The 60,948-nt window shown below is 38.8% G+C and overlaps 1 protein-coding gene and 2 long non-coding RNA genes across 7 annotated transcripts; 1 reads left to right on the top strand and 2 right to left on the bottom strand.

The window, feature by feature from the left end:
- Nucleotides 1-9,055: 9,055 nt before the first annotated feature.
- On the bottom strand, nt 9,056-12,074 carry LOC103696907 (cytochrome P450 709B2-like). The gene is given in 5 exon segments (XM_039130882.1): nt 9,056-9,382; nt 9,385-9,727; nt 9,802-10,177; nt 10,273-10,520; nt 11,311-12,074. Coding segments are annotated over 5 exon segments (1,296 nt in total). The 5' UTR covers nt 11,554-12,074; the 3' UTR covers nt 9,056-9,296.
- Nucleotides 12,075-22,235: 10,161 nt separating this feature from the next.
- On the bottom strand, nt 22,236-36,648 carry LOC120112164. Of its 5 annotated transcripts, XR_005513668.1 has the most exons (8): nt 35,245-36,648; nt 34,582-34,629; nt 24,708-28,393; nt 23,522-23,988; nt 23,339-23,431; nt 23,007-23,111; nt 22,695-22,924; nt 22,236-22,550 (listed from the first exon to the last, which is right to left on the bottom strand). It is a non-coding gene; the product is annotated as an uncharacterized LOC120112164 (long non-coding RNA). The 5 variants fall into 5 exon arrangements; XR_005513662.1 differs by having other exon boundaries at nt 23,339-23,988; nt 35,245-36,646; XR_005513663.1 differs by lacking the exon at nt 34,582-34,629 and having other exon boundaries at nt 23,339-23,988; nt 35,245-36,646.
- Nucleotides 34,829-41,349, top strand: LOC103698578. Its single transcript, XR_005513675.1, has 2 exons — nt 34,829-35,108; nt 41,186-41,349. It is a non-coding gene; the product is annotated as an uncharacterized LOC103698578 (long non-coding RNA).
- The last annotated feature ends 19,599 nt before the right edge of the window (nt 41,350-60,948 follow it).

The raw sequence follows: 60,948 nt of genomic DNA, 5'->3' as shown, positions 1-60,948 counted from the left end.
TACATCCTATGTGAATATTAAACCCTTTGCATATGTGTTTACATCTTATGTAAATGACATATTAGTTTAGGTTTACATCTTATGTAAATGACCTAACCTATTTGGGTTTTTATTCACATCTCATGTAAAGATTGCCTAACATGCATACATCTCATGCATATATCTATTTCCCTTTTAAGCATAATCCTAAACAAAATTATCCTTTAATGAACATGATTCTATGATTTGATCATATCTTATGCATCTCATGCATATATCAATTTTTTTTAAGCATAGGCATAAATAGAAATTTATCTTTTATGATCATGAATCTTTATTTAATCTTAATCACATGCATCTTATGTAATTTCAGATCTGGAAATTTATTAAATATGCTATTAACTAAAATTCTGATCATGCAAGATATGATTTTAATTATTGCATTCTGATTGTAATTAAATTAATCATGCAAGATCTAGATTTTTAGTCAAAAAATCAGCATGCCTGAAATCTGAAATTTCAACACGCGGAAATTTCAGCAAAGCATATGAAATTTGCAGATCTTAATTAAATCCTAATCAAGCCTATCAATTTTAATCTAAATCCCATAAACGCAGCTCTGATACCACTGTCGGGTTACCCCTGTACGCGTTGCGACGATCGCAGCGGCAAGACATGCGCAGGGTTTGTTCATCTCATAAATGTTCTTAAGAACGGAGATTTTAAAAATTTTATAGAGTTCTCTAACTCAGATTTATGAAATCTAAAGGAAAGATTTAAATTTAAAAGACTAGATTAAATTTCAGATCTACTACAATTCCTAATTGTATAGAATTTGTAAAGATTTAAATTTTACCTTTGAATTGGTAGAAACTTCACCGCTATCTGATGATCACAGGATTTTTGGTTCGCTCAAAGCAACACAAGCGTCCGGCTCTACAGGTATCCACATGAGGTACAAATCGCTCCAAGATCTCACCGGGATGCTAGCTCCCTTGCAGAGATCATCTTTGATGGTTGAATTCCTCTTCCTTTAATCAAATCCTTGATTACTTTGAGAGGAAGGAGGAAAAAGATGAAGAAGACGCCTTTTCTTCTTTCTTTGCTCATGCCAGGAAGGAGAAAGGGGAATGGTGGCCGGCTGCAAGGGGACTTCAATGCTCCTATGCTTCACGCCAGGGCCCTTAAAAAGGCATCTCATGCCCATACAAACAAAGAATAATTTCAAGAATCAATCACTTTCTGATTTATCCCTCTAAAATCAGCTACACCCCTTACTTAATTCTATCACAATCCTTACTTAAAAGTGATTGGAAAGAATCCAATGGACGTGCTCATGCCATGTGGCAATCTGCGTGAACAAGGAGGAGGAGGGGCCTCTTGGCGTGTGGACCATGAAAGGAAAGGAGGGGCAGACACCCCTCCTTTCTTTGTGCGTGGGAGGAGGGGCGGATGCCCCTCCCTCTTTCCTTCTTTGCTCCACACGCACGGAGGAAGGGATCTTTCCCTTCCTTCTATGCATGGGTCTCCTAATCCAATTAGGAATTATATGGTCCCATTTGATCCAATTAAATTTTAATCCAATTAGAACCCAATGTGTCCTCCAAATTGATTTATGGAAATCCTAATCTAATTAGGATCCAAATTGGACTTCATGAATTAAGTTCCTTGTCTAATAAGGAGTTCTAATTAATTAGTCCTTCCCATCCTTATCCAATAAGGTTAAGCCTAATTTAATTAGGTCAATTAAATCAATTAAATTGCAATCCAATTGTAAATCTTTCTTCTTTAATTCACTAACTCTAATTGTCAATCAAATTGACATCAAGATCAATTGCGATTCTAAATCGTTATCCAACCATCGGAACGATCAAAATCTCTAATGTGTGTGATTCCGTAGGTTCTATTCTGACTGATAGTGAGATATATTATGATCTCTATCATAATATCATCGAAACTCCTTTCAATAGGTTGAAACGATTTCAACTCTACTCTTAGGGTTCACTGATCACCAAGTGAATGTCTTCAAGTCTCACAATCCACTAGTGACACCTAGTAGCATATATAGTAACAACCTCAACAGAACAGAATGGATGAAACCTTTAGGTGCAGTTAGCGTATGATACAAGTACCTCTATCATGGATCTCGACATGACGAAGGTTATGGATAACTCGTCAAACCCGATCGTCTGTCTTATGTTAAATTTATTTGACTCAAGTTCGAGATTGGAAAACTCATTTTTTCAGAACTGCTCTGGCCAAGGTCTTTCGAACTTAGTCTCATAAATCACATAGGATCACTCCTAATCTATCAAGATCGATAGATCCCATTTAGATGCAATCCTAATCCGACAGCGAACGTACTACAACCAATCTACACTATAAGGATCCTTAGGGTCCATGCTTATGTGCTCGTCAAACTACAACAACCTCACCGTGATTAGCTGAAGGCATCGCAGGTCTAAGTACTAGTCATACAACTGCAGCATCAAGTAAGTCACTGACGAGCGGATAGACATCCAAGTGACTTCTTGCTTTGGTCACGCTTAGTACCCTTGTTCTCTAACAAACACTTGCACAATCACACCGGTGTCCCCACACTATGGACTTAAGACTCGTCCATCAAGGAAAGAGATCTATGCACTAATCTCATCGGATCGATCACCGTCCTTTGTGATAATCCATCAATCAGAAGCAATTCAGAAATTAGCTATTAATTACACATGCCTTAAATTCTCAACTCTTGAGAGTATGTGTTATTATTTATTAATTCCTAGGACGATTCATGGACACATAATAACATGAATGAACAAAATGCCTTATTTTATTAATTAATAGAAGATCAAATACAAATTTCATGCCTCTAGAACAATTACAATGTGTCTACCAAATTGGCTTCTAGGGCATACTCCTAACAGTAACTTGGTTGTACCTCATGAAACATAAATCTAAAATAAGATCTCTCATGCAGTCCTTTATTTGTATGGTCCAAACCTAATTTAATGCCAAAGTAAAACAAGTCAGAACTGATAATGGTGTGGAATTTTAGATGTCTGAATTTTATAATTCCAATGGGATTATACACCAAAGACTTGGGTTTATACTCCACAACAAAATAAAATTGTTGAAAGAAAACATCAACACCTCCTCAATGTTGCTAGAGCTCTTCTTTTTCAAGCATCTCTTCCAATCAAGTTTTGGGGAGATGCTGTCCTAACAGCCACTTATTTGATCAATAGGACACCCACTCCAATTCTCAACAAGAAGTCACCTTATGAAGCTCTTTTTCTTCCACTCCTTCTTACACCCATTTAAGAGTTTTTGGGTGTTTATGCTTTGTTTCCACTCTCAAGCATAACCAAACCAAGTTTGATCCTCGAGCCAGAAAATACATTTTTCTTGGGCATCCAGCAGAGGTTAAAGGCTACCAAGTCTATGACTTAGAAAATCAGTAATATTTCATTTCCAAGGAATGTCATCTTCCATGAATCCACATTTTCTTTTCAGAATTCTAACACAAAAGTCCCTGAATTTTCTCCATCTTCATCAGATCTGGTTCTACCTCCAGCTTTACCAGATACTCATGTATCAGCCTATCCCACTCAGACAGAAACCACCAACCCTTTACCTCACTCTCCAGCACCTAGTTCTTCCCTTGCATGTGCAGATTCAGCTGTGCCACCTTCAGCATGTGTATACTTAGCCGTGTCACCTTTTGTGTGTCCAAACTCAGTCATGCCAACTGAATCACCCTTTCTTAATGAGTCCCATAACCCTAATGTTTCTATGATCCCTCTTAGGAGGTCTAACAGGGTCAGACATCCACCAAACTATTTAAAGAATTATCACTGCAAATTAGTCACTACTACACCAATTGAACAACCAAATTATCATTTCCACTATCCACCCTCTACATAAGCACTTATCCTATGACCATCTTTCTCCATCTCACAAAGCCTACACACACTCTCTCTTTAACCAAAGAACCTACAACCTATAATGAAGCTGGAGTCTTTCAACATTGGAGAGATGCAATGAGGGTTGAAATAGATGCTCTAGAGGCCAATAGAACATGGACCATCACTACTTTACCTCCAGGGAAAACAACAGCAGGTTGCAAATATGTCTACAAAATCAAGTTAATTTTAGATGGGACAATTGAGAGATATAAAGCAAGGTTGGTAACTAAAGGTTACACACAAAGGGAAGGCTTTGATTACCAAGAAACCTTCAGCCCTGTAGCCAAACTCACAACCATCAGGGTATTTCTTGCTTTAGCAGCAAGATACAAGTGACATTTATGTCAATTGGATGTCCACAATGCATTTCTTCCTGGTGATCTAGATGAAGAAATATATATGGAATTACCTTCGGGTTTTTAGATTAAGGGAGAGTCATCCAATAGGAAATCAGTACGCAGATTACATAAATCTATCTATGGCCTCAAGCAAGCCTCTCGGCAATGGTATTTAAAATTCTTCTCTTCTCTCACTGCCATTAGTTTTCAATAGTCCAAATTTGATTATTCCTTATTCACAAGAAGTGATGAGCATGGTTTTATAGTTCTTATAGTTTATGTAGATGATATCATTGTAGGCAGCAACAACTTGATAGCTATTGACTCTATCAAAGCATATTTACACTCTCAATTCAAGATCAAGGATTTAGGAGTTCTGAAATATTTTTTTGGAACTAGAGATTGCAAGATCAGTTGCTGGTATTCATTTATACCAAAGAAAATACACTCTTGAAATCCTTGAAGAGGCTGGGCTTCTCGGCAGCAAATCGATCACAACTCCAATAGAATCCAATCAGAAGTTATCACACTCATCCAAAGATTTACTGGTTGATGTTACAAACTATAGAAGATTGATTGGGAGACTCATCTATCTGACAATCACTAGACCAGACATAACATATGCTATTAATGTTCTGAGCCAATTCATGGACAAGTCAACACAAATTCATCTACTTGCAGCTCACATAATTCTGAAATATCTAAAGGGATCCATAGGTCAAGGTATTTTCTTCTCTTCTCAATCTCCTCTGCGCCTTAAGGCATATAGTGATTCAGACTGGGCAGCATGTCCAGAAACCAGAAGATCAGTCACTGGTTTCTGCATTTTTATTGGAGATTCTCTAGTTAGCTGGAAATCCAGGAAACATGCCACTATTTCTCGATCTTCTGCAGAAGCAGAGTACAGGGCATTAGCTCATATGAGTTGTGAGATTGTTTGGTTGATTACCTTGTTGAAAGATTTCAAAAGAAACCATCCACAACCTGCACTCCTATATTGTGATAATCAGGCAGCACTACATCTCACTGGAAATCTGGTTTTTCATGAGAGGACTAAGCACAGAGCTGGACTGTCACTTTGTCAGGGAAAAGGTGTTTGCTAGTGTTCTTAAACTAGTCCACATTGCTTCAAAATTTCAGTTAGCAGATATATTTACCAAAGCTTTATTTGCTACTACATTCCATTTTCTGTTATCCAAGATGGGCACATTAAACATACATGCCCATCTTGAGAGGGAGTCTCAAAACTACAACACCATCAGTCCGGATGTAACTCCAAGCTGCAACTCCTCTATAGCAGCACCATTGGCTTGACACTTCAAAGCTGAAACTCCAATCTCAAAGCTGAAACTTCATCAGCTTGATCCAACTCCTCCAGCTCCACAGCAGTATAACGGGAACACATAAAACTTCAATAGTTTTTTCACCACATTTCATAACCAGAATAACAGCCATAACGTTTCATAACAGTTGTCTAAAAAACTGTTATTGAAACTGTAATTTTTTCCGGCTATGCTCCGCAAGATTAGTTACATTCTGTTAGATTTTAATACTGCTTAATACCTAGATTAGTTAGCCACTAATCTACCATGGACATGTATAAATACCGCTGGGATCTGTATGAATTAAAGTGAGGAAAATAGAATCTCTTCCAACTTTATCTTCTCCGCTATTTTCCTGCTGTCTTCCTTTATTTTTCTAACAAAAGGCGTGCAAGCACGGGGTCTTGCTCACTTCCGCCGGGGCATCAAACTCCTCCAAGCATATCATGCACCCCTCCTCCCGAGCGTTGTCTCCTTGACCATACACAAAACGCTGCAGCCCCTCAATAAAAGACCGGTCGCCGGCACACCGCCAAATACTTGTAGACGTAATAATCGAACACATCGTCAGCTTTCTCCTCTTCCTCCGGAGGATTGTCCATCATCCATTGAAGCATGAGCTCGATGTCTTTGTCCGACCCACGTTGTCCGAGTAGCAGGCCAACGTGGACGAGCAGCTCGAGCACTGATCCGTCGTCCATCATATGCGCCATGGCCAGGTAGGAGAAGCGGAGTATCTAGTTGTTGTAGAGCCACTGGACTATCTTGTGGACACCATGGAGGCGGGCTACTATGGAGGAGACGATCGATGGGAGAGCTGTGGGTAACGGGATCTGGCCCAGATGGAATCAACTCTTCAATGAACTAAATTTTACTGCTCTCTATTTTTCCGCTATGGTCGTTCTAGGGTCGACTCGTCTCTTTCTGAAGTCAACTCTAGTTTGACTACAGTCGGCTTATGAATTCTATGGGTTGACTCGTCAATATGATGTTTTTTCAACTCTCCATCTTTTCTCGATGGTCATTTTGGGTCGGCTCATTTTTGTCTAGGATCGACTCATGCTAAGCTGGAGTCAGCTCGAGCACTTCATAGTTTTGCTCGTCAATGTAATGAATTTTTTGGCTTTCTGTCTATCCTCTAAGACTGTTCTGGGGTCGACTCGTAATCTGTTAGAGTCGGCTTATGAAAGTACATCAGTCAGTGATAGTGTGCCGAGATCGATTTGTTGCAGGCTTGGGGTTGACTCTTGGGATAGCTGAGGATAAAATCTTCTGTCTTTGTATTTGAGCTTCCAAAAAATATTATTATGGCCTTTTAGAGTTAGTTTCTTGATGCGGAGCTTCAGATGGATGGTCCTTATTTAGGAGTGGCTGAAGGCTTTCTTCTTGCTTTTTGAAATTAATCAGTTATACTCAAAGCAATAGATTAGTTATCTTTTAATTCAACTATTTTACATCATCAAAATCAACCCTTTAGGGTCAACATATAATAACATATTTTACTATATCTTAGCTTTGTATGTAAGGCCATCCTAAGCAACATAATAAAGAAAAAAGAAAACAAAAGATTCATCCCTTCAATTTATTGCCACGAAGGTTGACAATAGAAATTATTTTTCTCATTTGGAGGTTAATAGAGAAGTATAGAGAAAAGAGACAAACTCTTTATATTATTTTTATTGATTTAGAGAAAGCATATATTATAGTTCCTAAAGAAGACTTATGGTGGTTGTTAGAAAAGAATGGACTTTTCATTAGATATATTAGTGTGACAAAGGACATGTACGATACAACAATTACTAGTATGAAAACTCCTGGTAGTAATATTAGTAAGTTTCTAATCATAGTAGGTTTAGTTTTATATGGAGGATCTACTCTAAATCCTTGCCTTTTTTACTAGTTATGGATGCACTTACTAGGCATATTTAGAACAATATTCTTAAGCATTCTATTTGCAGATGATATAATCGTGGTGGATGAAACTAATATCGAGGTCGATCATAAGTTAGAATAATGGAAGAGTGCATTAGAATCCATGGATTTTAGGTTAAGTAGGACAAGATGGAATACATAGAATGATATTTTAATAAAATTTGAAATAAAAATGAAGGTGGTCTGAAACTAAGGATCATGAAGCCTCTAGGAGGGATCATTTTTGATATTTAGGATTTGATTTTTAATAAAGGGAAGAATAGGATGATATCCAATATGGTTAAAGCAAGTTGGATATAATGGAGGAGAGTAACTAGATATTATGCATTTATAGAATATTTGCCAAGTTGAAGAAAAAGTTTCATAGGACAATCATACGACCAGTTACATGGTACAAACTTAAGAAATTAGAAAATAACATGTGCACTAGATAGGTGTGGTCGAAATGGAAATGCTGAAATAGATGTATAATAATACAAAAAAATAATGAAGAAAAAATGAAGCTATTCATAAAAAGGTGGCTGTAGCACTAATTGAGGAGAAGGACAAATTTGATGGTATGGATATAGGTTGAGCGATGCACCGGTGTGGAGGAGTAGTTTGATATATGTAGAAGTAAAGAGGGATAGAGGTAAACCAAAAATCACATAAAATGAAATAGTAAGGAAGGACTTAACATTTCAACATTTCTCAAAGAATATGTATTTAAACCAACTGGAATGGTGTAAAAGGATTCATGAAGCCAACCCTAAATAGTTTGGAATTAAGACTTAGTTGAGTGGAGTTGAAAATGATTATATCATAAGATATGATACAACATAATTTCTAAGCACTTTGTGTAATACCTGTGCAAAATGTGCCTCATAGCCTCATTCCTAAGACTTGTGCTCTTTAAGAAGTCCCAATTAGAGATGCAATGTGATGAACATTTCAAATAAGCCAAGTTAAACAATGCAGCCTAATAGTTGGAGCCTCTGTAGTGTTGTATAGGACCATATATGTGTGTATAAATAGAAAGGTCACATATAAATATGTAATCAAGGTTGAAAGACAAAGAAGAAATGACTTGTTTAGGGGTTTAACCATTGTCAGAAATGTTGATAAGTAGCTCTTGATTTCTGCAAAGGCACTTACCTCTACTTCTCATTGTCATTTGTTGATTCTGGAAGAGGAGTTTCTTTTTCTTTTGTTAGAAAATTCTTATTTTTTATTTTTAATTGCTTCCATAGCAAGTTCCAGTAAATTGACCTAGTAATGATCACATGACTACAATTGTGGGTGCATCTACATCAATCATCTATTTTTTTTTCTTTTGATAGCATACATGTTACTTCTGTTAGTGATGTCATTCCTCTCTATCTCTAATAACTATTTCCTTTAATTCATTAGGAAGACTAAATATCTAAGTCAATTATATATAAAGGATTAGAAGCTAATTATCTACTATAAAAATGAGGCTTCAACCTTTAAAAGATTCTATTTTTCAAATTATATGAATTATATGGGTGAATGCAATTCAGATATGTAGATTTATCAAGACCAAGTTCTCATGGAAGATAGTAACTTTACATAGTACACTCATATACATATAGAGAAGTGAGCTAATGATAGCTGAGTGTCTCTTGCACACATCAGAGATCTTAAAACATTAACAAGCCAAAAAAAAATCAAGACCAAGCTTCGATGGAAGATAGCAATGAGACAGTAATATGACATGGCACAATCACATACACAGAGATAACTATGCTAATAATGGAATGGGTGTTTCAGACATTCAAGGGTCTTAGAAGTATAGGAAGCCCATACTGCGGCTGAAGGGTAAGCATGTCCGCTGGTGCATGTATATAGTTGGGGAGAGAGATAATGAGAACCTCTGGAGGATCATGGCGATCACGGATTTCGCTTCCAACATTGCAAAGTTTTGACCAATGCATGCTCTCGGTCCTATCGAGAATGCAAGTAGTACATTGGGGTGCTTGGCAGCTTTTGATATCCCATTCTTGTATCTAAGAGGATTGAACTCATCAGCATCAGCTCCCCAAACCTCTTTATTCCTATGAATAATTGCAATTGGTATTGCCAGTCTGGTGTCCTTCGGAATCACTAGGTTTCCTAAAGTCAAATCTTTAGCAGCCATTCTTTGCATCATGATTGCTGGACCATAGAGCCTCAAGGCTTCTAAGAGAACCATGGCAACCTGCAAAAAGAGATGATTATGTAAATAACTTAAATTATGTAGGAGGATGTCCGTTGTGTCTGATAAATATATACCAATTTTAACTTGCTGAGCATGTCTGCATTGGGAATTCCTATACCACATTCTCTGAGCACCTCCTCTCTGAGCCTCTCCTGCCATTCTTGGTTGGTACACAACAGGAGCACAGTCCAAGTAAGCAAATGGGAGGTGGTCTCCTGTCCAGCAAAGAAGAATGTCTTGCACTCATCTATGATCTCATTCATGCTCAATATTTGACCCATTCGCTCTTGATTAGGGTTTGATCTGCAAGACTCCATCATCAACCCAAGCAGATCATTTGCATAGCTGGAGTCCTTCGAATCTAATCGGCCCTGTATGATGTGCATCAGTGTGTTCCTCACTCTTCTTTCTAGCTTCCACCTGTGCAGATTCCTCCTAGAAGGAATATATCTGCTAACAAAGGATATGATTGTAGTTTGATTTGCTAAGCCATGTTTTATGAATCATAGTATAGTCATGAAAGGATAAAAGGAAAAATGAGTTACTTGTATCCAGGGATGTTCACATTGAGAAGACTTTCTGCTGCAGGTGTCTGAAGCTCCTTTTGTGCCTGAAAGACTTCCTTGCCTTCAACATAACTGCTTCCAAAAGCTATGTGGGAGATTACATCTGCTGTTAACTCTTGAAATTGGCTGCTGACCTCTATCTCTCTTTGTCCGTCAGCTTGAGTTGCCTGATCTTGCCATCATTCTAGCATGGATTGAGCACATGCTGCCATCTTCTTTGTCATCGTCTGTCAAATTAAAAGCAGTTAGGTTACACATTAAAATGTGTACTGGCACATAAATCATGCCAGCCACCCTTAGATTATGTGGTGTCTGAGTACTATTAAAGTTCAAATAAATTAATAGACATATAAGCTTGGACAGTGACTGAACTCATGATCATGGTTTACTTCAGTTCTTTCACAAATTGGAAAAACATGAAGCAATTTTCTGTGCTGGAGTCGCAGTGTTAGAAATACCAACATAGAAATCAAATACGAAGATCAATATTAGTTAATGAAATAGGGTCCAATATTTGGTCTCTTTTTACTTATATCATTTTTTAATACAAGGTATCAAAGCCAACTAAACCTCGGTCCCGAACTAGTTGGGGTTGGCTAAATAAATCTTTTTCCTACATTTCACTATATTTAGGGCAAGCAATCAGTCTCATAAAATTGCAGCATTAATATTGTAGTGGCAACACTGAAGAAGTCGAGAAAAGGATAATTGAGTTAACTCTATGCTGGTTTTCTCTTTTTGGGTATAGAAAACCATAAAAATTCTAACAAGCAATGCTACCGACATCACTATTGATTTCTTAAACCATATATATATATATCTGTATCTACGTATGTATATTGGTATGTACATATGGATGGATGGATGGATGTTTTCGTGTGTGCGTAGGGGGGCCTATATAAACTTGCATCCTTTTCTAAGTGTTATCATTGTAACATGTTCTATTAAAACAGATTATGGTGCCAAGTGTTGTAGTAGCATTGTTGTAAAAATATTAAGGGTTCATATGCAACTGACCTTGAGCTTATCCATTATAAAAACAGGACTGACAACATGCCGGTGCCTTGCCCATTCCGCCCCTTGAGTGAGAGGCAAACCCTTACCCAATAAAGCCAGTAGGCTAGGAATTGGTGTCTCCTTTGGGAAGAAACCAAATTTGTTCGATAGCACTTGTTTAGCCAACTCTGGATCAGTGATACGTATCGTTGGATGGGGTCCAAACCAATATAGAAATGTTTCTCCTGTGGCATGCAGCAACATAATTAAGAAATTTAACAATATTTTAACATTTGACTTTTTTTAGTTGAATTAGGTCATTTTTATTGTAATTAAAGACCAGCTTGACTTATTACAGTGCAGCTCATTTCCATGTTCTTGGACGCATGAACAATATTTACAGACTTTTTTTTGAGTGCTCAAATGTGTGAACATATGACATACCTTTCTACCATTTGTTACCCTATCATGGACATATGAAGTTCTCCGGTCTGTGTATTCTGGATTTATCCTTTGAGGACGTGGTAACAGTGTTCTCCAACTTATTGAGAAATTATCAAATCAGACTTGACCATCTATGCCCCATTAGAGAAATGATGCTTTCATTAATATCTATAGTTGTTGCCTCTGCCACGCTTCTTTCTACTACTATACTAATTATTTTATATAATTTTCTTTTACTTTGTAAATTTTATTAAATCTATTTCTGAATTTTGGCAAATTTAACTTTTTTAAGAGGCAAATTCTGAAATTTTGTACCTTGCCAAATTAGTTCGTGTGTGCTGATCTTGTTGCTATATTCCAGAAAAGATGAAGAAGATAAAATGAGGACTAAGGAGACATTGAGTGTGTGTGTAGATCTTGTGACAGTGAGTCGGTGTGTGCATGTGTGGGTGGTTGTGTGTGTGCTTGCGCCCGCATGCACGTCTGTGTACATATGTGCGTGTGTTCATGCGTGTGTGTACATATGTGCTGTGTAAATTTTATTACAGCTATTTCTGAATTTTGAAAAATTCCACTTTTTTAAGAGGCAAATTCTGAAATCTTGCAACTTGCAAAATTAATTCCTGTGTGCTGATCTTGTGACTGTGTTCCAAAAAAGATGAAGAAGATAAGTTGAGGAGACACTGAATGATTATATATATATATATATATATATATATATATATATATATATATATATATATATAGAAATTCAGCTTTTTTAACAGGAAAATTCTTAAATTTTTCACCTTGCCTAATTAAGTTCCGTGTGCTGATCTTGTGACTGTGTTCCAGACAAAATGAAAAAGATAAGATGAGGGGACATTGAATGATTTTATATATATATAACAAACCTTTAGAAGGAAAAAAATAATAAGAAGGCATTTATCAAAGCATCGAGTAGTATACCATCTTCCTCTAGAATATGAAGAAAGGTTAGTGAGTTTAAACAGACCATATTGTGACATCCACTTGAGATAGTGTGGCAGGACCTTAGGAGTGATATCATTTGAGTTGATGTCCAAGATCAGCTTTCTTCCAGCCTTCTTCATGCTTCGAATCTCCTCAAGTGATCCAGACCAGAACATGCCACCAGGCCCCCCTACCCCTTGCTTCCTGAACCTCTTTGTTATGGCATATGTTCTCCATGTAAGATACACCAATCCCCTCCAAAGGCTAGAGATCAGTACCACCACCAAGGCGCCTAACACCAATCCAATATTGCTCATCTCCCTACAAAAAGAAGCTCAAAGTTAGAACCTAGTACCTTCCAAATCTTCAAAACTTAGTTGCTTGCAGCCAAAGCATGCAAAGGAGCAGCAATTCGGGGCTTTGGAAAACAGTTTGAGCAAAGAAAACTGTAACAATCCAGGACCTCACCCAAAATGGCTAGCCAGAAGTTATTATTTAGGTTCTTTGATCCTGTATAAGTACTCAAGATCTACCCAGCGAATAACCGATGTGGGACTAAACACACGCTCGCACGGGTCCTCATATATTCCCCTCATTTAAGCCATGACGTCCTCGTCAGACTAAGAGTTCAAATCTATTCAAATCTAATCACAAATACCACGATCGGCCCATGGTCAGCCTCAATGGATCCGTGCTGCAGTGTCTCCTAGTCCACATAGGTTATGGGTCGGGTTCGCTCTGATACCATTTAAGTTGTCACACCTCCGGCCCGAGATCGCGAGCCGGGGGTCCGCACCAACCGCCGCACACCCGTAGGAAACTCTCCCCACGAGCATGCAAGGCATCTTAACCAAACCTCAAATATGTAACTAAATTAATTCAGCTAAAATAAATGCAATCTTATTCCATTGACTGACACAAATATAAAGTCTCACAGTTCTAAATATACAGCGGAACAATAAATTATTAGCATGTAAAACTTTGTTCTTTAAATAACAAAACCTCACAATGTCTAACAATAGTCTAAGATAAAACATCAATGCAAATAAATCCTAGTCTAAGATAACTTGTGCTTCAGTTCTTTTAGTCGCTCTCCCATTTTAAAATTCCGATAAGTTAGTTCTCGGAATATGTAAAACAACAAGAAATTGTATAATGAGCTAAACAACCTAGTAAGTAATAAATACCTTAATTAGTCAATTCATATAATAACTTAAAATATAAATACAAATTATGATGAATCAACATAATAACATAATCAATTCCTTTTCAAATACAAATTCATAGAAATCTGTATCTTTCAAATATCCATATACATAATCATAAATCTGATTCGAAACAAATCACAATCATCTCAACAACTTTTAACTACGACCACACTTATACCCTGCGGCTAGGCCAGAAACAGAACCACACTTATACCTTGCGGAGCGGGCCAGAATACCGCACTTATATCCTGTGGAGTGGGCCAGAATACCGTACTTATACCCTACGGAGTGGGCTAGAATACCACACTTATACCCTGTGGTGGGGCCAGAATTGCCAATGCATAACCCCCAATTGGCAGGGTCCAGAACATAGTCAGGCTGAGAGTTCCAAATCTGATGCACATCAAAATTCTTTTGTAACATAATAAATATATCTTAATCCGATCTAAATATGCATATACGATGCAAGAACGGTAAATATATCCAAAAAATATTATTCCAATTCATCTATCTATCTTTCATTCAAATCATCATCTCGTAAAATTCATAAATCACATATAAATTCATTAACAATTTATTCAATGCAAAAATAATATTATATAAATGAAGAGTTTAGAAAAAGCAGTTCATTACTTACTTCGAACACGATCCACAACAAATCCAATTAATCTCACAAATTTCTCGCAGGACCTAATATCCAAAAATCATATTTTTCTTTTAAAATTCATCATAATATATATATAAAACTTAAATCTTAACATCCTCCCAGGGCCGACCCTACAGAAGTGCCTAGCACCTGGGTTGGGGTTCGGATTCGGGTTCATACCCGTAAACCACCCTCCTCCCTTTATTTATTATTATTATTATTGTTGTTATTCTTTCTTTCTTTCTTTTTTCTTTCTTTTCTTTTCTTTTCTTTTCTTTTCTTTTCTCTCCTTCTCCAGAACCTTCTCCCGACTTCTTCTCTTTCCCCTCTTTTCTTTCTTCTTTCTTCTATTTCTTTCTCCGCCTCCTCTTCTCCCGACTTCTTCTCCTCCCCCCTTTCTTTCTTCTTCTTTCTTCTCCCGCGAAAGGAGGTCGGCAAGCTCGGGAGAAGCCAAGTCGAGGCCGACGGCGCCCACGACGGCCGGCCCTCTCCTTCTTCCCGCAGAGGAGGCATGCGGAAGGGAGAAGAAGAAGAGCCCGCGACGGTCGGCCTTCTCCTTCTTCCCTCTCTTCTTCTTTTTTTCTTTCTTTCTTTCTTTTTCAATTGGTATAACAAAGAGGTAAAGGTAGGAACCTTACCTCAGCCTCGGCGAAGGTTCCGGCAACTTTCTCTCCGGCGGCAATGGAGGAAGAGGAAGATCCGTGCTGAAGAAGACCCACCTTTCTAATGGCACTCTCTCTCTCTCTCCCTCTCTCTCGGCCGGCAGCACGAGGAATCGCCCAACTAGAGGAGACTCGGGGTTTGCGGCTCCTCTTCAAATGGCTTCAACGAGAGGAGAAAAAGCCCTAAAAAAAAACCAAGCGCTGGCTTCTTCGGATCTCCCCTGCTTCACGCCCCCTCACGTGCGACGTATGTGAGGCCAAAACCTTGGGGCTGGGCCGGTCAAGTGGACCGGGCCCAGTTCCAGGGTCTCACATCCTTCCCCCTTAAAAGAAATTTTGTCCACGAAATTTTTCGTACATACAGTTCAAGAGTAGGTCGCACGTGAGGCCAAAACCTTGGGGCTGGGCCTATCAAGTGGACCGAGCCCAGTTCTAGGGTCTCACATCCTTCCCCTCTTAAAAGAAATTTTGTCCACGAAATTTTTCGTACATACAGTTCAAGAGTAGAAAATACTTCTTCTAAATTAAGTCATAACATTCTTCAAATCGAAGTCGTCTTGTCTGACCAATGTCGAATAATTCCATTCACCACACTTTCTCTGCACACACTGATTTAAACCTCAACATACTCGTATCAAGTCTAGATTTTTTTCTAGAATTACTTACTTATTGGTACATTCATTATTGTCTTAATCCGCGTGAACACTTTCGAAATTTAAAAGTTCATATTCTTCTTTTGAAAATTAATCAAAAAAATGTTGTGTAACTATTTAAACTTTTCTAGCAGCATAATGAGTTGTCTAACAAAGAGCAGTGGGCATGGCTAAACAATAAATAGAAATAAATATTGGGACTAGATTAATACTTGTCGTCAACACTTCAGAAGCCTGTGCGTCATGTTGTATAAGTGCAAATACTCTTCCTTGAGTCTTTGGCCCCTAGCTTCCTTCTATTGCTTGAGTAGATCTATTCTCGTTTTTTTGTGGGCAGTCTGCAATTTTATGACCTATCTTACCGCATCTAAAACAGGCACCGGTGTTCCAATGGCAATCCTTGTCAGCATGAGCCTTACCCCATCTGGAACATTTATTGATATTCATCTGTTTAGGATTGTCACTCGCTGATTTCTTGTTTGAACTCTCGGCGTTTTCATTGCTCTGCCCTTGAAATTCATTTGACATGTTCCTCTTCTTTTGATTTCTTTTCCTTTCCAACCGTTCATCATTAACTTTCCTTTCAATTATTAAAGCCTTATTTACTACAGCTGCATAGGTAGTCAATTCATAAGGTACCACTTGTTTTCTAATTTCAGTCTTTAGTCTCATCTCAAATTTATGCGCTTGATCTAGCACATCCTCGACTAACTTTGGAACAAATTTGGCTAGCTCGGTAAATTTAGCTTCATATTTTGCAATAGTCATATTTCTTTACTTTAGATGAATAAACTCCTGCTCTTTCTGTATCCTTACACTCCGAGGAAAATACTTATCATAAAATGCTCTTCGAAATTTTTCCTAAGTGAGTGGCTCCCTATCCTGCTCATATTTATGTTCCAACATCCGCCACCAGTTGAAACAAAATTTTTTCATCATCCTGGCATCTCAAGACAGCAAATGCTTTTTCCATCTCTGTAAGCCAATTGTCTGCTTCCAACAGTTCTATAGTCCCCTTAAAAGCTGGAGGAGCCAGCCTCTTAAATTCAGCTATATTGCTACGCTGTTCACATTGTTCCCCTTGTCTTTGTTGTGGCTATGTCTGGGGCAACTGCGCTTGTTGTTGGAGCAACTACTGTTGCACCTGCTGTTGCATCTGCATAAGGCCCACTATGGTCTGCATAATCTGGCCTAGGCCTGGTTCTTGTTGTCTTGTCTGAGTATCATTAGTAGGATTGACGACCCTCTCCTGCTGAGGGGTGTTACCAACTTGTTGAGGTGTGTTGCTATTTTGCGGGTTTGGTGCCTTATCAGTAGCTCCGCGACTAGTCCTTCTCATCCGACGTGGAGGCATTCTGACCTATATCTATCAGATAGCAGCATGCCAATAATAAGCTTACCAATTAATTACAAGTATATAAGATGGTTGTTTTAATCATCATAAACTAACGTCCCAATGTCCCTAGTGTCTACCACCTACACTCATGTCATGTCAGATTTTCTTATCTTAGAATTTATCCATTTAGGCTTTAATACCATTTGTAACAACTCAGGACCTCGCCCAAAATAGCTAACCGGAAGTTATTATTTAGGTTCCTTGATCCTGTATAAGTACCCAAGATCTACCCAGCGAATAACCGACGTGGGACTAAACACACGCTCGCACGGATCCTCACATACTCCCCTCGTTTAAGCTCTGACATCCTCGTCAGGCTAAGAGTTCAAATCTATTCAAATCTAATCACAAATACTACGATCGGCCCATGGTCGGCCTCAATGGATCCGTGCTGCAGTGTCTCCTAGTCCACATAGGTTATGGGTCGGGTCTGCTCTGATACCATTTGTAACAATCCAGGACTTCACCCAAAATGGCTAGCCGGAAGTTATTATTTAGGTTCCTTGATCCTATATAAGTACCCAAGATCTACCCAGCGAATAACCGATGTGGGACTAAACACACGCTCGCACGAGTCCTCACAAAAAACTTTGACAGCCGATCTTTGATTCCTTCCTAAAGGATATAGTAGTATTAGAGGAAGATTGCCATCTTATTTATACCATAAGTTTTGGACATTTTGTTTGCTTGACAAATGTTGCTCTAACAAACTGGTGACTGTGGTTTCCTGTTTGCTCTCTGTAAATGAGATCATGGATGATGCAAGCAAGGAAGGGCTTCTTTTGTGCATCATTGGCTTCGTCCAAAAAAAGTCCAATCCGTACAATGGCACACCTGCTTGTATTGCTTCATTTTCCCCCCTCTGTTTTTTTTTTTTTTTTTGCTTTTTTCCATGTGCGTGTTGGTTTGTAGTCGGACTGATCCTTATCTTGTTTTCCGGCATGACCATTTATATCCTTATATTTTTAAAAAATGACTGCATCTTGAACACTTATCAGAATCAAGATAGCTTTATAGGAAAAATCCCAAGCAGGCGATCCACTGGATAGTGATAAATTATTAATGGAAAGATGTTATGTTACTCTCCCTTCATCTCCATCAAATTATTCAAATTTGATTCACAAGAGGATCCCTGTTCAATCTCCCTGACAACGTCTCTTTCCCTGCTCATGTCCCTGGTGGGTGGGCACACTATAGGAATAGTAATTTTTACCGGCGTTTTTCATAGCCTTTACCGATGCTTATTAGCGTCGGCAAAAACCCCGCCGACGCAAGAGCAAGCGTCGTAGACGCGTCGGCGATACCTGAGTTGGAAAGATTTTTGCGTCGCCTGAGTTGGAAAGATTTTTGCCGACGCTAACGGAAAGCGTCGGCAAAACCAAAGATTTACCGACGCTTATTAAAGCATCGGTATAGCTATTTTTGCCGATGCTAAGTTGCGTCGGCATAGACTACTACTCATAGTGTTAACAAGATTGGCACTTGTTTTTATTAATTCTCCTTGTCTTTTTGTAAGCATAAACATGGACAAAATGACAAATTGAGGGTAGGTGCTTTATATGCTAGTTAGAATGATTGATACTATCCTATTATTAAGTATCTCAAACATCCTTCAACCAAAGTTGATAGAAAGTTAGAACTCCATGTCATAAATTATTTGGTCTTAGGAGATGAGCTGTACCAAAAGAATGTAGATGGACTTCTCGTGAGGCTAAAATGAAATGAAACCAGACACTATTGATCTTCCCATGAGCAAAATATTATGAACACTCGATACATTATTTTAGAAGACAAAATATAACATGAACCATGAGCATAGGATCCAATAAAACACTCTAGATTATTTTAAAATGACATGTTATTTATAACTGGTCAATGCATCAAAAAGGAGGTTAACTCAGTAATCTTCGTTTCATGGAAGGTGAAATAATTAAGATAACCAGGAGAGAGCTCTCTTCACTCTCCAATTTCTTTTCTGGTTTACCCTTTAACTCATCTTCTTGTCAATGAAGTTAAAAAAGTCCTTGACCGATCAACTACCATCTTTCAATCAAACAGCATATTTCTCCATCATAGCATTTATGGCAGGTAAAGTGAGTAGCAAGCAAATAACGCATAATTATAATCCATGGTTAATTAGCTAATCTAGAGATGGTTACCAATGGTTAAATGTATTTTACAAGATTATGTTATCTCCTAATCCAACAAGATGTGGACATAGATGTGGATAAGACCAAACTTGAATATTAAATCCAAGCCTCCCAGAGGATTAGCCCGATCCTCTTATAATAAGCACTTCTCCCAAAGTAATCCTCTCTCCGCTTCATGGGGTGCAAGCCAAGCCCTGAGAAATCCAAAGGCTCAAAGTTTCAAGGGATCTAACATATATAATTTGTCGGACCACTGATTGGATCTCCATAGCCGAAGGAATCGATCGCCCATACAAAAAGTTCTTAAACTCCGGGTTGAAAACGGTGCGAATGCTGAGTATCTGTCCTGGGCTGGGGAACAGAATACTTTCCAAATGAACATTTACCTATCCAACCAAATAAAAGAGAAACAGAAGCATGCTGGGGATGATTAGCTATCCAAAAAAGCAAGCACAATACCCTTTTTGGAGATTTGATTGTCTTTGCTAGCATACTTCCATTAGCATTACTCAAATTCAAGAAATGCAGTAGTACCCGGTAGAAACAAATAGAAATTGTCGCCAAAATCGTTAATTTCATAAGCACACTACAAATTTCTTTTAAAATAAGCATTTAGCATACGAATCATTAAGATGTAAGGCTTCATTTTTGTAACCTATCTTTGCCTCTAAAAATCTTTTGAGTTACCTCTTTCTCAGGCGGAGGGAGATGGGGTTGGCCGGTTGGCACCGCAGAGGAGGGAGAAGGAGAGGAGGATGCAGACGGTTGCTTAGCGCCGAAGAGGAGGGAGAAGGAGAGGAGCTTGCCGTCGGACGTCGCTCGGCGCCGGAGAGGACAAGGCCAATCACTCGTCGTCGGAGAGAAGGGAGGAGGAGACGAGCTAGGGCTTGATCGATCGGGATGCAAAATGAGGAGAGGGCCGGCCGCTTGGTTTTGTTGTTAATTTGACTTTTGACGACGCTTATACGCGTCGTCTTAGGATGCGAGTACGACGACGCTAATAAACGTCGTCTATTCCTACGCTTTGTTAAAAAGCGTCGGCTTTTTCTGTTGATTACGACGACGCTTTTGCGTGTCGTCTATTCTCGAGAATTACTGACGCTTTTTCTGTTGATTACGACGACGCTTTTGCGCGCGTCGGCAAAGTTTGGCGGTGTGCCTTTTTTCCCAACGCTTCTCCGTAGCGTTGGAAAAAAAGTGTCGAAAAAGGCCGATTTTCCTGTAGTGGCAATCAAATTTTATACTACTTAAATGTGCTAAACCTTCTAGTTGTTGTAGGGCTCTCACTTTATTTATTGTAGAAACTTTAACCACCATGTGCGTTTAATATTTAGTACTTCTACTTCTAAGTCATTGGTCTTTGCCATCAGAACTGATTCACCCAATAGGCTTAGTACGGTACGGAAAACCCATAAGCATCATGAGAAAAAGCATCTAAATCTTTAGTTTCAACAAGATTTTGAGAGAAAATTGAAAGAAGATCTATGAATTCTCAGATTCACAGATTCGAGGGAGCTATACGAGGTTGGACGAAATAGGCTGGAATAATTACTATTGTAATATTAAGTTTCAGCAACTAGTCGTAGGCTGAAATAATTACCATTGTAATATTAAGTTTGAGTAACTAGTCATAGGCTGGAATAATTATCATTATAATATTAAGTTTCAGTAACTAGTCAATATCGACATCTTGCAATGTTACTATTAACTAAGGGGGCCAGAACAAAACAAGGCACTAAGCATAGTCCCACCTTTCTTAAGGCAGAAGCATGCTTTCCTTATCAATTGGCTTGTTTCTTCTATTAGTTCTCATAAACCATTTCTTTGCTTTTTAAACAGCCAACGATAGGTTTATTTGGAATATGGTTAAACATTAATAAATCTCAAAAGCTGTAACCTTCATCATTTTGAGCCTATTACAGTAAGTTTCTTTTCATATGCTTTGTGCAAAAACATGTGGCCTGCAAGAAGCTATATGTTTATGAATGATAAAGTAGTTCCACCATAAATAATCTGGTGCATGATCACAAGTATCTAACAATCTTTAAAACTGAATCTTCACAAGAGTCATTTTGTTGTAGAAGAATCTTTTAAATATGCTTGTGAAGGAAGGAAACCAGTGGAAACCTAAATTAGTATGACCTTTACCACTAAAATCTTCTTAGGAGTCTGTCTCAACCTACTATCTTTCTACTGCTCAATTTGGTGTTAAATTAGCCTGGAGCTCAGCAATGCAGTCAAATTTGTAAAAGAACGAGCATGACTTAAGCCACCAATCTTGAACAACAAAAGCACTATAATAATAAATTTCATGATTAATTAACTACAAGAAAATACATATCCAGCGACTAAGATTCTAGTCGCCGAATAACCATATTTGGTCGCCGAAACCTTTTCGCGACTAGCATACTCTTCGTCGCCGAACCCTAGTCACTGAAAGGTTTTGGCGACCAATATTGTGTGGTCACCTGAGGTACACCAACAACGACCAACGTTTGGTTGCCGAAGAAAATTTTCAGCGACCAAATCTGTTATCGCTAATTTCAACGCCGACCAAATAGTTGGTCGTGGAATATTTGTCTTCCGCTATCAAAAAAATGGTCACTGAATGTCTATCTTCCCCTCCCAATAGTTTGATGATAGAATGTATTGGAATACATTGGCAACAAACATTTTTTGGTGGCAGAGAGTATTAACCTGTATTTAATTAACAATTCAAATTATAAGCTTAATATTTATTTTTGGGCTCGTTCCAAATCTTGTACAATCAACACAGCCTATCCAATATCCATATTGCACAATACATTTGCTCATCCAAATAGAAGTATACACAATGTTGGAGAATCCATAATCATTTATTATAAATATCATTATCTATAAGTCTAAAGTCAAGCATACCTATTAACCATACATCACAATGTTTCATCCATAATATGTTAAGAAGATAATCATCACCAAACACATCAAAATGTAAATTAAAAATTCTAAAATATCTGATCTTGCTATTCATCCAAACAACCATCTGTAGACAAAAATATTCTTATACCAAAAACTGGATTCTGCTTGTAGACAACTCCACCATGATCATCTGAACAAAAGCTATCCATGTACCAAAAACTAGATTTCACATGCTCATAACTCCACCATGTATCTGAGAAAGCAAAAAAGAATACACAATCAATAACCACATGTGAAAAATAATAAACTAAAATTCAAGTATAAGTTCACAATGACATTTCGCTTAATTTGGTCAAAATCTCTAAATAACCTACGTAATATAAATGAGAATACATACCAACGAGTATTTGTACCACCAGTTGAATACATAGCCCCATCATGATGGATAGATTACTTGTGTGTTTGAGTCTTTTCCTTTAAGAACTCTATCACCAAACTTGTAAGATGTGCAATTTGCTTCTGCTCTTCCTCTCGCTCTTTTCTTTCCTCCTCACGCTCTTTCCTCTCCTGCTCCAATTGCCTCCGTAGCTCCTCATGCTCCATCTCTCGCTCTTTTCTTTAAGAACTCTGTCACCAAACTTGTAAAATGTATATAACCTTGCAAAAGCACAAACTGATTTAAATGATTATTGAGATTTTAGATACCTACATGTTTCACGGCGCAAATAGGATCAATCCACTCTTTGTTCTTTCTGGTATGAGTTTTCTTATAGAATTCTGGAAATTCAAGATTTTCACAACCATTAAACTCCAGCTGCAAAGTATAATTTAGATTAGCATATAGCCACTACATAATAAGAAAACTAGAATAACTGTCAAATCTACTTGCATAAAAAGATTCCAAAATATACTTGCAGCAAACTAGAATAAAAAATCTACTTGCAGCAAATTGTCTATTTTACAATAGCCAAAACTATCCCATAGACTGTTCACAGGCAGTTCACAAAAAATATAGCCAGTACATACTCAAAAACATATTACCGGTATAGTCATTGTTGCAACAAATGACCGAGATCTTAAACAATGATTGTACTCAAGCTTTTCCCTATTCTTTTTGCCAGCTTTTGATCTCACCTTCAAAAAAATACAAATTAAAAATCTAAAGAAAACATTATGATCAAATATTTTACTTATAAACTCTGAAGCACTAAATAAGTAAGTTACCTTGTGTTCTTTGCTTTTCCACACATCGTCAATTAAGTGGCGTCAATCCTCTTGAGTCACATGTTCGTATGGATGACTATAAGGGTCCACATGTAAGACGTTCTTAAGATGCTTGTTTCGTTCTTTTTATGTCATCTTAAAACTCTATTTCATTCTGAGTTGAATTGGATATAGTATTTTGTTTATTTGTGACAACGAATCTATCTAAAGCACATTTTTGAGATTGAATGAGTTTTTCGATTTTTTTTTTTTCTTTCTGAGTTTTTCATACCCACATTCAAATTTTCTATTAGACATTTGAATCTAAACAATTAACACAATCAGTACAATAAATCAAAATATAAGAGAGTTGAAAATGATAAAACCCGAAATGTCAACAGAAGCGATGCTGGACTCGACGAAGAACTCAAGTCCCGACAAGCAGTGCCGAACTAGAAACTCGACGGTGAGAAGTGATGCCAGAGCTACTGTCAATTTTAATGGAGACCATAGACATGAAAAGCTACTGTCAATTTTTCAAAATAAATATAAAGTTATACCTAAAGCAATAGACAATAAAATATACGGAATGTCAGATGCCCGTTAAACCTACAAATATTTTTAACAACCAACATAAATCCAAATTAAGAAAACATACAAATATCACTTATACAGTTATACAGCATGTTCTCTATCTTCCGAATCAATAATAATGCAAGCATTATACATTTTCATCAAAAATATAATGTAAATCTATCTCTGCAAGCATAAATCCTTCAATAGATACAACATCCATGAGTCCATGACGAGATCCACATCAAATAGCTACAATATTTCTAACATCATCACATCAAGTTTTTGGGATGAAAGCCCCTGCATAAAAAATAGTGGTTGGCACTTGGCAGAATAATAGCTCACCTTGAATCAGAAAAAAATGCGGCAGAAAAACAAGCTGCCAAAAAATCTTGAGGGGAAAAAAATTCAGCTGAAAATTCTAATTATAAAAGCTGCAACAGAAACATGCCTCCCCGGTTGTTTAATCACATTCACAGGAGGTTAGTAATCTGTAATTATGCTGCCAGAATCAAATATAACTCTTTCTCTTTGCAACTAAGTACAAATACTGTTTAAAAGATAAATCGGGGCATCCGGATTCCGAGCATAGAAAAACCCAATAAATAAGTGAAAAAAACCCACGGAAGCTCACCTCCGGCTCCGGGCTCCGGCGACGACGGAGGGCTGGGCCGACTGCCGAGAAGGGGAAGAGAGCCAAGAGACGCCATCACGCGTCACGCCGGCGCCGCCGCCTTCCTGATTCCCTCCGAGGAAGGCGAGAGCGAGTGGCGAATGGAAAGGGCGAAGTGAGATTCGTGAACGGTGAACTGAGTTACCGAGCCGAGCTACGAATTTAGGGAAAAAGGAAGAACCGAAGAAGAGTTTAGAACTTAGACTCTTCGCCGAAGAAGAGTCTTCGACCGAGGCCGACAAGCCGAGATGCCGACTGCCGAGGACGGCGGATGGAGAAGACGGGCTATGGAGGATGGATCGTAGGGGCATAGGGTCCTCCATAGCCCTGTTGTCCGTTGCCCGTTGCCCACCAGGGCTTCGTACTTCGTAGGCATGGCTGATGGCTGAGGGTAGCAGGAAGGGGCAGGCGGCAGCTGCAGCTATGAACCCAGAAGGCCAGAACCCTAGTTACCCACTTAGTCACTTACCCTATCCCTACGATGGCTGATGGGCAGTTGGATGGATCGATGGAGCATTGGAGCCGTGGAGGCGGGATGCTGGAGCTGGACAGCGGAGGCGGGAGGCCTTCCTTTGGGCAAGGCTTGGGCCGGCACTAACTACGGCGACGGGTGAAGGCAAGGAGTTAAAGTCGAATAGTGGAATAGAAAATTAGGGTTTGTTTGGTTTCTCACACGGCGTCCCCATATCCATACTTTTCTCGACTAAATTTTTTTTAGTCGCTGGAGGTGAACCTTTAGGGACCAAAATTTAGTCGCCAAAAATTTTACCTCCAGCCCGCGCGAAATACTAGACTCGCGCCAACTTGGTTTTGATTTTTCGCGATTAAATATGCATTTAGTTGGTGTAGGACAATCATTCAGTAACTAACAAGGATGCGTGCAAATTTATTTCTAAGCAGATTTTCAATCCGTCATGCGGGTGGGCTAATGAAAAAAAGATCCTGTCCGTAGGATGTCCAAGAATTCTATATATTTCTAAGCGGATTCCCGTTCCCACGTCCGCATGCCGCGTATCCTGTCGATCCGTATATTTATTTGACAAGGAGTCAAGCACCGAGCTCGAGCTTTTAAAATTATATTATAATAATAAAAATAAAAAAGAATTTCAGTATGAAGAAAAGTTGTGGGATTGAGATTCAGCCGAAGAGACGAGGATATGCCTAAGTGAATTAAGGTGTTAAACGGCACCGTTTGAAAATAATCAGTTTTTTTTTTTTTAACTTAGAAATTAGCATCTTATAGGGGCTAGTACAACATCGTTCGGTTTTGCGGGAACCTTCTACTACCAAAAGTTTGGTCACTAAAAAACTCAAACTTTCTGCCCAATTTTTTCATTGAAAAAAGGCGCTATTCGTAAAAGTTTTCCTAGACTAAATTTTTTTTAGCCACTGGAGGTGAACCTTTAAGGACCAAAATTTAGTCGCCAAAAGTTTTACCTCCAGCCCGCGCAAAATATTGGACTCGTGCCAACTTGGTATTGCTTTTCCGCGACCAAATATGCATTTAGTCGGTGTAGGATAATTATTCAGTAACTAACAAGAATATTGGTCGCAGATAGCCTTATTTTCAGCGACCAAACTTTAGTCACCAAACATTTTACCTCCACCCCGCCAACTTGGTTTTGATTTTCTGCGACCAAATATGCATTTAGTCGGTCTAGAACAATCATTCAGTAACTAACAAGGATGTTGGTCGCAAATAGCCTTATTTGCAGCGATCACTATTCATTTAGTCGCCGAAAGTGGTCGCTAAAAGTGTATTTTTTTGTAGTTTGGTTTGAAAATGAAAGGAACATACTGTATTTCATAATTCAACAAGGTCTAGAAACAACTATTGATGGAAGCAGACCATTGGTGAAGTGTTATGGATCATCAATAGGGAAGCCCTATCCAGAATAGAGAACCCTCATGAACCTCATTGAGGAATGGAACACAGAGATCAATGATTTCAATTCTTATTGGAGAGGAGAGGATGGTGGGAAGATAACGGTTCGGACTATGATAAAGGTATTGACTCTATCCATAAAAACTCATTTCTAAGGAATATTGACATGTTTTACTTCAAAGCTTAAATAAAAAGAACTTTCAAATATAATATATTTTTATTTCACACATAGCTCAACAGATTTCAATTATAGAAGATGAAAAAGCATATTTATATATAAGTTCGCCATCGTGCGTCCTAGAAAGCAACCAAACATAGTATCAAGAGCCTATAATACAAAATATGGAATTTGGTAGAAATAGAAACAATCTTTTTATGTTGTTTAACCAAGAAACATATGTGAATATAGCCACAAAAACAACCAAACATGGTATCAAGAGCCTATAATACAAAATACGGAATTGTCTACGCAAAAAACAAGAGGGTCCATACCATATCACTCGAACAGCATGAAAATGAAATAGGCTGATTCTAAGTGTTCATAATCGATGAAACAAACTTTATACCTGCTCTAATAAACTTAATCATGCTGGTTCGTAGCCAGAATTGGAATCGAGTCAAAATCAGAATAGATTCGAATAGGAATCGGAATGGCCATATTTTTCGACGTATATGGTTCATGACTGAAATCGGAATGAAATTTGAATGCTATAGAAGAGTCCGAAATGGATTTTGGAGAATTGGAGCATTCTAATTCCCTCTTGAAATTGGAATGAGAATGGGATTTTTTCGAACCAAATAGTTTGAATGAGAATCACGCATTTCCTTTCCCATTTCAGAGCTTAACTCTCCCCCAACCAAATATATCCTAAGGGTAGATGATGAATCCATTTTTGTCCACAATACCATCTGACTAGATATCAGAATATGTCATGTTGCAGAGGCATATCTAAGTAAAACGAAATAGTGATTCTATTAATTCAAATGATACACAATTTTAGTCCATTTAACATCCATGATATATAATTTTGCATGCCGAAGTTGGCAATCAGCAATGAGCAGTCAATCAAAATGTTTTTTAGAAGTGTCCAAATTGAAAGCAATGGTGATCACTGTTTCACTAGTCGATGATTATAAGCTTTTAAGTGCACGTTATGATCGATGATTTGAATCGTGCAAAGGATCAACTCAGCCATGCTGTTTCCTCACCAACCAAAGCTTCAAGGGAAGAACCGATCTCAAATTGCAATCAGAGTGCAGAGGACTTGCAATCAATTGCATAGACTCATCCTAGTTATCATGATCATGTATCACTACTATTTTCTTTTTGAGTGTGTATAGTTGATAAATGATATGAAAATCCACCTAAAGTATGAAAGAATCTAGTTCTTACATGTTTCCTTGGTGATCCCTCTTTTAGAGTTCACCAAGAAATCTTGGAAGATCACCATCATTAGAAATCACAACTGTCACGCCCCGGATCCGGACATTATTTTTATATTTTTTTTTACACCCTAGATCCGGTTCATAACACAGCCGTGCTATTGTAGGTTGCTGCCCACAATAACATGAAGCCCATGATAACAATTTATTTCATGAAATAAGATCAAATATGATCAAATTTATTTACTAATCATAAAGAAACAAGTACAGAGCATCTAAATCAAATACTTGAGTTTACAATATTACAACCCAAACTTATTAACTATGCTTCAACTCCAATTTTCATTTACTCTTTCCCGCTCCTAATCGCCTTAATTATCTGAAATAAATAAAAAAACAACAGGAGGGGTATGAGCTTGCGGCTCAGTAAGAAACCACGTACTATCTTATCAGATCAAGCATAATCTTTCTCATGCCAATGCATCATTTGAAGAATTTAAAACCAAAATAAAGCATTTCATAGATGATTTATTCAGAACAAGTTATAAAGCAATGTATGCTCCAACCATGCAAGTTCATAAACATGATAATGCAAGTCATATAAAAATGCAAGTCATATAAAGCAATGTACTATCTTACTCTTAGACGGATGTGCTGCTATGGTCACTATAATCCTGTGACAGGGGTCGTATTCGTAGTCGACGAGTTTTATAACTCATTCATATTCGTTGCCAACTTTAACCCGTTGGCAAAGGGCCATATTCGTTGGATGCTAGCTCCAGGGGGGTCGACTGACCTCTATTTCTAGAGGTGGGCATAGCTATATGAGAGTTCATAAATCATTATTCTTTTTCATAAATCATACTTTCATACATAGGTTGAAAAATGACAAATGGCATCGTAATGTATAAAATTCATGATCATGCCACAAATCTCATTTTTATGTAATTTATCATAACCATAATTCATCGTAATGTATAAAATTCATGATCATGCTACAAATCTTACTTTCATGCAATTTATCATAACCATAATTCGTACTCAAATATTTATGAAGGATGCAATTTAATCAAGCTCATGAATCACATGCAATCATATGCTTGATCCTACTTTTAAGAAAATACATCATAACAAATATATTTTTTATTATTTTATTCTTACAATTAAATAGTAATTTTTAAATTAATAAGATCAGTGTCAGGGTTACTTACCTCAATTCGCCCATACAATCCTAATCTCGTCCGTCAAATTCTCTGTACCTATCAAATAGTTCCAGATGTATTATTAAATTAAAACTCTAATATGGACCTGAATAAATCTCAAGTTCCAACCGGATAATTTGGACTAAAATCCTACTTATTCACTATTTATTTACGTATTTTCTTTTTTTTTTCTTCTTTTCTTTTTCTTTCTTTTCTTTTTCTTTTCCTTCTCTTCTTTTTTTTCTTTTCTTCTCTTCTTTTTCCTTCCCGAAACTTCTCCTCCTCCTTTCTTCTTTCTTTTTCTTCTCCTCCTCTTCTCTTCTTCCGACTTCTTCTCCCCCCCCTTCTTCTTCTTTCTTCTCTCGTGAAGGGAGGAGGGCGAGCTCGTCGGAATGCTCGGGAGGAACGAGCAGTGACCGGCGGTGCCTGCGGCCGCAGCCGCTCCTGGGGCCGTGCTCGCAGCCCAAGGCCATGGCGTGCGGCTAGCGGCCGGTGCCCCCGGCTTGCCGTGCCTGGAGCCGCACGGCCGCACCTACGGCCGGTGCCCACGGTGAGTCCCCCCTTCCCTTTCTTCTTCTTTCTTTCTTTCTTTCTTCTTCTATTTGATCTATTCTCCCGAGTGGATCGGGAGGAGGAAGGGCAGTAAAGAAAAGGAGGAATGGATGGATCTTACCTCACTAATGAGAGTAGGGGCGCGGGTGGTAAGTCCGACAAGGAGAGGCACTGGTGGAGGATACCGGAGGTAGAACCCAGCATGAGCGAGAACGGTGGCGAACATCAGGCCGCCGGAGTGCCCAGATCTGGCAACATCCTGGTCCGAGGGCAAGGAGAAAATAGGGAGGAGGGGCTTCTCGGATCGGGTGAGCTATCGGGGGCTTTTGTAGCCCTCCCCGGGGAAGGAAGAAAATGGTCGTGGTTCGTTCACCGTCGTGATGCTCGTGGCGGTTGAGCGAGATCGGAGGCCATTCAAGAGGCCACGGCATTTTCGCTCCAGTCTCGCCTCCGTTACCCCGAGGAAGAAGACCAGAGGATCGCATTGCGATCCCTGTCTTGGTCTCTTCTTCAGCCATGGGCTAAAACCGGTTGGGTCCACCAGCTTCGGCCTGATTGGCCCGTTTTGGGCCGATTATTACATTCTCCCCTCCTTAATAAAAATTTTGTCCTCGAAATTTATAGAATCTAGTCTTTCCAAATTCAGCGATGTTCAGCTCATTGAGTAACGTAAATCTAAGATCTTATTCTCTTCAATCAAAATTAATGAGATATTTAACTCTTGATCAACTGTCAAAAATTTATACATACGAGTAAGATTAGCACTAAATAAGTGACTAACTAAAATCTAAGATTGCAATGAGATCAGATTGGGATCATTTGACAACAAGATTGATAAAATTAATTGTATTTGAGATAGATCTTGGAATAAAATAGATTTCATGCACTTATTATGGTAGAGTACTAATCCCACAAAAGATATCGACCGGCCTTAATCAGAGTCAAATCATTAGATGGTTAGTAATGGTTAGGAATGGGATTCACAAAATGAACATGTAATGATGATGTAATGATGATCATTAGACAGCAATGGTCTATCTTAAAATGATTGGCATCAAATCACAAGAACAAATCCAAGAAGACCAAATATTGATACCATATTGAATATGTCACAAGGCTTGATTTAGAACTCATAACGATGGAACAAATAACACATGGTTTATTTCGATACTTAAAAATTTAGATCATATCTAATCAATGATCAACTCACTCTAGTCATGAAATGCTCAAGATTTTACTTAGCATACCCAATAGAAGAATCTATCAGAGAGTAACGTAGTCATATCATGATTATCCTAAGAATCAACAACATTCTTCCCTACTAGAAAATTAACTCAAGGCTTCCAATAATTCTACTTATCAATACAACTTTATCATTAGATCTTATCAAAGGAATAAGGTCTGATACTTTCAGATTTGATTCTTTTGGTAGATGATTTAAATCAAACTTTTCTTTTATAATCGAAAATCAAAGTCTTAATTCTGAATAAGAACATCAAGTTACTTTGTCAAAATATCAATTTCTCTTGATTAACCGATCTATCACAAGATTAGATCATAAACGACTCTAATCCACCCTTGATAGATATTCATTAAAGTCGATTGACAACCTCAATTTCTTTTAATTAGATAGAGGGTTGATATTATTTGAAAAAAATTCAAGCTTCAGATTTAGAAGAACGGAGGTCTATACCAACATATTCCAAATCCAAGATCAAAATCGATGATCCATTAATTCTAGCCAAAAGATGCTAAGAATTTCTTAGCACGACATAAAATTGGAGAATCTAAGATAGCACAGCGACATCTAAAAAATCAAAACATTTTCCTTTCATTTATCCAGAAAATCCTACTACATAAGAAAACGGATCAAATCTTTGTTATTAAAACTTTCCGAATCAAAGGGATAATACTTCTAACTAACTTAGATAAATAATTCAGACCACTATGTTTTCGCTGTGCACTCTGATTCAAAACATCAAAATCCTTTGGATTCACTAATAAATTTTGATCAAAATACTACTTGTCTATAAATAAAACTATTTAATACCTTATTTCTCTTTCTTTTGCATATCATTTTGATGAACTTGTTTCTCTTCTTTGATTTCTTCCTTGTTAATAGCAGAAACCCCTTTTCTTTTTCTTTTTTTTTTCTTTTTGTCAAAACATCAACTAATATTCATTTAATTGATTTATTGCAGGATCATAAACTACTGCACTTTATCCATAGTAGAACATTTGAGCCTCAAATATTTTTCAAGATTGATAATGTTGTGGGGGGGAGGGGGCCTTGAATTTAGTCCCACATCGGCTAGAGCGGAAAGGTTCCGTGCCTTATAATGAGGAGGGCGAAGCCTTTTCCTCATGAGGGCCCTTTTGTGGGACAAAACCGTGAGGGCAATCCCCCCGTCAGCGCTGGACGCGCGGGCCGGAAACGTCTCCCTCCGTCAGCGCTGGACGCGCGGACCGGAGCGCCCAAAGCGGACAATACCTCGTGGGGGACGCGGTCTCTTTCTGCTCGGCTCGGTTGGGACTAAGGCTGTTGCCGGGGTGAAAATCCCGTAACAGATGGCGCTAGAAGGAGGGCCAGCCTCCTCTCTCCATTGACTACCCTCCAGGACTGTGGGGGCCCGTTGGGGTAAAACCTGGCCGGAACCTTCCCGCTGGGGGGGCTATGTTGTTGGGGGGGAGGGGGCCTTGAATTTAGTCCCACATCGGCTAGAGCGGAAAGGTTCCGTGCCTTATAATGAGGAGGGCGAAGCCTTTTCCTCACGAGGGCCCTTTTGTGGGACAAAACCGTGAGGGCAATCCCCCCGTCAGCGCTGGACGCGCGGTCCGGAAACGTCTCCCTCCGTCAGCGCTGGACGCGCGGACCGGAGCGCCCAAAGCGGACAATACCTCGTGGGGGACGCGGTCTCTTTCTGCTCGACTCGGTTGGGACTAAGGCTGTTGCCGGGGTGAAAATCCCGTAACAGATAATTATTCTCAAAATTTACTAAATGACTTTCAATCAAAATACCAATTCACATTGTAATTGGAAAATATCTAATATTTCATATTCCAAGTAAACAAAGGAAAAACTCTTAAGTCTCATCCTCAAATATATTTTCTTTCTATATAACAGTTTCATGCATAATTGTTATACATATTTCATCCTCGAACAATATAAAATATTTTTTTGGTCCAAGCCTTAAACAACTTATGAATGAACCCTATCTTGCTATCAAAATAATTAACTTCAAACTAGAAGTATTATTCACAGTACTCGATATCAAGTTGATCTTGCAAAATCACTTATATACTAATACACAAACAATCACAATGTACTTTAATATTCCATGGCTAGTACTCCACTTAATATTAGTCAAAATCTAATTTAATCATAACTTGAAAATTTGGTACATTTTTATCACAATCACTAGTGATCTTCAACTTTAAGCTCTCATACATTCCTATCACATTTCCTATTGCTCTTAAACCTTCATTCTGATTCAAATTTTATTACAATTCTCAATGATCTTAAACCTCCAACTTTGAAACCACTTGTGCCACAGTCTTTAGTAGTCTTAAACCTTAAGCTCTTGTATCATTCATATCGCAATCCTAAGTGATCTTAAATCTAGCTTCTGATAGTTTAATTGCCATAATTTCCAATGATCTTAAACCTAAGCTCTGATACCACTAAATGCCACGCACCGGATCCGAACATGATTTTTTTTTTTTTTTTGCACCCCAGATCCGGTTCATAACACGGCCGTGCTATTGTAGGTTGTTGCCCACAATAACACGAAGCCCATAATAACAATTTTATTTCATGAAATAAGATCAAATCTGATCAAATTTATTTACTAATCATAAAGAAACAAGTACAGAGCATCTAAATCAAATACTTGAGTTTACAATATTACAACCCAAACTTATTAACTATGCTTCAACTCCAATTTTCATTTACTCTTTTCCGCTCCTAATCGCCTTAATTATCTAAAATAAATAAAAAAACAACAGGAGGGGTATGAGCTTGCGGCTCAGTAGGTAACCATGTACTATCTTATCAGATCAACCATAATCTTTCTCATGCCAATGCATCATTTGAAGAATTTAACAGCAAAATAAAGCATTTCATAGATGATTTATTCAAAACAAGTTATAAAGCAATGTATGCTCCAACCATGTAAGTTCATAAATATGATAATGCAAGTCATATAAAAATGCTGCCATTCACCCATACTTTATAAATCTTACTCTTAGACGGATGTGCTGCTATGGTCACTATAATCCTGTGACAGGGCTTGTATTCATAGTCGACAAGTTTATAACACATTCATATTCGTTACCAACTTTAACCCATTGGCAAAGGGCCATATTCGTTGGATGCTAGCTCCAGGGGGGTCGACTGACCTCTATTTTTAGAGGTGGGCATAGCTATTTGAGAGTTCATAAATCATTATTCTTTTTCATAAATCATACTTTCATACATAGGTTGAAAAATGACAAATGGCATTGTAATGTATAAAATTCATGATCATGCCACAAATCTTATTTTCATGTAATTTATCATAATCATAATTCATCGTAATGTATAAAATTCATGATCATGCTACAAATCTTATTTTCATGCAATTTATCATAACCATAATTCATACTCAAATTTTTATGAAGGATGCAATTTAATCAAACTCATGAATCATATGCAATCATATGCTTGATCTTACTTTTAAGAAAATACATCATAACAAATATATTTTTTATTATTTTATTTTTACAATTAAACAGTAATTTTTAAATTAATAAGATCAGTGCCAGGATTACTTACCTCAATTCGCCCACACAACCCTAATTTCGTCCGTCAAATTCTCCGTACCTATCAAACAGTTCCAGATGTATTATTAAATTAAAACTCTAATATGGACCTGAATAAATCTCAAGTTCCAACCGGATAATTTGGACTAAAATCCTACTTATTCACTATTTATTTACGTATTTTCTTCTTTTTCTTTTTTTTTTTTTTTTTTTTCTTTCTTTTCTTTTTTCTTTTCTTCTCTTCTTTTTCCTTCCCGAAACTTTTCCTCCTCCTTTCTTCTTTCTTTTTCTTCTCCTCCTCTTCTCTTCTCCCGACTTCTTCTCGTCCCCCCCTTTCTTCTTCTTTCTTCTCTCGTGAAGGGAGGAGGGCGAGCTCGTCGGAATGCTTGGGAGGAACGAGCAGCGGCCGGCGGCGCCCGCGGCCGCAGCCGCTCCTGGGGCCGCGCTCGCGGCCCATGGCCGTGGCGTGCGGCCAGCGGCCAGTGCCCTCGGCCTGTGGTGCCTGCAGCCGTACGGCCGCGCCTGCGGCCAGCGCCCAGGGTGAGTCCCCCCTTCCCTTTCTTCTTTCTTTCTTTCTTTCTTTCTTTCTTTCTTTCTTCTTCTATTTGATCTATTCTCCCGAGTGGATCGGGAGGAGGAAAGGCAATAAAGAAAAAGAGGAACGGATGGATCTTACCTCACTAATGAGAGTAGGGGCGCTGGTGGAGGATACCGGAGGTAGAACCCAGCATGAGCGAGGACGGCGACGAACATCAGGCCGCCGGAGTGCCCAGATCTGGCAACATCCTGATCCGAGGGCAAGGAGAAAATAGGGAGGAGGGGCTTCTCGGATCGGGTGAGCTACCGGGGGCTTTTGTAGCCCTCCCAGAGGAAGGAAGAAAATGGTGAACGAGCCACCACCGTGATGCTCGCGGCGGTTGAGCAAGATCGGAGGCCATTCAAGAGGCCACGGCGTTTCCGCTCCGGTCTCACCTCCGTTACCCCGAGGAAGAAGACCAGAGGATTGCGTTGCGATCCCTATCTCGGTCTCTTCTTCAGCCATGGGATGAAACCGGTTGGGTCCGCCGGGTTCGGCCCGATTAGCCCGTTTTGGTCCGGTTATTAGAACAACAATACATAATCCAATCCACCCAAATCTTCTAGTTGTGCTCCTAGTACATTAGACAGTATATGGAAAACATTAATCAACCTGACCTCCACTTAGCAAAATATTTGTGGCGTCATAAGCTTTTACAAATATATTGTTTCAATTATAATCTTATATGATCTTTCATGTATACTTTCTTACTTACATTAACATCTCAAACCCATTACTATTAGTGAGTGAATCTTTGTTAAACAATTAAAACAAAATCCTGGTACAATCTTACAACCACCAAGCTTCCTATAATATCCCACCCAAAATGGACTGATTGGATTTTGGGTAGATTGGGCCGAAGCCGGCAGGCCCAACCGGCTTTAGCCATGGTCAAAAAGAGAACGAGACAGGGGATCTCGATCACGAAACACCGGTATTCTTCCTCGGGGTAACGGAGGCGTTATGAGAGCGGAGACGTCGTGGATCTCGCACAACCGCCACTAGCATCGCGGCAGTGAGCAAGCCACGATCACCACCATGTTTCCATTTCTCCCTTCTTCTCGAAGAGGGCTATAAAAAGCTCACAGATCACTCACAGAGGGACTCCATCGCGGTGTGAGGCCCAATAGTCCCACATCGGAAAGACTCTTTTTAGAGCCTGGGCATATGAGGCTGGTGTCTCCTAATCGTGCAGACGCGTTTGGGAGGAAAACAAAACCGGAGAGGGGTGAAGGACGCTTGCGTGAAGCCCCAGAACCGGACAATATCTGGCAGGGGAGCCCGGCGGTCCCTCCTCATGGGCCCCTACGTGGGCACTGGGTGCCTCACGTGCTGCGAGGAGGCGGAGCGTGACATTTGGTATCATAGCCGAGGACGGTTCTTGTCCGATGGTGGAAAGGGTGTGAGGCCCAATAGTCACATATCGGAAAGATTCGTTTTAGAGCCTGGGCATATGAGGCGGGTGTCTCCTAATCCTATAGACGCATTTTGGAAGGAAAACAAAATCGGGGAGGGGTGAAGGACGCTTGCGTGAAGCCCCGGACCGGACAATATCTGGCAGGAGAGCCCCGCAGTCCCTCCTCATGTAGCCCCTACGTGGGCACTGGGTGCCTCATGTGCTCCGAGGAGGCGGGGGCGTGACCTGATTGGATTTTGGGTAGATTGGGCTGAAGCCGGCGGGCCCAACCGGCTTTAGCCATGGTCGAAAAGAGAACGAGACAGGGGATCTCGATCATGATACACCGGTATTCTTCCTCGGGGTAACGGAGGCGTTATGAGAGCGGAGACGCCGCGGATCTCGCACAATCGCCACCAGCATCGTGGCAGTGAGTGAGCTATGATCACCACCACATTTCCATTTCTCCCTTCTTCTCGAAGAGGGCTATAAAAAGCCCACAGATCACTCACAGAGGGACTCCATCGCTCTCTCCTCCTTCAGTGCAAAGGAACTGGACCGGGAGCGACGCCATTGGAGTAGGAGGTCTCGAGCAGCCAAAGGAAGCGACCAAACTACCGGAAGAGGCTTCTCGGCTCCTCCTCGGAGCTAGGTAAACCCTTAACCTCTCTCTCCCTTCGTAAATTACGCCCTGTTAAGTTTAGATCTAGTCAAGCTACGAGAAAAAAAATAATAATAAATAAATAAATAATAAAAATAAAGAAAGAGAGATGAAGAGGGGGAGGTCGAGCCGTGGCCGCCGTAGGCGCAGTCCGCGCCCCGGCCTCAGGTCGGCCCTCTCCCGAGCCCCGATAATGGGTTGTCCCTTGCTCTAATCATAGGAGAAGAAGGGAGGGGAGAAGAGAGGGAAAAGGAGAAGAGAAGAACAAAAGGAAGAAAAGAAGGGAAGAAGAAGGAGGAGGGAAAAGCCACTTAGCGGTGGATTCTTGACTGCGGTGCCGCCGGCCTTGGGGTCGGCCTTGTTGTCCCATTCCTGTTTACCTAAAAATATGCTAAACAGATCATTGTTAGAACCGACAAACAAAGTTTAAATTAATTTTACTCTTACCTGTTCTACTTGAAGAATAGTGGTTGTTAGAGGTCGATCCATAGGGAGGCGATTGGAGTTGCATAAAAATTAAAACGTTTACTCGGATTCAAAATTGATTCTTGAATAACGAAAGAAAAACATTACTTCGAGGATGTTGATAGATTCTCTAGTCTATCGGAGAATGTTTTTTAATTGAAATTAACTAGAAGACATGTACTTAGATTCGAAGAGCATTTATATATTTAACTAATCAAAGAAGAGCTTTGGCATAAATTAAAATGGATGAAACTAAGAGGATTGAAGCAAACATAAATTTCATAAAAGAAGATTTAATGTATTGCATAAAAAAAATTAAAATTTCAGCATAAATAAAATCTTAAAAGTAAAACTCTCCACCAAAATAAAATTCTCTAAAGTTAAAACTTAAAACATTGTTCTCAATTAAAACTCAAACTCAAAACGCATTGCTCTCAATTAAAATTCAGACTAAAAACAACACATTGCTCTTAATTAAAATAAAACTAAAAACAACACATTGCTCTTAATTAAAATAAAACTAAACATAAAACATTGCTCTTAATTAAAATAAAACTAAACATTAAAAAAAAGAAAAAGAATAAAAAAAAACAAAACAAAGCACTGTGCTCTGTTTGAAAACAGAGCATGAACACTCCTCCTCTCCCGACCCGCTCGTCTTCTCCTCCCTCCTCTATTCTTTGGAACCGACCACCCAGCCGAGAGCTCCCTCCTATCGATGGCCTCCCCTCTCTCTTATAGTCATGGGATGCGGAAATCTGGGGGAGAATCACGAGCGGCTGGGATTGGGTGATGCGGAGGATGAATGGGTCGTCCGCGATGCTAGGAGGTTGAAATGGAGGAGGAAATGCTGCTAGGAGGAGCCGATCACGGCTTGTTGCTGGGACGTTGCGGAAGAGGTGGATCGTGGACGCCGGATTTGAAGCGGAAGGCAGCTGGGGTCTGCCGTGATCGATGGGAGGAAACGCACGGACCGGCTGCTGCGGGGTCGACAGGAGGACGCCGGATCACGGCTTATTGTTGACGGGTGCTGGAATGGGCGGAATGGGCGCACGGCTGGGAATGAGGCTGAGATCTTTGATTCGGATGAAGGGCTGGAGGTTGAATGCCGCGCATGCTTGGATGCGGAAATGGAAGGAGCTGGGCACATGGACGGATGGTTGGATGTGTTGGGTCGAGCGGAAGAAGATGAGCTGAAGAAAATCCCCTACTAATCTGTTGTTGTGGCCAGAAGGGGAGGATTTGCTGCTGCTACAACGCGGAGGAGGAGGACGCGGTGGATGCTGGGAGCGTGATCGACGAGGTGACTTGGAGGGCGCCGTGGAAGATGGATACGGGGCGCTGAAGAGGAAGGATGTGAACTTCTTTCTTTGGGCCAAGAGGGGGATGCGATGCAGGGACCTCCGTGATCGCACGGAATGGGGCGCACGTGAAGAACGCGGACTGCTGGGAGGAGCGGACGTGGGAGATGCTTGGGGGTTGCACGCGGACGACTGCTGATCGTGGGATGTTGCTTTGATTGCGTTGATGGCGTGGAGGATTTGGAAGGGATGCCACGGCTGCAGGTGCGGACGGTTTATGGTCTAGTGATGTTTTATTGGATGCAGGATGAGATGTGGACGGCCGGGATTTCATGCATACATGGCAGCTGGGGAATTTGTTGAGCTCGGGCTGCCGGGCATTGGGCTCAAACCCAATGTTATTGGGTCTCTTGGATTCCTTGCACTCAAACACAAATACAATGTTAATTAATTAATTTTATCATTAAAGATTAACTATAATACTAATTAAGATGGTACGATGATTGCACTTTTGTGCTCTCATCAGGCCCCTCTCGAGAACTCCATCGCCCTCCCTTGATTGCGGGAGAAGATGGGGAAGGGAAAGCTTCGGGAAGGAGATGAAAAGAAGAGAAGAAGAATAAGGGAGAAGAGAAGAGGAGGAGAAGAAAAAGAAAGAACAGAGAAGGAGAAGAAGTTTCGGGAAGGAAAAAAAAAAAGGAGAAGAGAAGAAAAGAAAAAGAAGAAGAGAAGGAAAAGAAAAAGAAAAGAAAAGAAAAGAAAGAAAAGGAAAAGAAAAGGAAAAAAAAAACTCTTAACGGGTCCGACCTAATGGGTTAGATCCGGGTTCGGGTCCAAACCTGTTAGGCCTAAATAAAAAGAAAAGAAAAATGGGTTTAGCCAAATTTGACTAAACCCAAACTCAATCAGATTGGACTAAGTCCGAACGAACCCAAACTGTAAACTAGGTTAAATTCGAATCTAATTAAGCTAAGTTAGTCTCAGCAGACCCAATTGAATATGAATCAAGCCCAATTCAAATCCAGTTCAACTAAATTGGGACCAAATTGACGTCGGGCTGACCCTGACTCAAGCCTAATCCTTTAATTAAAAGCCCAATTGACATAGTGGTTCTAAATCGAGCCCAAAGGCTCCAAATTGGGTAAATTGGACTTGAGATCCAAGCAAGTAAATTCATATTATGATAAATTATAAAATTATGAAATAAATAGGAATTAATGTGACCCTTATGTGATTAATTTAGGTGATCAAGAATTTGTCATCTGGACGTAAGAAATTGGAAAGCAAATTGCTGTAAGTAACCTTGGCACTGATCTTAAAGTTTTAAATTACTGTTTATTTATAATTATGAAAATGTATTGGTTATGATATATTTTTCTCAAAATCAGGATCAAGTATATGATTGCATATGATTTATGAATTTGATTAAAGAGCATCCTTCATGAATATTTAATGGTGTATGAGTTATAAAATTATGACTGCATGAAAAATGATATTTGAGACATGTTTATGCATTTTAAATTATATGATGCTATTTATCATTTTCCAACCTATTTATGATAATTATGATTTAGGAAGGAAAAAGAATAATGATTTATGAACTCTCAGATTGCTATGTACGGCCCTCGCCAGTGGGTTATAATAGCTCGACAGATGGCCCTCGCCAGCGGATTATAATAGCTCGGCATACGGCCCTCGCCAGCGGGTTATAATAGCTTGGTATAGACCCTGCCAATGGAAAATAATTGTTGGCAAAGATTATGGCCCTCGCCAGCGGGTTATAGTAGCTCGGCATACGGCCCTCGCTAGCGGGTTATAATTGCTTGGCTTAGACCCTGCCAACGGGGAATAATAGTTGGTGAATATTATGGCCCTGTCATGGGTAATAATAGTGACTATAGCTACACTATTATCTGAGAGCATGAATTATGACAAGTACGGATTTCAAAGCATGAATTATGATAAGTACGGATTTCAAAGCATGAATAATGGCAAGAATTTTATATGATGCATATTCGTATTTATGAACTTTCATTGATCGAACATGCATTGCTTTATGACCTGATTTGTGTATATCATCTATAAAATGCTTTATTTTGCCATAACTGTTAGCTTCTTAAACACTGCATTGGCATAATTATGCTTGATCCAATAAGATAGTACTTAGTTACTTACTGAGATGTGTAGCTCATATCTTTTTATCTACTTTTTCTACAGATGAATAAGACTACTAGGAGCAGGAAGCTTGGTATTATTTAGGGTTAGAGTAACTGAAAGTGTTATGTAATAATCAAATTTTAAAAGCTCTGTACTGTTTCAACTCATAAATAATGTTATGATATTAGTAGATGAAACTATTTATTTTTGTTATGAAATTTTAAGTGGCTTCGTATTATTGTGTGCATAAGATTGCAATAGCACGGCCGTATCATGATCCGGATTTGGGGTGTGACACTCCCCAAGCCTGAAACTTTGTAGGTTCAAGGTGACTTGTATGTGATCAATGGTTTCTTGAGAAGGAAGTGAATATGGAAAGCTCCCCAAGCTCCCCCACCAAATAGGATCTTTCTGTTCCTGCATCTAAAAAAAAATAATGATATAGTTGAACCTAGAAGTAAATGTAATAGAAGAGAACTAAACTTAGGTAATGAGTTATTTATCTGTCTAGTGGAAAGTAATCCTGCTAGCCTTTCATGAGGCAGCGTCATCTATATATTCTCCTTTTTGGTGGAAGTAGCAATAAAAATGAAATGGATTCCAGAGTGGCTAATAATATATGGGAATTAATTGATTTGGCTCCAGATTTTTACAATTGGATGCAAGCGGCTTTTGAGAAGGAAACAGGGACCTAATGTTATAGTTGAAAGGATTTAAAGCTAGGTTAGTTTATACAACATAAGGGAATTGAATATTTTGATACTTACTCATCTGTTGCACCACAATTAGAGCCTTAATTGCTGTAGCATCTATTTGTATCCATCAGGGGACTGTTAAAATAGCCTTGTTATATGGAGAATAAAAGGTCCATGAATGTTTGTAGTTCCAGGACAAGAACATAAAATATGTAGACTATTAAATCATTGTACAGGCCAGAGAAGACTCCAAAATAGTGGCATGAAAAATTTGATAGTGCCGTGATATCTAATAGCTTTTCAAGAATGATTTTTTGATCTCCATGACTCTTAGTTTACTTAAGATGTCTCTTTGACTTTCTAAAGCATTAAATACTAGAAATACATGACTCTTAAATTTACTCATATTAATTGTAAGCTTCTAGAATTACAAATTAATTTCTAACAATCCGCTCATACTCTTCAGGTTGTAATTGGTATGCCCGGATATGGAGGAAAGGTGCGTGTGCTATTTCGAGTGCCCCTTAGCTGCTGAGGTATTGGATCTTGCAAATATCTTCGCAAGTCGCAGCACTCAAGGTCACTTGATAGGAGCAGGCTTGATCTATCATACTGGGTATCATCGATGGCTGGCCCAAAATGAGTGTTTAACCAAAGCACTTTCCAGCGGTTCAAATTCCATGTCAAGCTCAATACTCCGTTGCCGAATTCATGGTTGCACCCACTAGGATAATCTCTCACTACTTGAGAAAATTGTTGAAGATATTGACGATGTTGCATTGTCCTGATTGTCGTATTTGTGGCAAATTCATTTTTCTTTGACGGATACAAATATGGATACGGATATTAGTCAAAATCTCAAATTTCTATCCATATCCAAACAGATTAAGATACGAAAATAGATCTGGATAGATATTATCTGATCCACTTTCACCCCTATTCTACCATAAAATTTAGCTACCTCTTTAGATCCTCCCCTTACCCGTTGTTGTCTTACTCTATGCTTTGTAGCTTCATGAAAATATACATATATACATATATATATATATAGATATAGATACACATATATATATATATATATATATATATATATATATATATATATATATATATTATATATATATATATATGTGTGCGCGCGCGCGCGCGCGCGTGCGCGCGCGTGCATATTTACACACACACATATATATATATATACATATTTACATATATATATATATATATATACACACACACATATATATTTTTTTCCTGATTTTCCTTTTTAAATTCTATTATCTCTATTAATTATTTTTCTGATAATATTCTAAAACTTCGTTATATAACTCTGATTTTCTAATTCTTTTTACATATAACTCCTATCCTTAAAGACTAATTTATGAAAAAAATTCTTGTTAACATATTTGTAGATCAAGATCTTTTATCCCAGAAATTCTCCAATAGTATTCCTAATTAAGTAAACTTTTCATTAGTTATAATGAAAAAAATGATTGCATTTTCTGCATGTATGCTAAATTCAATGCTGACAGGAATGACCGATGTCACATAACGTTATGTCAAATTCAATGACGACATCAAGAAATACAAATGGCTTACCAGCTAGAATCTACAAAGATCAGGGAGAAATACAATGAATGGAAAAGTTTTCATGTTCTATCAAGAAATTACTAATATCAGTATTGATATAAAATTATGTAAAAAATGGATCTTTACATCATTCGTCCTGAAAGAAGTTACATACAAATATGGATGAGATTCAAAACAAGAGTTTGATTCGTTTGTCTCCAAGAGTAAGATAAAGGCCTATTCAACCAACTACTCTTTCTCAACTTTAGGGATATTTCATATTGCAGCATGGGAGCTGATTACCAAAAAAATCCCTGGGAAAAAAGAAAAGATATCTCGGTAACGAAAATGCTCGGCCAAAACTCGTCCGCATCTCCTGTCCAAGTGAGAATCTTTCTTCCTGCCTCTCCAGCTCCCATTTTAGCTTATCTTTCTTCTGTCATCGGGGATGGGAACCTTGGTAGGAATTAAGGAGGGTTCTGGGCGGGAAATCGAAATCGATTCTTTTTTAGATATCCGGATAGATGGATGGATCTATCTTTCTATTCATATATATTTTGCAAGAAGCCCCAAATCCTTGATTTGGTAAGTGAAGGAAGCAAGAGCTGCGGAAGAAGATCAGTGCGAGGTAGAGCAGAGGAGAGTGCAGCAACGAAAGAAGGCAGGCAGCGAGAGATAGTACAGCGTAAGGGAGAGAGGGAGGTTTGATGGGACCCAATGACGTCCATCCCCCAGGCTTCAAACGACCATGATGGCACGGTTGGATGCATATGTTCGCGACAAAGAATGATTTTCGAATCGAAAGGGTGTGTTTCACGTGGCCATGATTAGTAAACAAAAGATAGAGGAATTGGAGGGAAAAGCTAAGGTTGGGGAGTCTCTCTCTGGCACTTGTCATCTATTTGACATGAGGGCTACAGGACTCCAAAAGAAGCATGGACAGGCAGAAAGCCTGTGATTTCACATCTGAGGACATTCGGCTGCAAAGCTTATGTCCGACGTTCCGAAGGAGAAGAGGAAAAAGAGCCAAATTTCTTTTCTTTTTTCTTTGTTTTTTTTTTTTTTTTGGGGGGGGGGGGGGGTGACTTAGTATTTAAATTCAAAAATAAGTTGGATATGTGGAGGGGAGAAGGTGATTTAGGGTTACGGATTTAAGTTATCCCAATTTCCACCCTTTAGCCTTTTTTCTCTTTTTCAATTAAAATAACAACTAAATAATAGCATATATAGATTATTATAATACAACATTGTGTATAATATATCATATACTCTAGGCCAGGCCAATTTTAAGAAGACAAAGCCCAAGCTGGGCAAAAACATCGGGCCTGGACAAGTGGACCAGGTTTAGTTTGCTCAAGTCTAATTGCAAGTTACTATTTCAAATCTCCACCTGTCCATTTAATTTCCCTTTACCTCTTTGTCATTTCCAAAAAGAATGCAAAGTGTTGTCCTAGGCTGATTGGGATTTATGTATGTTCTCTTTGGATTTGTGATTTCTCAAACCAACTTCTCAGTTCTTCTTGATTTTGTTGTACACGAGTTTTATTTTCTATTGGTACTTTTGATCCATAGTTTCTTTACCAGGGCAAGTTGGAACTACCTCATAAAAAATGTCTGTTGTTGAAGTAGGAGTGTTTAATCATGAGGTTCTACTTGCTCTGAAGTTTATCTCGTTGTTCTTCTTCTTCTTCCTACATAGAAGATTTGTCTTTTAATGACCTGGTGCTAAAGCTTTTTTTACTTTAAGTTCCTGGTTGCACAAACTTCCTGGCAATGAAGAAAGAATATGAGAGGATAATAGAGAGGGTTGATCTTCATGATTAGATTCTAATAAGTTGCAGGAGTCTGCTTAAACTTAGTTGAATTCATGCTGTAAACCAAGGTAGTAGAGTTGCCGATTTTGATTTTACAGCCTCCATACCTTAGGGTCCAATTTGACTAGTGTAGACCTGAATCGTACGAATACTCAAGTCAAATTCGACTATCAAATCCGCTGGTATCCAGAGTACTAACTTTTATGTCAAGTTTTGATGCCAAATTCAGACATTATAACTCAAGCTATCTAATATGGATATGGTAAGAGTGGATACAATCTGATTGCATCTAATCGAACTTGCCTAATGAAAGTCCTTGTTTAATTAGTAAAATGAGGAGAGAAGAAATTGATGCCCCTGACGACCTCTTCATTCAGATCTTATACCCAGCTATTGTCATCAATGAGAGAAATGGAGAGGAAAAAGAGAAAAGATCAGGAGAGAAGAGGAAATCCAGGACTTTAGCATTTGAAATTGCTTCTACAATTTTATAAGGTATATATTGCATATCTCGGATACTCCTAAAGCTAAATTGTTAATGTATAATGTTGCCCAGTTATGCAGTCCAAGAAAAGGGGTGAAATAGGTTTTTTAAAAACTTTAACTAATGTAGCAAAATTAAATGCCTGAAAAAAGAAGATAAACTTTAGCAACAAACTAATAAGTAAATGTACTGAAGATAAAAGCAAGTAAAGCAATTAACGCAAATACAAAAAAATAATAGCGATTTAGTGCAAACCTGCACCTATATTCACTCTTCAAGATCTTTTTCCTAAAAAAATTACTATAATCTATAACTCAAATTACATCCTAATTGTTTTTCGGGTTCACAATCAATCCAGTTGATTTTTTGGCAATCAACCAAAATCTTCTCCGAGCCTATCCTAGGCTCAACATAATCTAATTCAAGGTTGGATGGACCTTTTCCTCAAGTTTCAATCTTTGAAACTTGTTACAGCAAAGAATAGAAAGTAGTAAATGTTGTTGCCATGAATATAGCTCCAAGACAGTAAATACAAAATAATAAATAGAGCTACACTCTGTTGGTTGACTTGAATGCTTTTGAAGGCGCTTCACCAACTCTCTGATGTTGAATATATAGTATTTTAGCTCACAATGAAAGCTCTTAAATGATTTTCTCTTTGCAGCTCTCTCTTTTTAGCTTTCTCCTCTTGGCTCTATTAGATTTTTCTTTATAGTGCTTAAGTTCTTTTTTTTTTTTTGTGTGTTCCCATACATTTTTATACACTTTGGAGAAGGTTGGAATACTTTTCTAGCTATTAGACAATTAATAGAGCCGTTTGAGATAAAAACAACTATTTTGATTCGTAGGAAAACTAGCAGTTATACCATGATCTTACTTCCAACCAAGTGGTTCCGAGTTCGAAATGCATGGGCGTCGATTAAATTGTAGAGACCGGATGCTCCCTGCTCGGACACGGAGTTTGGAAGGGCGTGTTGGTTTACTGGTAGCCTTGGTGGTGTCAGGTGTGACGTACTCACATGGAGGGTTCGGATCAGAGCCCAGATGAGTAACCGAGCCGGGTTCACGGGTGGGGAAGGTATGACTAAAACCAGCCGGAGTGCCCAACACACGGTCATTTCTGCCCGCATCGAACATTCTTCTAGCGGGGTGGGGGGCCCAGTGGGGGCTGCTACGTAGAGGTGGGCTTGTCCTTTCCTCCCCCCTTTTCCTATTTTTAAGCCAAAAAAAAAACTAGCAGTTATAGTTGTCAAGAGCAGAGGGGTCAACTCGAGATTTTCAGGAGTTCACTCGTGATCTTTATGAGTCATCTCGAGCTTGCTTCTATTTTTACTCTGCTCTATCTTTCGTTTGTGACACTTTTCAAGTCATCTCTCTCAGTTCGACTCAAGATTTTTAGAGGTTGACTCGATATTATCTGGAGTCGACTCGTTGCTTTTAGGGGTCGACTCTTCAACAGACTAAATTTTACTGCTCTCTATCTTTCCCCTATCTCCTTTCTAGTGTTGACTTGTCTCTTTTTGGGGTTAACTCGAGTCTGACTAGAGTCAGCTCATGAATTTCATGGGTCGACTTGCCAATACAATAATTTTCTCAACTCTCTGTCTTTTCTCTATGGTCATTCTGGGTTGACTCATACTAAGTTGGAGTCTGCTCAAGTACTTCATGGGTCGACTCATCAATATAATAAATTTTGTGGCTTTTTGTCTGTCCTCTATGACTATTCTGGGGTCGAGCGCAATCTATTGGAGTTGGCTCGTGAAGGTGCATCAATTAGTGACAGTGTGCTGGGGTCAATTTGTTGCAGGCTTCAAGTCAACTCTTGAGGAAGCTCAGGATGAAATCTTCTGAATTTATATATGAGCTTCCAAGAAATGCTATCATGGCCTTTTGGAGTTAGCTTATTGATATGGAGCTTTAGATGGATAATACTCACTTGAGAGTGGCTAAAAGCTTTCTTCGTGCTTCCTAGAATTAATCAATTATACTCAATAATAGATTACTCAACTTTTAACTCAACTGTTTTAATCATCAAAATCAATCCTTTAGGGTCAACATATAATAACATATTTTACTATATCTTAGCCTTTTATGTAAGGCCATCCTAAGCAACATAATGCAGAAAAAAGAAAACAAAAGATCCATCCCTTCAATTTTGTTGCCAGGAAGGTCGACAAAAGAAACCTTTTTCTCTTTTGGAGGTTAATGAAGAAATATAGAGAAAAGAGACAAACTCTTTATATTATTTTCATTGATTTAGAGAAAGCATATATTATAGTTCCTAAAGAAGTCTTATGGTGGTTGTTAGAAAAAAATGGAGTTTCCATTCGTTTGACTAAGGACATATACAATACAACAGTTACTAGTATGAAAACTCTTAGTAGTAATATTAGTAAGTTTCTAATCATATTAGGTTTAGTTGATATTGAGGATCTACTCTAAATTCTTGCCTTTTTGTACTAGTTATGGATGCACTTGCTAGGCATATTCAGGACAATATTCCTAAGCATTCCATTTGTAGATGATATAATCTTAGTGGATGAAACTAATATTGGGGTCGATCATAAGTTAGAATAATGGAAGAGCGCCTTAGAATCGAAGGATTTTACGTTAAGTATGACAAGATGGAATACATGGAATGAGATTTTAATAAAATTAGAAATTAGGATGAAGGTGGTCTGAGACTAAGGATCATGCAATACCTAAGAGAGATCAATTTTGATATTTTGGATTTGATTATTTATAAAAGGGAGAAGAGAATGATATCCGGTATGATTAAAGTAGGTTGGATAAAATGGAGAAGCATAACTAGATATTATGTGATTATATAATATTTGCCAAGTTGAAGGAAAAGTTTTATAGGACAGCCATTTGACCAGTTATATGGTACAAAATTAAGGAACTAGAAAATAACATATGCACAAGATAGGTGTGGTCGAAATGAAAATGTTGAAATAGATGTATGGTAATACGAAAAAATGATGAATAAAAAATGAAGCTATTCATAATATGGTGGATGTAGCACTAATTGAGGAGAAATTAAGAGAAAGACAAATTAGATGGTTTAGATATATACAATATAGGTTGAGGGATGCAGCGGTATGAAGGAGTAGTTTGATATATGTAGAAGTAAAAAGGGATAGAGGTAAACCAAAAATCACGTGATATGAAATAGTAAGGAAGGACTTGACATTTCAACATCTCTCAAAGAATATGTCTTTAAACCAACTGGAATAGTGTAAAAGGATTCATGAAGCCAACCCTAACTAGTTTGGAATTAAGACTTAGTTGAGTTGAGATGAAAATGATTATATCATAAGATAAGATACAATATAATTTGTAAAGCACGTTCTTTAATGCGCCACTTTGTGTAATGCCCGTGCAAACGTGCCTCATAGCCTCATTCCTGAGACTTGGTGCTCTTTAAGAAGTCCCAATTAGAGATGCAATGTGACAAACATTTCAAATAAGCCATCTTGAACAATGCAGCCTAATAGTTGGAGCCTTTGTGGTGTTGTATGGCATGACCATATATATGTGTATAAATAGAAAGGTCCCATATAAATATGTAATCGAGGTTTGAAAGACAAAAGAAATGACTTGTTCAGGGATTTAACCATGTTCGAAATGTTAATAAGTAGCCCTTGATTTCTGCAAAGGCACTGACCTCTATTTCTCGTTGTCATTTGTTCATTCTAAAAGAGGAGTTTCTTATTTGTTTAGTTAGAAAATTCTTATTTTTTATTTTTTATTTGCTGACATAGCAAGATCCAGTAAATTGACCTAGTAATGATCACATGACTACAATTGTGGGTGCATCTACATCAATCATCTTTTTTTTTTCTTTTGATAGCATACATGTCACTTCTGTTATTGACACCATTCCTCTCTATCTGTATTAACTATTTTCATTAATTCAATGGGAAGACAAAATATCTAAGTCAATTATATATAAAGGATTCATGAAGCTGATTATCTACTATAAAAATGAGGCTTCAAACTTTAAAAGCTTCTATTTGTCAAATTATATGCCTAAAATTCCATTATGTTTGTGTGCCTCTAATAGTTTCATTAGATAAAAACTCTAAAATCATATGGCTGAATGCAATTCAGATATTTGGATTTATCAAGACCATCTCATGGAATGTAAGTTATGCTCATATATGCATCCATTATACCATCAATCATAAGTATACTTGATTAAAATAATATTTAATACAGAAACCATCATAAATTTATTATTGCTTCTTACTTATCTTGATCATTAGCACATTATACATATATAGGTACAAAAATATTTATATCATGCAAGTCGATGTACAAGGATTCTTACCTCTTTGCTGACAACCAGACAGACCAATCACCTGCCCACACTGCAATCTACGAACTAGGGTGTGCAAAATCCTGCTCAACATCCTCTCGTCTAACAAATTATTCTTCTACAGAACCAAGTCAACATTAAAAATTATCCAGAGTATCTAGTAACCCAGAACCCTCAATTGATTCTCTAAGCATTCCAAGACTATCCAACAGTCCTCACAAACAAAGATCTCTTTGGAACAAACTAGAGATAAGAAACCCCAACAAGACCAGAGAGAAACTAGAGAGGGGATGTTCGACGACGACGGCCCATGGTCGACGACGCCCCATGGTCGATGGCCTCAGAGGTGCCGGCAGTGTGCCAAACTTGGCGATGACTGGCCGAAACGAAATAGAATAGACTGAAGAGGGGAGTCCGGCTTTACATCAATCTGACAGCATGTCAACTGGATTTAAGGAGAACGACGGCCCAAAGATTGAAGCGAAGAAGGAAAAGGAGCTCACCTTGCCTCCGGCGAGCTTCTCCGGCTGGTTGAATGGCGAACACTCCGAGCTTCTCCCACGGATCACCTAGCGATCAAAGCTCTAAATGTTGCCTAGATAGACAACCCAAGAGGGGGGGGTGAATTGGGTTTTAAAATATTTGTTGCAATTAAAAGGTTTGTGAGTAACTAATTAAAACTTTTTGCAAGTGGTTTAATTAGTTGCTATATGCAGTGGATGAAGGGAAAGTAAGAGACAATAAAGCAATCACAAACACAAGCAAATTTATAGTGGTTCGGAGCTAACCCTTGCTCCTACGTCGACTCCCCAAGCCTCACTTGGGAATTCACTATAACCCCTCGGATTACAGCCAGTTGTTTTACAAGTTCACAACCCAACTTGTTGTTTTACGAGATCACAACGAACTCGGTCGGTTTTTCCAGGCTCACCGACTAGAACCACCCGATTGTTTTTCCGGGATCACAATCAAACCCTTACACCGTTGGTTTTAACCTAGGCTCACCAACAAACCTTACAATTCTTGATTCAATCCCCTGATTGAATCAAGTAAGAAACAAATGGTTTGAAAACAAACAGAAAAAGGAAGCTTCTTAACAAGCAGATATTCAGCGATATTAATAAGAGAGAAGTTAGGAGCCCTCAAACAAATTTATGAAGATGTAGAGAAGGGCTTCTCGAACTCGGAGTCTCCACGTGAATGTCTAGAAGATTTGATGACTGACAGAGACTTCTTGAATGCTGGGAAGAGTTGGTTGGATGGAGTTTAATGCCTCTCTTCCTTCTATCACGTGTATTCCCTTTGAAATCCTTTGGTAGGTGGAGATTACTTGTTTTCTTTGAATGAAATGTCTCTTTTCTTCCTTGCTACAGTTCTCTGTGGCTATTTAAGCCATTCCCCAAGAAAACTAGCCGTTAGACCCCAAGATCTAGCCGTTCTGCACGTTCTGTAACTCCTGACAATGTTTCCGTTGGGATCGGAGTCGACTCGCGCGATCTGGAGTCGACTCGCCTGTTGCAGGAGTCGACTCATGCTTTTTTGGAGACGGCTTGGCAACTGTTCTGGATTTGAATTAAAGTGCTGTCTTGACTTGGAGTCGACTCGACTGAACTTGGAGTCGACTCCCCAATGTCTGGAGCTGACCTGGCACTTTTGGAGACGACTCGTTCTAAGGAATCCAGAGAAGTTGCTTTCAAATTTGCTCACTCGAGTCGACTCGGATATTCTGGGAGTCGACTCGGCACTCAGAGCCCGAACTCCCGATCTTCTGTCTGTTGACTTGTGCCGTCGCGGAGTCGACTCGAACTGTCTCGGAGTCGACTCGGCTCTCAGAGATGAAAATAGTGTCTTCTGTCTTTTGGGCTTGCGCTGCCTTGGAGTCGACTCGAACTGTCTTGGAGTCGACTTGCCTCTCAGAGACGAAAATACCGTCTTCTGTCTTTGGGGTTGCGCTGCCTCGGAGTCGACTCAGACTTTGCGGGAGTCGACTCGGCTCTCAGTGTCCGAAATTGGCTCTCTGACTTTTTGCCTTGTATTTCTCTGGGAGTCGACTCTTGCTTCCTTAGGAGTCGACATGCCAACCATCGGAGTCGACTCGAGTTCTTCGGAAGTCGACTCGGCTCTCAGAGTCCAAAATAGCTTCTCTGTCTTTCTGTCTGTTACTCCCTGGAGTCGACTCGTACAACGCTGGAGTCGACTCGGCAAGCATTGGAGTGGACTCGAATTCTTCAGGAGTCGACTCGTTGACAGGTTCTGAGATGAATCTTTCTGTCCGGCTGTCTGTTCTCAGTCGGAGTCGACTCTTAATGTCCAGGAGTCGACTCGAGCTTGTGCCAGTGCTTCTGATACGCTTGGAGTCGACTCGTAATCTTTCGGAGTCGACTCGAGTCTCAGACTTTGGTTTAAATTGAATTCTTTACTTATCCAAAATGTATTGAACCAAATCTAGAGACACTTAACCATAAATTTACAAGTATTTGACTGAAATACTAGATTGAATTCATTAGTATAACATAAGATATACTCAAATGCTTTGAGCTCATCAAAATCAAATAGGGTTATAATCAATCACTCCACAATCTCCCCCTTTTTGATGATGACAAAACATTGAGTATTTGAAAAGTGAATTGCTCAACCAAAAAGAAAATTTATAGTAAAATTTTAAAATGAATTCAAGTGTCTAGTTATTTAATTTATCCAAAACTGAAAGGTGTGAAACAGTAAATTTTGAAGTTAAAGCTCCCCCTTTCATTTGGAATTATATAAGTCTTCATGTGATGCAATCAATTATTTGGCTTATATATATTTAATGAGTTTGCTTTCTTAAGATTTCAGATTCTCCCCCTCAACACGTGCATTCAACTTTGTTTAGATTCTCTGAAATTTTCTTTTAGTATATTGAAGCTTTTGAACTTAAATTTTTGGTTTTTAGAGGGAAAATCTGCCAATTTGTTCTTGAGTATGATTCAACTAATCTCCGAATATCCCTTGAATAGATTCTGGAGATTACTCCTTTAGGAGCCCCAACAGAGAGATAATGAGCCTCGAGGTATTGAATCCACTTAGAACAAATTATTTTATGTTTTAAAAATTTTCTTTTTATTGATTCCCTTTACATGTCTATTTAATATATTTTCTCCCCCTTTTTGTCATCATAGCAAAAAGGCAGAAAGCACATCATACAAGCAGTTAGAGTTCAAATTTGCACAATTTGGAAGAGAAATGTCTACTCATTGTATGGATGTAAGTTTAAGTACAATTGTAGATACATCCAAAAGTAGAGAAGTAAGTACATATCAAAAAGAAAAAACAAGCTACACTAGGATTTCTTTGTGGTGGAGGATGTGGCTTCCTTGCTCAGTCTAGATTGTTGCATAATTAAACTGATCCCTTCTGTAATGTTTCCTAGCTGCTTTATGATCTCCGAGGTGGCCCTACTCTGGATCGAGGTAAGCTCAGTCAGATTCTCCTGTAGGGTATCCAACTTGAAGATCAATACATTGGATAGCCGTTCAGCACCCTGATTCTGGCTGCCCAGCTCCTGTCGGATGTCTTCTCGCAGCTTTCTTATGTTGCTCGTGACATCGCTCATATTCGAAAATTGGGCTTGAATTAGGCTTCTTACATTGTAAATTTCTTCCATCAGATGAGCCGTCATCTCGGTCACGGCTGCCAATGATGGAACTAGGGCAGTGGAGGGAGCAGTCGCTGGACCTCGGAGCTCGCTCAGTAGGTCGTCCCGAAGATCCCTCACGATCTCCTGTCGCAACTCCCGGAGCTGCTCAGGTGATATCCGGACCTCTAGTGGCTGAGTAGGTGGTACAGTGGAGGGTCCGGCTGAAGTAGATGGTGCTGAAGTGGAGGGATAGGTGGAAAAATCGGAGTCATGATCAGGGCTGGGGGAGTGTCGAGTAGTAGGGTCAGAAGGTGTGGAAGAGGATGGTTTCCGAACCCAGACTCCCTCAACCTTATGGAAACCCATCCTGTGTAGAGTCCCCTCACCCATGCGATCGGTGTATCGCAGTGAGCGAGAGGGTTCTCCCTCAAGAATGGGGACCTCTAACTCCCTAAAGATCAAAGTATAGAGCATGCCATAGGGAAGAGTAAGCCTTGGTTTGTCTAGAGGCTCACATAGGTATTTATAGATGAGTTTTGGAAAGTTGATTGGAGTATCCTAAAGAATGTAGAACATTAGGGCTAGGTCCCTCTCAGATACAAAATCAAACCGCCCTGTCTTGGGGAAGAGGGTCCTAGATATGATGCTCAAGAGGAGCCGAGGCATCCTAGACCTAAGGAGGGGGAAAGGACACGAGGAACGGAGGGAAACTCGACGGAAATGCCCTAACAAAGGTCGAAGACGAGGTCGGAGACGACTCTAGGTTTTTGAACAGTGGCGGCGGTGAATAGAAGTGTCGATTGAACGCTTCGATTAGTGTTAAAACATCGGATTCCCGACCTCGAGTCGACTCCAGTAAGTCGCGAGTCGACTCGACCTCGAGTCGACTCCAAAATATGCGCGAGTCGACTCCCCCTATGATGCCATCGACCTCGAGTCGACTCCTAACTATGTGCGAGTCGACTCCCCCATGAGCCGACTCTAAAATGTATCCGAGTCGACTCGAACTCTGGCATGCACCCAAAAATCTTGTTATTTTCGTGCCAAACAATGGATAGTCACTAAGTTTATGAGCTGATTTGACGATCATAGATGAGAAACTCTATATTTAACACAAGCTAATCATCAAAATCAATGAATTAGAAGAGAATATCACTAGGATGGATCAATCACTCCTAATCCTCTCCTAAGTACACAGAATCGCTCTTCACTCAAGGATTTTGTGAAGATATCAGCTAATTGATCATCAGTGCAAACAAATTGAAGTGTCACATTACCATTCAGTACATGATCTCTTATGAAGTGATGTCTTATCTCAATATGTTTAGTTCTTGAGTGCTGAATTGGATTTTTAGTTAGATTAATGGCACTTGTATTATCACAATTAATGGGAATTTTATCTTGTTTAATGCCATAGTCTTCAAGTTGTTGTTTGATCCACATGATTTGAGCACAACAACTCCCGGCAGCAACATATTCGGCTTCAGCTGTAGATAATGCAACCGAGTTTTGTTTCTTGCTAAACCATGAGATTAAATTTTCTCCTAAGAATTGACATGACCCGCTGGTGCTTTTTCTATCAAGTTTACAACCAGCAACCCTATTAAGTTTAGGCTAGATTCTTTAGAATACCATAAACCTATATTTTTTGTTCCTATTAGGTATTTAAAGATTCTCTTAACTGCAATTAAATGTGATTCCTTAGGATTAGATTGATATCTAGCACACATGCATACACTAAACATGATATCAGGTCTACTTGCAGTGAGATATAATAAAGATCCTATCATACCTCTATACATCTTTTGATCTACTGATTTACCTGATTCATCTTGGTCTAGTTTGCATGATGAGCTCATGGGTGTGCTGATTGACTTGTTTCCTTCCATATCAAACTTCTTAAGCATCTCCTTGATGTATTTAGCTTGATTGATGAAGATCCCTTCTTCAGATTGTTTGATTTGGAGCCCGAGAAAATAGTTCAGCTCTCCTATCATGCTCATTTCAAATTCACTCTGCATCAAGTCAGCAAATTCTTCGCAGAGGCGATTGTTAGTAGCACCGAAAATAATATCATCAACATAAATCTGCACTACTAACATTTCTTTATTTTTCTTCTTTAAAAACAATGTTGTATCTACATTTTCTCTAGAGAACTCATGATCTAGTAGAAATTTGCTAAGTCTTTCATACCATGCTCTAGGTGCTTGTTTCAAACCATAAAGTGCTTTGTTTAGTTTATACACATGATTGGGGTATTGATGATTTTCAAAACCAGGAGGTTGTTCTACATACACCTCCTCATTAATATACTAATTCAAAAAGGCACTTTTTACATCCATTTGAAATAATTTGAAATCTTTAGAGCATGCAAATGCTAGTAACAATCTAATTGCCTCAAGTCTAGCTACAGGAGCAAAGGTTTCATCAAAGTCTATACCTTCTTCTTGATTATAGCCCTTTGCTACTAATCTAGCCTTGTTCCTAACTACAATTCCATTTTCGTCAAGTTTATTTTTATATATCCATTTGGTACCTATTATTGAATATTCAGAAGGTCGTTCAACTAGGTTCCATACCTTGTTTCTAGTAAATTGGTTTAGTTCTTCTTGCATTGCATTTATCCAATTTACATCCTTTTCAGCTTCTTCTATGTGTTTAGGTTCAAAGTGTGAGACAAATGCTAGATGACTATTTAAGTTCCTAAGAGATGCTCTAGTCCTAACAGGTTGAGATGGATCATCTAAAATTAATTTCTTAGGATGCCCATGAGCATACCTCCAAGCCTTAGTCAACCCATGATCCACAATTGCCTCTTGGCTTAATGATGCATTTCCATTTGGTTTTTGTTCATATTCTTGTAATGTCATCTCATCAATCTTTTCTTCAAGAATTTCAGCATCATCATCAAGAACAACTCTCTTGCTAGAAGAGATATTACTAGTATCATCAAAAACAACATGTATAGATTCTTCAATAACAAGGGTTCTTTTATTAAAAACTCTATAGGCTTTACTTGTTGTAGAATACCCCAAAAATATACCCTCATCAGATTTAGAATCAAATTTACCTAAGTTATCCTTCCCATTATTATGAATGAAACACCTACATCCAAAAACATGAAAATAGTTTACTTTGGAATTTCTATTTTTCCAAAGTTCATAAGGTGTTTTCTTTATAATGGGTCTCAATAAAACTCTATTTAATATATGACATGATGTATTAATGGCTTCTCTTCAAAAATACTTAGGGAGGTTAGCATGGTTCTAGCCATTTCCTCTAGGGTTCTATTCTTCCTTTCTACAACTCCATTTTGTTGTGGTGTCCTAGGTGCAGAAAAATTATGAGTTATCCCCTTTTTACTACAAAATTCATCAAATAGATGATTTTCAAATTCCGTTCCATGGTCACTTCTAATAGTTATGACTGAAACATCTCTAGCATTAGTTACTTCCTTATGGAATTTCTTAAATACTGAAAATGCTTGATCTTTATGAGCTAAAAATATGACCCAAGTATATCTAGAAAAATCATCTACAATAACAAGGCCATATTTGTTTCCACCTAGACTTGTGGTTCTAGTTGGTCCAAATAGATCCATGTGTAGTAGTTCAAGAGGTCTAGAGGTAGAGACACAATTTATGGATTTAAAGGAGTTCCTTTGATTGTTTGCCATATTGACAAGCTTCACAAATTTTATTTTTCTCAAATTTTAGTTTTGGCAAACCTATCACGGAATCTCTTTTAACTAGTTTTGATATTGTATCCATACTTGCATGACCTAACTTACGGTGCCATAACCAACTTGCATCATTATCCTTAGTATCATTAACAACTAAATAGGGGTTATGTTTGGCAAGATCCTCAAGATCTACTACGTACACATTGCCACGTCTTATTCCTTTAAATACTAAATTGTTGTCAATTGAGTTGGTTATGATGCATAAAGATGGTTTGAACAGAACATCAAAACCTTTATCACATAATTGACTAATGCTAAGTAGGTTATGCTTAAGACCATCAACATATCGAACATTATCAATAAAGGTTGAAGGGGTGATTTGTACTTTACCTATACCAATGATGTGACCTTGGTTATTGTCTCCTAATGTCACAACACCTCTCTTCTTAGGCTCAAGGGTGAAGAATTGGTCTTTGTCACCCGTCATGTGTCTTGAGCAACCACTATCCAAGTACCAAGAGTTTTTGTCGACCTTGGCTGCAAGACACTCCTACACAAGGAAATCATACAATTTTAGGTACCCAAGTTTTCTTGGGTCCTTCATGGTTAGTAATGTTGGTTCCTTTTGGAACCCAAACCCTTTTAATTTTTTCTTTAGCTTTTTCTTTTCTATGATCACACACATTAGCTTTATGTCCTATTGTTCCACAGCAAAAACAGGTTATTTTCTTAATTTTGCTTTCCCCTGCTTTTACAAAGAAATTACTAAGGAGCTTTTGCTTATTTTTTGGTTTATTCCCTAAACCAGCTCTATTGAACACAGCTCGTTGACTATTAAGTGTCATTTCCAATTTTTCAGAACTATATGTAAACTTTTCTACAAAAGGTTTGTACTTTTCAAGTTCTTGTGCCACCTTTTGTTTTTCTGTTTTTAGTGCATTTAATTCTTTTGTGAAATTATCTCTAATAGTTTGTTTATTCTTTTTAAGTTCAGAAATTTTTTTGGTTAGTTTTTTGTTATCTTTAATTAAGGTACTAGTTTTTTGAATTAACATTTGCTTGCTAGTTTTAAGTTCTAAATTTTCTTTAGTGATAAAATCCTTATCCTTAACTAATTTATCGTATTTATGGAGGTGAGATTGATTGGTTAGTTTCAGCTCTTTATTCTTAAGACTTATTGTCTTATATTCATCCATTAATTCATTAAATGCATTATACAATTCATCAAAGGTAAAATCTAAATGCGTTTCAGATGTTACCTCATTTTCGTTTGCCATAAAACATAGGTTGGCCTTTTCTTCTTGTTCCTCATCCGATGATGATGATGATGTATCGGAGTCTGATAGGGTGGAGACGAGGACTTTCTTTTTCTTGTACCTGCTGCCCTTCTTCAGCAGAGGACAATCAACTCTGTAATGCCCCGGCTTCTTACACTCATAAGATCCGATCCCTTCACTCTCCCTTTTCTTACCTTTATCTTTATTGTGGAAATTTATTGAACCTCTTTTCTGATGTATGGACTTCTTCCGGTTGATGAATCTTCGGAATTTTCTTACAAGAAGAGCCTCTTCATCCTCTCCCTCATTGTCTTCCTCTTCACTGCTGCTGCTGCAAGATAAATCTTTGTTAGTAGAAACAGATTTGAGGGCTATTACCTTTTTCTTGTGAGAGGACTCTTCTTCACTGTGTTGTTTCATTGTTAGCTCATGCGTCATGAGGGATCCAAGAAGCTCCTCGAGTGGCAGCTTGTTTAAGTCCTTGGCTTCTTAGATTGCCGTTACCTTGGCTTTTTGGATTGCCGTTACCTTGGCTTTCCATGACCTTGGCAAAGATCGAAGAATCTTCCTGACAAGGTCACTGTTAGCATAGCTTTTTCCAAGACTTTTCAGGCCATTAACAATATCAGTAAATCTAGTAAACATGTGAGTGATGCTTTCATTGGAATCCATTTTGAATAGTTCATACTTATGAACTAACATGTTTATTTTAGACTCCTTGACTTGATTCGTGCCCTCGTGGGTCACTTCAAGTCTGTCCCATATCTCTTTTGCTGAATTGCAAGTAGAGACTCTATTGAATTCATTGCGGTCTAGGGCACAATAAAGCACATTCATTGCTTTGGCATTTAGTTGTGCCTTTCTTATGTCATGGTCATCCCAATCTTTTTCAAGCTTGGGTAAGGTAATATTATCTACAAGAATAGAAGGAATGTATGGTCCATTAACTATTGTGCTCCAAATTTTATAGTCTTGAGCTTGGATGAATATCTTCATCCTAGCCTTCCAATAGGTGTAGTCGGTTCCATTGAAGAATGGAGGTCTATGGGTGGACTGCCCCTCTATAAGAGAAGATCCAAATGGGGTTGTCATTTTGATCTTTAACTCTTTTTAATACAAGAGTTCCTGCTCTGATACCACTTGTTGCCTAGATAGACAACCCAAGGGGGGGTGAATTGGGTTTTAAAATATTTGTTGCAATTAAAAGGTTTGTGAGTAACTAATTAAAACTTTTTGCAAGTGGTTTAATTAGTTGCTATATGCAGTGGATGAAGGAAAAGTAAGAGACAATAAAGCAATCACAAACACAAGCAAATTTATAGTGGTTCGGAGCTAACCCTTGCTCTTACGTCCACTCTGCAAGCCTCACTTGGGAATTCACTATAACCCCTCGGATTACAGCCGGTTGTTTTACAAGTTCACAACCCAACTTGTTGTTTTACGAGATCACAATGAACTCGGTCGGTTTTTCCAGGCTCATCGACTAGAACCACCCGATTGTTTTCCCGGGATCACAATCAAACCCTTACACCGTTGGTTTTAACCTAGGCTCACCAACAAACCTTACAATCCTTGATTCAATCCCCTGATTGAATCAAGTAAGAAACAAATGGTTTGAAAACAAATAGAAAAAGGAAGCTTCTTAACAAGCAGATATTCAGCGATATTAATAAGAGAGAAGTTAGGAGCCCTCAAACAGATTTATGAAGATGTAGAGGAGGGCTTCTCGAACTCGGAGTCTCCACATGAATGTCTAGAAGATTTGATGACTGACGGAGACTTCTTGAATGCTGGGAAGAGTTGGTTGGATGGAGTTTAATGCCTCTCTTCCTTCTATCACGTGTATTTCCTTTGAAATCCTTTGGTAGGTGGAGATTACTTGTTTTCTTTGAATGGAATGTCTCTTTTCTTCCTTGCTACAGTTCTCTGTGGCTATTTAAGCCATTCCCCAAGAAAACTAGCCGTTAGACCCCAAGATCTAGCCGTTCTGCACGTTCTGCAACTCCTGACAATGTTTCCGTTAGGATCGGAGTCGACTCGCGCGATCTGAAATCGACTCGCCTGTTGCAGGAGTCGACTCATGCTTTTCTGGAGACGGCTCGGCAACTGTTCTGGATTTGAATTAAAGTGCTGTCTTGACTTGGAGTCGACTCGACTGAACCTGGAGTCGACTCCCCAATTTCTGGAGCTGACCTGGCACTTTTGGAGACGACTCGTTCTAAGGAATCCAGAGAAGTTGCTTTCAAATTTGCTCACTCGAGTCGACTCGGATATTCTGGGAGTCGATTCGGCACTCAGAGCCCGAACTTCCGATATTCTGTCTGTTGACTTGTTCCGTCTTGGAGTCGACTCGAACTGTTTCGGAGTC

The sequence above is a fragment of the Phoenix dactylifera genome, chromosome 1 (genome assembly GCF_009389715.1).
Source record: "Phoenix dactylifera cultivar Barhee BC4 chromosome 1, palm_55x_up_171113_PBpolish2nd_filt_p, whole genome shotgun sequence".
In the NCBI taxonomy this organism is placed as follows: domain Eukaryota; kingdom Viridiplantae; phylum Streptophyta; class Magnoliopsida; order Arecales; family Arecaceae; genus Phoenix; species Phoenix dactylifera.
This window is presented reverse-complemented; position numbering and strand designations above follow the sequence as displayed.